Source organism: Gobio gobio (genome assembly GCF_949357685.1).
Source record: "Gobio gobio genome assembly, chromosome: 5".
Taxonomy (NCBI): Eukaryota; Metazoa; Chordata; class Actinopteri; order Cypriniformes; family Gobionidae; genus Gobio; species Gobio gobio.
Genome location: NC_137101.1, coordinates 56,096,912 through 56,167,078, shown reverse-complemented (window position 1 = coordinate 56,167,078; position 70,167 = coordinate 56,096,912). Strand labels below are relative to the sequence as shown.

At 39.3% G+C, this 70,167-nt stretch overlaps 1 protein-coding gene across 1 annotated transcript; it reads left to right on the top strand.

The window, feature by feature from the left end:
• Nucleotides 1–13,635: 13,635 nt before the first annotated feature.
• On the top strand, nucleotides 13,636–40,478 carry LOC307126337 (uncharacterized protein; the record flags this gene model as incomplete). The annotated part of the gene is made up of 13 exons (XM_079816801.1): nucleotides 13,636–13,857; nucleotides 14,354–14,426; nucleotides 14,521–14,652; nucleotides 16,322–16,576; nucleotides 26,728–26,760; nucleotides 26,896–27,026; nucleotides 27,111–27,246; nucleotides 27,546–27,706; nucleotides 34,034–34,187; nucleotides 34,294–34,374; nucleotides 34,626–34,796; nucleotides 36,166–36,228; nucleotides 40,300–40,478. The coding sequence occupies 13 exons, from the start codon at nucleotides 13,636–13,638 to the stop codon at nucleotides 40,476–40,478; spliced, it is 1,791 nt and encodes a 596-aa protein (XP_079672927.1).
• Between the last annotated feature and the right edge of the window lie 29,689 nt (nucleotides 40,479–70,167).

Genomic DNA, 70,167 nt, shown 5'->3' with positions numbered 1-70,167 from the left:
AAACTAAGCGACAAGCACATCATCCACCTTCAAGAGGAACTGACACGTGCCCAACACCACATAGACAAGCTGGAAGTGAAAGTCCAGGACGACTTCAAGCGTCAGACCACTGAGTTCCTGAGAGAGCTGATGCACACTCAACGCTGCACAGACCAGCTCAAGGCTAAAGCTCAAGACAAACTCAAAGTGCCTGACGAAGTGGAGCAAGAAACAAAGAAACCAGTTGACAAGCTCCAAGAAGCCCTTGCAGTCGCTGAACGCGACAAACAAGAGTCAAAGACTGCACATAAACACCTGTTAAACCAACTCCAGTCTGCTGAACATCAGCTAGAGAAAGCCAACGCTGATATTAAAGACCAGAACTCTAAAATCAATGCTCTGGAAGACCACCTTGAAAGGTACAGCACTGAGATGGACCATCTGATCCGACAGCGAGACGACGCCAACGACGAGCTCTACGCGGTCAGATATGAACTCAATCATGCTGTCAAACAGAGACCAGAGCCAAGAAGGGATAGAACTCCCTCAGCATCACTACTGCTGAGTAGAACACAGTCTTCCTTCCAAGAACTGCCATACAACGGAAGAAGTGAATGGCCGCAACCCAAAGCGTCACCGGCCTTCACCACAGAACTTGTCCCGGCCAACAAAAGAGAGCTCATCCAAGCAGACTCCGAACCTGCACAAAAGATGACCTTTGAAAACCTCGACAAGCTCGCTAAGAACATCACCCAGTTCAACCCAAACTCCACGGAGGGCCGCGACATCCAGGCCTACCTCCAAGATATTGACTTCTACCTAGAGGCAAGACCTCAGGTGACCGACCGACACAGGTTATACCTCCTCAGAGCCACATCCAGTCCCGAGGTACGAAGCTTTCTAGATCGGCAACCTGTTCACGTAAAGTACAACTACCAGCTACTACGTGAGACGCTGACCCAAGAATTTACAGGCCCTGAGTCTGAACACGGACTGTTAATCGCCTGGGAAACCAAACAAGATCGACAAGAGACTCCCCAAGCCTACTACAGCCGTTTCCGACGAGCCTACTTTGGTGCATATAACGAACCTGAACTTGAAGAGGATTTAAACTTCAAAACCATCTTCCTGAGAAACTTGCACCCTGGAGTGAGTCGTCATCTAGGCATCATGGTCTGCCCAGACACGATGACAATCCAACAGCTGCGTGACCTGACACACAAGGCCTACATCAAACAAAAGATGGCCTCAAAGAAAGTTTTGAAAACATCCACAGTGTCAAACTCCGTCAGCCAAGACCCAAGCCTTGCACTGGACGACACCCAGTGGCATGACTACACTACGGTCCATCATAAAGAGTACAGAGAACGTGACTCCCATGACAGCTACCACACCAACCGCTGGGAAAAGCCATGGGACCAGCCTCGCTTCTCAAGAAACCCTAAAGATGCCAAAGACCATCGTCATCCCACACATTCCAGAGCATCTAACGTGGGTAAGCGACGACAAAACCCACCTCGGCACCACTCAGTTAAGCACAGCACTGAGTACGCCGAAGAACAAGACTCTCATGCCAGTGCCAGATCCAAACAACCAGACGGCCGTGGGCACAAGCAAAGCAGCGACTCACAAGAAGTCATGCAGCTATTGAGAGAATCCCTCAAATGCCATGAAGAGGACAGGAAATGGGATGAGTCAGATTCTGATTGACACGCCTTCCAGGAAAGGGGGGACCAAAAACAGACTAGAACAGATCTGACCATACATCCACTAACGTTACATACACTACATAACTTACATACTCGCTAACATACAGAAGTTAACCACATCTGCCAGGGAAAACATTCAGCAAACATGTTCTTCCCACAGGTAGAAACTAGCTTCAGAAACTAGCTTAGCATGGACCCGGCTACACTCATCATAGGAAACATTGCACAATCTACCCAACAGGTAGAACACCTCTCATTAAGTTAGGGTACACGACACCTTAGCTGCACGAGTAGTTGTAGGCAAGACCTAGAGACACTCAACTGTTTTGTTTTGTTTCACCTCTTCCTTCCCTCTCCTTCTTCTTTTATTAGGTACAATGCCTGTCTACCCCATAAGGGTCAAGGTCACGATATAGGGATTGATGCACCACGCCTAATATCGGCAGGCCACCTTTGAACCAATGTGAGCTAGAGAGCTCCATGATTAAGAGGTCACCTCATTTGTACCACAAATGATGTCACCACGTCATGAAGAAAGGTACAACGGTCTCAACCTAGTACGATTTAGAAGTGAAGAAAACAAACAAAACAAAGGTTAAACACAGAATTTGGTCAAAGAGTCACCGTACCGAACCAAATTAGAACAACACCAAAGTTAAACTACATTACGTCGACACGATAAACCGAGGAACGTTAAAACGTAAACTTCAAGTTAACCTTAAGTTTAAAGTTTAAAACTGTTAGTACTCGAATAATCTAAGGCCCTGCACCAGTACAGTGGCCAATCATGGAGGTGTTGTCTTGTTGTTTGTTGTGTATTGTGTCTGCTTCTTCTCCTTGTGCTTCTACAGCGTTCGCCGATGTCTTCATCCCAACACATCGCCTAACGAAGGGGGGATATGTAGCAATTATGGACGCAGACATATAGATGAGTTAATCTTCCAATGATTCGATCAAATTAACATCCTTTTCAACAAAGCACAATTCATCACGAGGGAGATGGGGGCTTGTTTCTGCCCGGAGCTACTAGTTCTGACTTCCTATGGACTCGCCACCAAACTCAGTTAAAAGAGGACAAAAGGCTCGTGGTTGTCACAAGACAAAGAAACAACCAGACCTCTGTCTTTGCATGACCAGCAAATGAACTCCACGTGACAGCTAAAACTCAGAGTAAGCTCACAGAAACTGTTAGCTTATGGAGTACATCAAATAACTGATTATTGGACTTTCATTCAAATAGCCTTCGACATAACTTGTTAGTGTGTTTACAACTAATACACATGACTATCATGCATGTATATTGCTCACAATTCATGCAATTATGTAACTATTGAATGAGTGGATGAAAAAGCATCGTGTTTGGTACCGGTGCGTTCGTATGGGTATAATCCAACAGATGAGCTGAATGAAATCTTTATAGAATTGATCATGTCCTTATAGTAAGAAATTAGGTCTAAATTTACTCTCTGCTTAAGAGCAGGAAACTAAATTCTAGAGATAACCTAATTTTGTGGGAGGGGTGGAGACACAGTCACCCCTGAAGCCTAATTGGCCAGAACCCATCCAGGGGATGGGCAAATGTTTGAGTTTAGTCTCAGAACACGAACGAAAAGTTCAGTTCTGTTCGCAAGTTCTGTTCTCAAGTTCAGTTCTCAGTTCTGTTCTCAAGTTCAGTTCTCAGTTCTGTTCTCAAGTTCAGTTCTCAGTTCTGTTCTCAAGTTCAGTTCTCAGTTCTGTTCACAGTTCTGTTCTCTACAGTTCTGTACAGTTCAGACCAGAAGCAGTGCAGAGTTCAGCTCAAGTTCGGTTCCAGTTCGGTTCGAGCTGGTTCGCGGCCTGTTCGCAGTTCAGAGATGAGCTCAGTCCTAGCAGTATGACCAGAGAGAGTTCGGAACGGAGTTCCCAGGAGACGATCTGACGATCGTGACAGACCAACATCAGAGAAAATGGGTTAACAACGATTTCATTCAGGCCATCTGCTTTTCTCTCACTTTCCTTTCTTTTACTTAAAGTTTATTTTATTTCCGCTAAGTCTCGGGTCTGTTAAGTTTCGCCGTAAAAGTCTCTCAACAACGAGTTTCTAACAGCGCGCTCCAACTTCAAACAACGCCCACAAGACTTTCATCCAGCCGCCAACACCCCACGTGTTCGGCCTCCCCAGACGTCGACCAGACCTTCAGCGAATCAAAGATCCGGGAAAATCCCTGTACAGCCAGGAGAAGGGAATCCCCCTTTGTCAGACGACATGCGAAACCCAAACGCAAGTAACGCCTTTTTGATTCCAAGCTGAACTGGTGCATTAGATCAAATGTAATAACCCTGCCTAAGAAACGATAGGAGGTTAAATTACTGATCAATGGTTTCTTCAGGTCATGTTTCATAAATGCATAGATTGCTTAGGATTTCATAATTTCTCTCTCTTAGAACTTATTCTTTCCTCACCTTCTTCCTTTCTGCAACGTGTGAATGTGCGAGTGTGTGTGTTTATGTTAGATATTAGTTTGATGTGTTAGATTAATCAATAAAGTTCCGTTTGTATTCAAAGATAACTGTTCTTGTGTTATGTGCTTATCAATTTAATGTCTTGAACTGCCGATCTAAGTTACCTGGCTGTTAAATAGTGTTTCACTATTGTTCGGATATTAATATCCGCTGCAGAGTTGATATTTACGGCCCGTTCAAATGAACGCTAGAAGAGTCATTTGCTCGGCTGTAAAATAGACTCTCAAAATTCCCTATGAATTCATTAAATTCATTCATTTGAGCTAAATATACATGTTTCCCTTTAACAGAGCCCCCTTTAAGTCCTTACATATCGGCGGACGAATAAGTTAAGGTGTAAACATTAATTCTGAATTATTTATACTACATAGTGTCATTCGAGTCTTTCATTTTAATTCAGTTCCCCGTTGAGTTATTATTTTATCTGACTCATAGTCGCTACACAGCGATAAGGGTAAGTGCTCGAACTCTGAGATATCAGACGATCCCCAAGGGTCACGTCGACTTGTGAAAACATAGTGGCTCCGGGGTAGTTGATTAGACCCACCTTGGCAGGGTGTCCAATCTCTTCCCCGTTAGGTTTCGTGATTTTCGCCCGCAGGTAGAGCATCGTGTTATTGAGATCCACATAATCATCGCCGTTGCCTGCGATAAAAAATTCCAATGGTGCAGAACCCGATATGGCCGATAACGGTGCTACTTCTAAATAGCCATTTTTCTCAATAACTGTCTGTGTCAGCGGAACCGAAAATAAGTCCAGCTCAGACTTGATGCATTCACCCGACATGCGATGGAGTAGTGCCATGTTAGAATATGGATTTTGCGGCTCTCTTGATCGATACGTTTCGACTAACAGACCTCTTACGCTTTCTGCGTACGAGTGAGCGCTTGTTTGATCCGCGCACTGTTTTCTTCTTCTTCTTCTGTACCACCCGTTGGCCACGCCTCCTCACACCCGGCGGCTTAGACATTCTCTTATGAGCCATGACCATGAGACCGGATCCGTCTTGAGCTTTATCGTTATGCGAACGCGTCAATACGTTTGAGACGACGTCGGATACTATATTTTTAGCAGCCGATTTTAGGTGAGGTTTCGCGATGCTAAATCCTCTTTTTAACAACGGTACGGCCATCCTGAACAGACCTCTGAATAGGCCTCCTAACCCCGCACCGTACATAACTCCCGATCCCGAATACCCCGGCAAACCGGAACCGGCCTGATTTTGGTAATAGCTCACATAGTCCACGGTATTGGACTCTCCGGGTCTATAATAAACCATTTTTTGGTTTAAAGTGTAGTTTTACGATGACTTTCCCGTAAGAAAATGGTACTTCGTGGTTTTGATCGTCCTTCAACTCTATGACGATGCTGCTGATGTGATCCTTGTTGATCGATGCGTAATGGGGGCTGTCGTATCTAGCAATGACCGCGTCGCTGCCTTTACCTGTTATATGTACACATCTCAAGAGGGGGACGTGCGAATCACCGACCGCTTGATATTGGATGATGTCCGTGTAAACGTACATTGTATAGAACCCAGCATTGATGTCGGATTGATGAGGAGCGTATGTGATGACGTCCGTAGTAAAATCGGGTTCTTTATGATAGTTTAAACCTCCGAGAGGTTTTTTAGTCATTCCTAAAATAGTGGCTAGTCTTCCTCGGAAACTCACTGAAATGTTTGGTTTTGCGACCAGAAAGACTTTGTTTTTTAATTCGTCGTGATTCAATACGGCCGCTGGTGTGATGAGTTGATTTATAGCCCGGAGGATCGGACGAATGTTTGCGTAGTAACCTCCGCTTATGTGTAATTTCGTAATGATAGAAAAACCAATATTTGAGGGGTTGCTATCCGGGGGTTTCGGGGCCGTATCTAGGATGAAATGCCCATCTTCGTCATTAAAGTTGTACCAACTTCTAGGATATTCGATTTCGGCGAGTCCGACTTCCCATTGTCCTTTCAAGTCTATAGCTTTAGCCAACCTGGTTGTATAGCTAGCTATACGATTTTCAGGATAAACCGACGACGACGCATTGCACGGCAACGTGACGTAGAACCCGTGATCCTCCATGATGCTCCTTCGCTCGTATGGTCTCATCCGTTAACGACTGTGCGTTTTAAGGAGATTGCAAGTCCAGCAGAGTTTTTTTATCTATATAACTATTAAATTTTGAAGGCCATCCTAGCCATTTCACTAGAACAAGCATAGATTTCCCCTGTTTTTTCTGACCTAAAATCTTTTCCACCTTAAAAGATTTGTTTTTACTCACAATTATTTTTTGCAACTCTTCTTCATAAAAAACCCCATCTATGACATCGCCATCATAATCCTTGAGTCTGTAGACCGGGGGTTGACGCGGAATACATGAGGATACTGTGAAAAATTCTTCCGTGTAGTTCTGCTCATAACCTTTCGCGAACGGGCCTCTCACTTTAGAAATCCTGACAACGTCGCCGACTTTGAAATTAAATACGGTCTTCTTCTTCTTCTTTATATCGCCGTACAAATTTTCAAACACTTGACCCTCATTTGCTTTGTCGACGTCCACGGGTCTCATTCTGATACTTCGGTGATAACTGCTGTTGTACCCTTGAATAATGTCTTGTAAAACATCAATGTATCGGCGGGAATTTGTAGCCGTTAAAAATCTCCACATGCGGCTTTTTAATGTTCTATTAAATCGTTCCACGACGCTGGCTTTCAAATCGGTAGCGGTGGCGAAGTGGTTGATGTCGTGCTTTTTCATCACATCTTGAAAATGTTTGTTAAAAAATTCCTTACCCTTATCCGTCTGCAATTTCTGAGGTACACGACCCTCTTCGAGTATAGACTGGAACGCTTTAGTGACCTCAATGCCACTCTTATTCTTCAAAACTCTGACCCATGAGAACTTGCTAAATACATCTATGCATGTCAGTAGGTATTTATGACCGTCATTATCCTTGGCGTAGGCAGTCATGTCGACAAGATCAGCCTGGAACTGTGTATCGATCCCATACACAACCACTCTATTTCGTTTGTATTTTATAGGTGCTGTTTTGTGTAATGTGTAAGCATCCTCACCCGCCAACCATTCTGAAACCTCTTTATCGCTTAGACGGACGCCGGTATCTTTTAAGACGGCGTCTTTTAATCGTTTTTTACCCCCTAGAGAGCCGGGGTTGGACGGTGTATAATAAGCCTTTTTCATGAGCTCCGACATGCTGTCGTTTCAACCGCTGCAAAAGAATAACTCGTACAAGTATTTTGAATCAATCTTTTATTTAAAAAAATCCGTTACAGGATACATGCAAGATCTAAGTAAAATGGAAATTATACAGGTAGAGTAAAAAATGGATATAACGACGTTACAGGATACACAGTAAGTACAAAAGGATATAATGATGTTAATATAACACAATCTAACTAAAAATGGATATAATAAGTAGCAGTAAGTAAAAATAAAAAAAAAAGGAAAATAACATTACAGGATACATAGTAGCTAAAATGGATATAATACAACATTACAGGGTAGACAGTGGCTAAAATGGATATAATACAACAGAGTAAGCTAAAAAATGGTTAGTAAAAAATAATAATGTAGTAAATGGTTAGTGATAATGACATTACTGACTGTCTAACCAGAAAAGAAAGTCGCGACAGGCCTTCATGTTTTTGTCTAGGATGAAATCGATATACATTTCGGTAATTTTGGCAGGGTCATAATCACCATTTTTCTTTATCAACTCGGTACATACATCTGCCACGTAGGTACAAGTACACAACACGTCTGAGATTCTGATCTCAGCGCGTGATTCACACATAATTTCTAGAACAGCTTCTATCATTACATCGGGTGGATCGAGACCATCAACACATTTTTCAATCAAATCGTCCCATGCATTAGCCATTCCTCTCATTATCGGCATATTCTTCTTGAGATTTACCTGACGCGTAGTGTCATGACCAACTGGGATATCAGGGTGGGCAGCGTCCGCAATAATCTTATCCAGTAGCTCGGTCATCTGATGCTTGAAATGGTCTTTAAACATGAGTTCCAAACAGCTCCTTAGGCTACAGACTACACCCATCGCGGAGGGGGCTTGGTCACTCTCCATTCACAATTGAGAGTCCTTGCCAGAGATCAACGACGTCGTAGACTATTTCCTTGCAGGGTTTGTCCAGAAGTTTCAACCTGATTTCTTCTAGCTTGGCTACGATGAATGGTTCGTCTTTTAATTCGTGCAGAATAGTTCCGACTGTGCCTTGAATACGCTGGGGGTGAGATTTTAGCCCGCAGCGGTTTAGGAGAATGCTGATGATGGAATGGAAAAAGGGCTTAAACAGCTTGCCTGACAGCTCGTCAAAGTGTGTGTCGAAGTAGAAGTTGGGAGGGTCAAACAGGCAGGAATGTTGCAGCTGGCTGGGGTGGTCAATCGCACATCCCTCGCAGTCGGCCTTCAGCTTATCACCGATGAGATGTTCCAGCAGCACCACGGTTGCTGCTTTTACGATTTTGAATCCGACGTCGCTGAAACATCCGTCTGTAGCGTCGTGACCGGCTTTAGCAGTGGGGAGGTAAGTCAGGTTGTGTGATCCGAGGTCCGAGCCCAATGTGTCCAGCCAGTCTTTGGAGCGTTTGATAGTTTTAGCAGGACCGTGGCCGTCGTCGCATTCGATTAACGGGTCCCAGTCGATTTGGAGGGGCGCTTGCCAGTCTTTGTGAAGGCCCGATGATCCAAGGGGGTAAGTCAGACAATAGTCGCTCGCGTTGTCGTCAGGAGGGTCGAGAATGCTGCCGAAAGAGATGCCGCAGCTGCACACATGAGCGGGTTCTGAAGCGCCGTCTTCAGCCATGGTTTATAAATGCTGCTTGAGAGGGTTTGGCCGCTGACTTTATGTCAGATGCAGTAAAGGGGGCGGGGACGTTGTGGCGCTTCAGCTGTGGTTTATAAACGACGTCTGGGAGGGGCTGACCGTCGAGGTTCCGGATGTCTGTAGTGAATGGGGGCGGAATGCGCCGCGTATGTACTGCTGCGCGGACATCTCTCAGGGTGGAACAGCTGCACTTTAATTTTGTTGTAGCCGTCGTGCAGCTCGCACCATTTGAACAGCTTGTTTATGATTGAAAACATAATATCCAGCTGACTCAGATCTTGCCACTTGAACAAAAATTGCATTTCATACAGATTGTTATGCTCGTTAGGCAGGACGACCCCTGACCGATCTTCGATGAGCTTTGTCTTGTCATCACAGCAGAATATGTAGACAGAATCATCCGGGTTCTTTTTAGTGTGGTCACCTACCACGCGGTACCGGACATTCGGGGTGACCCCGTCCCACTCTGAAATGTACAGAGGTTCTTCGCCGCCGTCCTTCAAATCCTTCCAGACAAAATTGTAAAATAATGTCCAGTCTTTTTCAGGAAATACAAGACATGCGTCTTCCCCGGGGTGAAACTCGCCCGCGCTGTCGGTGGTGTAGAGTATAACAACTTGAGTTGTTTTATGAAATCTGTACCCGATTACACGCTTGCTGTTCATCATAAATTCTCCTTTAGTCCATTCCGAAAGTTCATGGAGAAAGCTTGTCAAACGGACGTGCCCATAAGGTTTTCTCGGCGCCATAGGTAGACTGGTCATCAGACTGTCGAACGTCCTGCTGCGCAACCCCGCATCTGGGGTTTTAGGAGCTGATAATCCGTCCATGCTCATGTAGCTCATGTTTCTCTTTGCTGATAGCTGTAGAACACACTGCCCCATTTATATACGCTGCTCTGGGATGTGGCAGGGTGGGAGGGGAATTTTCTGATAACAGCGACTTCAAAAAGATAAAACCTTCTGTCAATAACATGATTTATTATACCGCATTCAAAACAAAAAAAAACAACTGTCAAATTATATCAAAACAAAAAAACCTAATGTCATAAACCATCAAAACCAACTGTCAAAGTCATCAAAGACATCAAAACCAACTGTCAAAGTCATCAAAGACATCAAAACCAACTGTCAAAGTCATCAAAGACATCAAAACCAACTGTCAAAGTCATCAAAGACATCAAAACCAACTGTCAAAGTCATCAAAACCTAATGTCAATCATATGATTTATTATGACAATAGGTCAAAAACCAACTGTCAAAAACATCAAAACCTAATGTCAATCACATGATTTATTAAACAGGAAGTCCCGCCTATACAGGAAGTCCCTCCTACACCGGATGCCCCGCCTATACAGGAAGTCCCTCCTACACTGGATGTCCCGCCTATACAGGAAGTCCCGCCTACACCGGAAGTCCCGCCCCCTATACCGGAAGTCCCGCCCACCTGTCAATCATTCAAATTTTGACATTTGGTGTAGTATATTAACTACTATTATGAGAAGGATCATTTAGTTCATGTGGCCATAATTACTGGCAAAATATCATTTATTTATGTGGTTCCTTATCGGAATAAATCCAGATTCAGAAATAATGAACTATTTATTTCTTTGCACAGTCGTTCTTTGTTTGTTTGTGTGTGTGTGTGTGTGTGTGTGTGTGTGTGTGTGTGTGTGTGTGTGTGTGTGTGTGTGTGTGTGTGTGTGTGTGTGTGTGTGTGTGTGTGTGTGTTCAGGGTCTGATCTGAAGCTGTTTAACAGCCTAATGTCATTTTTTACATGTGTCAAAAATATAATAGTTCATTATTGATGAACCACTATGTACTTGATGGTGGTTCACACACCCTGGCGAGCCTATGATGAAGAAAAACAGATAAAAACATAATCTTACCACAACAAATTCAGACGTTTCAGTCTAGCAGATGTCCATGAACACATTATCAGAAGTGCAGATTCTTGCACTTTCCCATAACTCAGGATATTTTTGCATGTGAAGGAAAAGCACACATATAATGATTAACTCAGTCCACCGAATGATACGAGCACACATCAGTGGCTCAAGGCTGGAAGCTTACGCTGCTGTTTTAACCAATAATCAGAACAAAAAGCAGTTGAAGGATGACGAGCATAGTCAAGTCAAGTCAAGTCAACTTTATTTATATAGCGCTTTTAACAATGTAGATTGTTTCAAAGCAGCTTTACAGTGTTAAACAGGAAAATAATGCAGCATCATTTTATTCAGCTGTAGAGCCATTCTGGAAAAATTTCAAGTATCATACAGTGACAGTGTGGGCTTTAGATCAATAATTTGATCAGTAATTTAGTTTAAATGGTTAATTTAGTTTATTATTTAGATGTATTTCGATGTTTAGTTGAAAAATTTAATGTCCCCAACTGAGCACGCCAAGCCAGAGGCAACAGCATAATTCAGTTTAATATAATTAATCTGATTCCATTAAAGTTGTTGTTCTTTAACCTCTTATTCTTTAACGGTAAAAGTCCACCCCCAAGATTACTGTTATAAACATGAGCCCCATCTGAAAGGCAAAGGTGGAGGTGTTGCTGTAATTTATAATCATATATTTAGTATTACTCAGAGGTCTAGTTTCAAATATAATTCTTTTGAAGTGTTGGTGCTTCTAATGTAGATGATAAATCCCATTTGACATTTGACTGGCTACTGTATACAGGCCACCAGGACACCATACAGACTTTATCACAGAATTTGCTGATTTTCTATCGGACTCAGTGCTAAGACAGAAAGTCTGTGAACGCCTCTAGTTTTGTTTTATTCCATATACACTACCAGTCAAAAGTTTGGAAACTCCTATTTTGTACTGTACTTGGTGTACTTCTGCTCACCAAGGCTGCATTTATTTGATCCAAAATACAGCAAAAACTGTGTATATTTATATATTGTGAAATATTTTTACAATTTATAATAACTTTTTTGGTAACACTTTACAATAAGGTTTCATTAGTTAACATTATATTAACTAACATGAACTAACCATGAGCAATACATTTGTTACTGTATTTGTTCATCTTTGTTAACGTTAGTTAAAATACAGCTGTTCATGTCATGTTTTGCTGTGTTTTGGTTCATTTTTCTTTATTTTTCAAAGGCTTGACAATTTTGTTGTAATTTTTAATGTACAAAAATTAAGTTGTTTCCACTGCTGAGGGAAAAAATCCAAGGGATCGCGCCGGCGCCACACACACAAGCATAATATCTCAGTTCTAGCACTGCCAATTTGACATCGCAGCCGGTCCATTATCCAAATAAAATACATGTGTGTGTGTGACAGAGTTAAAGCCTTTCTTATAGTATGAGGTTACACACCGGTGTGTGTGTGTGACAGAGTTAAAGCCTTTCTTATAGTATGAGGTTACACACCAGTGTGTGTGTGTGTGACAGAGTTAAAGCCTTTCTTATAGTATGAGGTTACACACCGGTGTGTGTGAGTGACAGAGTTAAAGCCTTTCTTATGAGGTTACACACCAGTGTGTGTGAGGGACAGAGTTAAAGCCTTTCTTATAGCATGAGGTTAAAGGTCACCCCTCTCACACCGATTACAATTTCATTGGGTTTGGGTATTTTTAATCTGATTGAGGTGTTTACATGGAGCATTTTCATTTGGATTGGACTTTTAAACCGATTACAGTGCTCCATGTAAACGCACCTGCTGTCAATACTGGTAACTCCATTTGTAAGAAAAGCACAATAAAGTATTGATAAAAAAACAAGTAAACTGTAAACCACTTAACGATTTTGCACAAATTTGACTAGAATCTAAATACACAGCAATGGCAAACAAAGGGTAAAACGAGAATAGGAAATAGACGTGCACAATCAAACAGTAGCATTACAGCTTTTAGACAGACTACTCTACATATGAACCAAAACAGAACTTTTACAGAAGCACTCTATAAAAACACAATACTTCCAATCTTTATCAAGATAAATACTTACCATACGCAATAATAAACTCACTGCAACAGTTCACTTCCACCAAATGATACGTACACTCATTTATTTACATTGCTAATGCTGACAACAACTCAAGATGGAAAATTGCAATATTATTAATTTTGTAAATATCTTAAGGTTTTTCCATGGCACTTTTTCCATTTGCTGCTAGTGCTTTAAAATACTATTGTCTTTTCTTTATATTTTCTTCTCTGTGTTCTGTAAAGCTGTGCAACAATGTTCAAAAGGTGATGCACAAATGAACTGAATTGTAATATATATTGCTTTGAATTAAAGCATCTGCCAAATGTATAAATGTTAAACTGGTTGCACTCTCTGGCAGAACCTGTGATTCTACTGTGGTTTTATTCCTAGAACCTTAAAAGAAAATCAGCCATCTTGCTGGAGTTTGCTGGAGTTCAAGGACATGAAAAGGCAGACAGCGAACACCTGTGAGGCCTTGAGAAGGATCTTGGAAACTTTGGGAAAGTTGCAACTTGTGTCAATATAAAAAAAAGATTAGAACCTAACTTGAGCGGTAAACAACAGGGGTATAAAGGCACATGAGAGGCTGTGGGGATGACAGAGCAAGAGCTGGAAACAGACATCAGTGAAGAATGAAGGGTTTAGTGTGTTTACTGCTGCTGTTGGAAACCTTTGTGTTTGTCAATGGAGGACTCAATGAGAACGAGATCAGTCAACAGCTCAGCTCTGAGGACAGAAGACAGAATCCACCTCAAACAGACACTTTGAGAGCTGAATTTTCAACTGACAGCCAACAATACTGCCATCTGTGCTTCCCTGACATCCATGCAGCCCTGAGAGAACTGACCGCCACGGTCACAGAGCAGAAAGCAAACATCAGAGAACTGACCGCCACGGTCACAGAGCAGAAAGCAAACATCAGAGAACTGACCACCTCGGACACAGAGCAGAAAGCAAACATCAGAGAACTGACCGCCACGGTCACAGAGCAGAAGGCAAACATCAGAGAACTGACCGCCACGGTCACAGAGCAGAAAGCAAACATCAGAGAACTGACCGCCTCGGACACAGAGCAGAAAGAAATCAACAGAGAGCAGAAAGCAAACATCAGAGCTTTAGAGACGCGACTGAGAGATGCTGAACAGGCTGCAGAACAACAGACGATTAGCCTGGAAGAGCTGGAGAAGAAAACTGATGGTACCTCACCAAAACATTCACTCTTTTATCAATGATCCTCAGAGTAAAACACCAGTGCAATACATTACATAGTGTAAATATCAGTTTAAAGTTGAGTGTATACTGTGTAAATTGTGTTTTCTATTACAATAAAGTGTAAATGTGATTTAACAGAATCTTTATTCCTTCACAGAAACTTCAAATCTTACTCTGAGTCAAGTGGAGGAGTTGAGACAGGAGAACAGAGGTTAATATTAGCTTGAGTGATGTTAAATTCAGTGAATACATTCTCAGTGTAATACAGTAATATATCACAATATTGCTTATGTTTTCAACAACAGACAGAGAGATTGCTTTTTCAGCTTCACTGATGGAATCTGGTAGTGGATATGTTGGTCCTTTTACCACTGACATCACACTAAACTACAGGAACGTCTTCACAAACATAGGGAACGCCTACAACCCAATCACAGGTAATTATCAATGAAATGAGTCATAAATATTATAATATTAGATCAGAGGAATCTTCACGTCAGAAATATCACATCCAGCCCCGGATCTTGTCTAAAGATATCCGTTTGTCTGGTGTGTGGAGCAAACCTGTCGACAGAAAGTCTTGTCTGGTTCCTCAAGACTCTGTTAACAGTTTTCTATCAGCCTGAGAGTTTGACTCCGAGAAGAGCAGGAGCAGGAGACGAAGGGATGATGATAAAAAGAGCAAAGTTTTATTGAATAATCTTAGTTGCGTAAGTCTCAATGCTCAGATTTCGTCTGGCCAGTACAATTTCAACAAGTGTTGTTATACAAAGGGGGGGAAATGGAAAATCACTGCTTCACAACATCGTCCTGTGACGATACAAACCTTGAAATGGAGACTTTCTCTGATCTCCTACTCATGAAGCAAACATCCCTTCAGACCACAGTCATAAGATTAAACAACAATACAAAATAAATAAGGAATATAAAATATAAAGACACAAATGAATAATAATAAAATAATACATGATATAAATGAAATACAATTATTAAATAAATAATATGAATAAACTAGAATGACTAGAGTGGTGCTTGCAGTGGCAAAAAAACACGATTAGCATGTTGTTAGCATGATTAGCTAACATGATTGCTAACATTATGCAAACATGATTAGCATTTTGTTAGCACGATGCTAACACAATTACCATAATGCTAGCATGATGTTAACACAATTAGTTTGATTAGCTAACATAATTAGCATGTTTTGCTAGCACAATGCTAACACAATTAATATTTTGTTAGCATGATGCTAGCACATTTTGACTAGTTTAAATCATGTTATAACCCTAACCCTCGCTAATTGCTATTAGCATGTAGCTATTCACTGTTAGCATATGTAGCATATTGGAAGTGCTGTATGCTAGCATGAGTCAAAAGACCCAACCCCCATGTCTCTATGATATTCTGATGCAGAGATATAGGTCTTGCTAAATGGTTGCTAGGGTACTCTGTTTGGTTGCTATGGATTGGCAGCTGCCAATGATGATCCTCCAAAGGCTGTTTGTCAGTATGAATGATATAAACCAACCCCCGTGCCTCTGTGGTATTTAGATGTGAAGATATCCCTCTGTGGATTTGGGTTGCTAGGGTGCTTGATAATGGTTGCTAGGGCATGGCTAGGAAGTGTTGAAGGTGATTTGTGATTGGCTGTTGATGCCCTGAGTCAAACAAACCCACCCTCGTGTTTCTATGACACTTCTATCTAAAGATATCCCTTTGATGTTTTTCAATGGAAGTCTATGGGATCAGTTGCTAGGGAGCTCTAAATGGTTGCTAGGGCGTGGCTTGATAAGTTCGCTGCAATGTTAAGTCGGGATTTTTGACTTTTTCGCCCCCCCCCCCCCGGGCTTCGTAAGCACCACTATTGATATAAATCTACATAAACGACTAATGATTATAAAATTTAATCATATAAAAGAAAACAAAGTAAATAAACCTGTATGTAGGATTGATCACAGATTGCTTTTGAAAATCTTCAGATCTGATGTTGTGTAATGTGTGTAAGAGAATTAATGAAATGATCTTCATCTTTTAAAACTATAACACAGTGTGTTTGGTCATGAAACTGTGTGAAGCTGATTCTGTGTCTCTTGTTGTTTGATTCAGGTGTTTTCACAGCCCCACTGAGAGGAGCCTACATGTTCAGAGTCTCTGTTCATGGTCATGGTGGAACTGGAGCAGCTGCATCTATTGATAAGAATGGAAAGCGTGTGGTTATAGCACATGATTATCAGGCTCAGGATGTGTTAAACTCCTCAAATGGAGTTGTGTTGATCCTGGAGGTTGGAGATGTTGTCTATGTGAAACTTTGGTCTGGCACGAGGATATATGATGACCAGAATAACCGCAACACTTTCAGTGGTTTCCTGCTGTTCCCCTTAAGAGAAGATGAGCTTTGCAGAATGTGATTCCAGTAACTCTGAACCTTCAGCGAATGATTTTAGATGATAATCATGAAGAATCATTAACATATTAACCTGCATTAATGAGGAATAATGTGTGTTTGATGTTTGCTATAGATTACTGTACAAAAGTCAGTATGAGACACTATATTCATAAGCTCTGAGCTTCTCTACATGTCACATTATATAAAGAGTTTCATCACTGAGACAGACAGGACTCATGAATATCACATGACTGATTTGTTAAAGCAGTAAATCTATAAATGTGGAATAATATCTTTTGAAGTGTATCTTGTTGCGGATCCTGGATCTGTATCTTCATCCTGCATAAATAAATAAGAGAATAAAGAGACATTGTGGTATTTTCTTTTCAACAATATTTGTTTTGAAGTCATGATATCATGTGGTATAATAATGGCGCTGTCATGTAATTCATGAGATGTAGTTTACATTTAATTTACAGTTTTTGTCTCTAAAATGGTAGATTGAGAACTAAGAAGTGTATTTTTCTGAATCCAGTATGTAATGTAGCAGTAGCTCAAAGGCTAATCTCATGTCCTTATATATAGAGCAGTGTAAGTCCAGCAGTCGGGAACATGCAGGGATTCTCCTGGAGGCCTGAAGATGGCGCTCCAGAGCGGATCAGGGTCTGTGTGTGTGTGTGACGTGTCCACTGGTTTGAGTGGCCACAACATCGCCTGTGACTTTATTTCATCTTCATCTACTAAAGATGAAGCTAACAATGATGTGAACCATATGAAAAAATAATCAACGTTACAATGATAGATAAATAAATGCACACTGTTAAAAAACACACACAAAAACATGGTTCCCAATTATTTACATTCACGATTTCTAGTATTTGTACAGGCTTTACATTTTTTATTTCAATGTTGTAGCAACTCATTTATCTATTTTATTTTTGTAGCAGATTTGTTACATGACAGCATTAGTTAAAGTTTCTTAAAAGGTCAAGATCAAGTTCTCTGCATCTCCTGCATCAAGACATCCCATAATATCCGTCATCACTCAAATGAATGCACGGCTCAGATTAGTTTCAGTTAACCTACATCTTAAGTTTTGATTTTGTATGGACTTTGTTTGAAATCACTTCCTGTCCTGCCTGTTCTTGGCCTCGACCACCACAAGCGCCATTTTGTGTTTGTCGTATTTTGTTCTGTTTTCATGAGCATGAAGTTCTCAGGACGTGAACCGGATCGGCCAAAGGAACAAACGCCTGTGTTAAAGGGACAGTTCACCCAAAAATGAAAATTCTGTCATCACTTCCTCACCCTCAAGTTGTTCCAAACCTGTATGAGTTTCTTTGTTCTGCTTAACACAAAAGAAGATGTTTTGAAGAATGTTTGTAACCAAGCAGAGAGAGCAACCATTGACTACCATAGTAGGGAAAAATTTTGATCAGATAAAAACCTTCGCTTAGTGTTTTATTCTTCCCAAATATATTCTAAACATCTTCTTTTGTGTTCAACAGAAGAAAGAAACTCCTACAGGTTTGGAACAACTTGAGAGTGAGTAAATGATGACAGAATGGACATTTTTGGGTGAACTGTCCCTTTAAGGAACTCGCCTGTGTCTGTGTCGCTGTGAAAGAGCTACAATCCTTATATTCGTCTATTTAACTTTTACAACACAATGATTATTTTCATTGTGTTTAATATTATTATGTTTATTTTTATTCTTTGGTCATTATTCACAATCATTTATTTTAATCTGTTTTACTTACTCTACTATTACTAAATTATGTTTTTTTATAAAAAGTTTTTGGTTTTGCCTTCAGGTGCCATATGTATAACGCCGCTCAGAGCAGGGTTAGTTTATGGAGGACCAAACCTGCAGAAATTAAAAATACATTAATTAATTAATTAATTAATTAATAAGTAAATAAATAAATGAATAATGAAATAAATATACAAATATGTAAATGGATAAATAAAAAAATGTAATAAATGTGATAATAGGAAAATAAATATGAGAATAAACAACTTAATAAAATAAGTATTAAATTGTGTATTATCTTTCCCTTAATTTATTATTTTCTGCTTTTATATAGATTTTTTTTACTTTTATGTATTTGTTAATACATTTTATTTATCTTTTTATATTTATTATAAATATAAATCTGACCCACATGTATTTATTTTTAGATTTATTTATTGATCCATTTGTTTGTAATTTTTCGTGAGCAACATGGATGTGAGGAGGATAATAATAATATATATAAATAATAAATAAATATATATAAATAATATATCAATAATAAATGAAGGGAACAATAATACAACATTTAATTTGATAAAAAATTAATCATATTTTTTCGAGTCCTTTATTCTGTCATTTATTTTCCTATTATCACATTTATGTATCTATTTGTTCATTTAAATATTTGTATATTTATTTATTTACTTATTCATTCATTCATTCATTTATTTATTTTTAATCTCTGCAGGTTTGGTCCTCCATAATAGTTCCCCCAAAAATGTCAAAAGAAGATGTTTAAAATATATATAGGAAGAATAAAACACTAAACTAAGTGAAGGTATTTATATCTGACCAAATGTTTTGGCAAAAAAGGCAAACGACAGCTAGAGGTTTCAGGAAAAAAGCACACATTTCATTGGTCCGCTTGTTTTTGCATGTGTTCATCATTTCTTTGTATGTCAGCCTGGCCAAAAATAATGTTCAGTTTTGTGTGGACAGGCCAAAGACACACAGCAAACATGAGGGCTTAAATACACAGACTACTGATGAAAAGACAAGGGACACCTGTGAACAATGGTCAAACAATGAACCGATCAGGGGTGTGTTTCCCGTACAACGGCATAACTCACTGCTTAACTACCATAGTATGATGCATCGCTGAAGAAATCAACTAGCTAGTCACGACTGTTTCCTGAAACCGTATTGTCGGAGTAATAACTTATTTTAATGAATCCGTTTAAGGTTGAATTAATGCTAGATTTTTTGCTATAAATTATGAGCATGGCATCTGAGGACTAATTCAACATTTTCTCAGTTATTTTGCTTTATTTCCAGATTCAATCATAGGCTCGTCCTTATGTACTAGAGCATGTACGCACATGCGCACTCTTTAAAGTGATGACCATGCCCAAAATGGCCATGCCTAAGTCTGTAGTGTTTAAGAATTTCTGACTGCTTCATCACTTGAATGCCACAATATTTACACTGAACTGACAAACACACAAGAGTAAAAACACAATGATGAAAATGAATAGATGTTGCATTCCCATAAATGAGCATTCAGATCTAACAGAGCAACTCATTCACATTTAAAGGGGTCATGAACTGAAAAATAAAGCTAACCAATCTGAGCCCATTGCACGTTTCTGAGGGAGGGGCTTCATAGAACTAGGAAGCTATCCGGACGTTTCTCAGAGAAGGGACACAGCGGCGTAGAATAAAGGTAAATTATGTGAAAAATAAGGTGTTAAAAAAATAAAACAAATGAAGCATGAACACATGTTAGACTGCACCCCATAAACACAATCAAGCCTTCGTAAAAAGCTGCTCAACCTCCCCTTTAATGTGGAAAACCACAGTTGCTGCATATTTGCAGAGACTGAAATTAAAAAACGATGCTGCGCCTTTTATTGGATCCGACAGGAATGGCGCAAACACTCCTACGAGTAAAAAAGTTCCCCATGCGTCATTATTGCTTTGTTATAGATTGTTTGATATGAACTGATCATGTGTGCGGGTCTAAAATCACCAGTGATTTCTGATATATAAGGATTCATGTACAGTCAGAGATGTTCTGTCTCAAAATCGTTCATTGCTGTTTATGTGTCAGTAAATCAAACCAGTGACAAATCAGGCGACTTCACATTGTTTCTCTTAGTAGGATGAAAATAATCATCCATAGTTTTTAAAGGGGTCATAGAATTACATTTTTGTACAAGTTAATATGATTCTTTAGTGTCTAAATGAAAAGTTTGTAATATACTTTAATTAAAAATTCTCATTAGTATTGTAAGAAAACACAAATTTTACCTGGTCAAAACCAGCTCAGTTTTCATCAAGTCATTTCAGTGTATGTGACTTTAAATGATAATGAGCTTTGCTCACCCCGCCCCCTCTGCTCTGTGGGGCGTTCGGTTCGACCCGACACAACACCACAACACACGTGGAGTGTTGCCTTGACAACATTTGAGGGTATATTTTCGAGAAATAATGGCAACATCTGAGCAACCTTATCATTTTGAACCGGAGTCGGACCAGGAACAGATGACGAACGTTTCTGAATGGTTGGTTAACGTCATGTCACTTTGATCTATCTTTGTACTGGCAGAGCCCTTGTGAAAAAAAAGTGCACTTTAGCACTTTACTTATTGCACAAATAATATACTTTAAAGGTATACACTTAAGTGTGAATTAAATGCAATGTTTTCGGCGCACTGAATGCACATTAAGTGTAATTGATTTCAAATGTATCACATATTAAGTTGAAATAAAATGTAATAAGTTGCCATTAAGAGTGATTTTTTGGCACAACTTAAGTGGGACTTTAATACAACTTTATATGTACTTTCATAATTGCTTCTAATGTCTTCAAAATATAGTTAAAGTGCACTGCTCAATATATTGAAAGCAATTAATGTGAACTAAAATATACTTTAATGTCAGCTAAATATACACTTAAGTGTGAATTAAATGTAATATTTTCGCCGCTTAAGTGCACTTGATTTGTAATTAATTTCAAATGTATCACAGCTTAAGTTCATGTTAAAATGCAATTAGTTGAGACTTTAGTATATTTTTATATGTACTTTAAAATATGGTAAAAGTGTACTTCTGAATGTACTGACAAGTAATTAATGTGAACTAAAATATATTTTAATGTCAGCTAAAAATACACTTAAGTGTGAATTAAATGCAATGTTTTCGGCGCACTTAATGCACATTAAGTGTAATTGATTTCAAATGTATCACATATTAAGGTGAAATAAAATGTAATAAGTTGCCATTAAGAGTGATTTTTTGGCACAACTTAAGTGGGACTTTAATACAACTTTATATGTACTTTCATAATTGCTTCTAATGTCTTCAAAATATAGTTAAAGTGCACTGCTCAATATATTGAAAGCAATTAATGTGAACTAAAATATACTTTAATGTCAGCTAAATATACACTTAAGTGTGAATTAAATGTAATATTTTCGCCGCTTAAGTGCATTTGATTTGTAATTAATTTCAAATGTATCACAGCTTAAGTTCATGTTAAAATGCAATTAGTTGAGACTTTAGTATATTTTTATATGTACTTTAAAATATGGTAAAAGTGTACTTCTGAATGTACTGACAAGCAATTAATGTGAACTAAAATATATTTTAATGTCAGCTAAAAATACACTTAAGTGGGAATTAAATGCATTGTTTTTGGCGCACTGAATGCACATTAGGTGTAATTGATTTCAAATGTATCACATATTAGGTGAAATAAAATGTAATAAGTTGCCATTAAGAGTGATTTTTTGGAACAACTTAAGTGGGACTTTAATACAACTTTATATGTACTTTCATAATTGCTTCTAATATCTTCAAACTATAGTTAAAGTGCACTGCTCAATATATTGAAAGCAATTAATGTGAACTAAAGTAAACTTTAAAGTAATTTACAAACTATAGTTAAAGTGCACTGCTCAATATATTGAAAGCAATTAATGTGAACTAAAGTAAACTTTAACGTAATTTACATATACACTATTATATAATTAAATACATTTATAATTCAATTTTTCTAATAATACAGCTGCAATTTATTATAATAAACAAATCCAAATTGAAACCCTCTACATTTATTGACAAAACAATCTGTAAAACAAATACACAAACCTTTTTGTTGATGCACAAGAAAATCCCAAGAAACAATTCACAAAAACACAAATTCATTTAGAAAGCGTCTGGAGGACAATGAGGATTATATGCACAATCTTCCTCATACAATGGTACTTAAATCTACCCATCACAGAAAACATTCTGCCTTTTTACATTTTCAGAAAACATTATTCTGTATGATTTATAAGATTGTTTCCTCATGGGGACCTAAAAAAATGTCCCCACAAGGTCAAAATTTACTGGTATTACTATACTTTTGGGGTCAATTGGTCCCAATAACATAGGGATTACCAGTACACACACAGAAGCAAACACACAGTACCTCACACACACACAACACATGAATTAATACAAACAAAATGTAAAGAAAAGTATCATTCCATGTACAACACTAAGATTCAAAACTTTGGGTAACGCTTTACAATAACGTTTAATTAGTTAACTACTTCATTTAACATAAACTTAGAATGACTAATACTTTAAACAATTATTAATCTTAGTTAATGTTTATTTCAACATTTACTAAATAGGGGTGTAACGGCAAACGTATTCGTAATTTCGTACCGAACCGTTTCGGTACAGGACTTCCGGTGTGGTGCACGTGTGTACCGAACAGTATGATGGCAATCTTTAACAGTCGGCTTGTTTTACGCACAGAACACACTTCAATCCAAATTCCTACACAAACATATTAAGTATTCAGTCCATTTTATCATGAAATTCGAGTGATAAATGCCATTTTGATGCTCTTTAATGTGACGTGACAGATCACTGTAAAGGCACGTCAGTTCAAGCGGCAGCGCAGAGCGAGTGAATGCAATCATCTCATTATAGTCAAAGAATAAACATGAATTAACATCAGAAGGTGTGTTGAGGTGTGTTTGAGGTGTGTTGAAAAAAAAAGCAATTTTATATTTAGTTTTCTCTCCCTGCTGTACCGAACCGTCAGTTTTGTGTACCGTTACACCCCTATTACTAATGCAATCTTAAAATCAAAAGCTGTATAAGTTAATTAGTTAATGCTTAACGTACATGAACAATGGCTATAAATGTAATTAACTAGCTTTGAACTATATTTGATTAACTAAGGTCAACAAATATTAATAAACACTGTAAAAAAATATTGCTCATCACTGTTAGATCATGTTGGCTAATACATTCAATAATGTTAACAAATGAGATCTTATTCTAAAGTGTTACCAAACGTTTAAGCTCTTAAACCTTGACTAGCACCAAAGTTAGGACCAAAAGGTTTATTCTAAAATCTTATTCCAGCATTACGGTGAATGAAAGTAAAAAATAAAAATAAATAAATAACCTGAAGAACTCCAAAGGCACAATTTTTTTTTTTTTTTATTGTTCATCACCAACTATTTTGAAGTTGTTGGAAAGTGCTGTTTATGTCAATGTTCCAGAAGCTCTCCATCGGCAGAAAACTTGCGCACCATCTCTCCACAGTAGATGAGAATGGACATGTTCCAAAGCAGGAAAGCAAAAAATATATACCTTGAGAAAAGAAAAAGAAAACAGAAAGAAAACAATTGTTTATAAAACAGATCTATCGATTATTATAATTGGCTCAATTAAATGAAAGCGATAGATGTACAGTTGCGCTCCAAAGTTTATATTCACACTGCTGTATCTGTTAAAAAAAAAAAATATTTTAGCAATAAGAGGGATCATAAAAATTAGCATGTTGTCTTTTTATTTAGGACTGCCCTGATGAAGCAGTTTATTCTGCAATGTGTGTGTAAACTTTTGACCGCAACTGCATCACCTATGTGATGAATTACCTCAGTCATCAGGGCAACATCACAGTAGAAGCTGGGAGAGGTTCCTTCACGTTTCCCACAAACACCAGATCCCACGCACCACATCATCTTCACGGACACTGGGCCTTAAAAATAGAGGACATTTTAATAATTGTTTTTATTCCCACTTTACAGGGAATTAAACATAACTTAAATATATATAAATAACCCAAGAACCATGCAAATTGAGAAAGCTATTCTTCCATTTGTCCTCATCTTGCCTTGCAAGTTTCATCTGACCATCTCCATGAAGGATGCTCCAGTATTTGCCACGGCTGGCACAGCAATGCTGAGGCCCCATTCCTTTGGGTTGTTACCTGTAAAATATATAATGATTTGGGGTGTAAATGCACAGGTGGGAATTTATTACTTACAAATGGACAAGATGCAAAGCATTTAAAAGCTAAAGCTTAAAAGACTTGATAGCCACCCGCTTCGAATGTTATCACTCGATTGAATGGGCGTTATCAGTGGTTATCAGCCCATAGGAATGGGCTAGAAGGTGCCTACTGTGCCTACTGGTAGGCTCAGAAGGCTGTTATCATCCATCCACATGGTTAATCAGCGATACGAATACAAGCGAAGACTCCAGATCCAATCCTCGAGGATTCCAGCTCGCTGGTTGTTGGAAATCTACTGGATGACGCGGCAACGTTGCGATATTTCCCGCTTGATATTTTCAGGTAAGACCATTCATACAACCGAGCATTTATACTGTAAATAATTACTCAATAAGGGAAAACGTAATATCACGAAGTCCATTCATAATAGCGTAATATCACGGAATGAATGGGGCAGACGCGCCTGCACAATTCCTTCACACAGAGACATAAAACATGCAGGATTCATATTTAAATAGTATTTTTGCCGTTTAATATTCACATACACTAGTAGTCCATCGCGATTTGATTGAAGTGTGCTGACTTGAATTGGATTTTTTCATCCAAAATTTGACCGTGACATTTCCGTGACATAGGCCTAAGTTACCATAAACAGGAAATTCCATTTTCACTTTGAAAGTACAAAAATTAAAGGATTTGTTTAATTTTTATTGGAATAAAAGATACGTGTTGTATAGGCCTACCTTAATTTGGTTACCAGAAAAAAGACATAGGCCTAAAAAAAATAAATATATATTTTGTTAAACTTTTAATAAATTGCTGTTAAATTAAAGTTAAAGTTCCATGATTTCAATTAATTACACATACTTTTTGATTAATAAAATGTAGTTTAGAATTTAAAAGTTTAGAATTATACAGCACTGTGTAGTGTAAACAATTGTGCAGTGAAAATTACCACCTAGTGTCCAACCTACTCTAATACTGTACCTGTTTACACGTGAACAAAGGATCTACAACATGACAAAAGCAATTATTTATAACATGTACATGAAATATTTAATAATTGGACACAACTATGGGACAAGGCCGTGCAGCAGCAATCATCACAACAGTGAAAGGAACCTCAAGGTTATAAATGTGCAATAGACCCTTTTCACATTTCCGGGTTTCTCAGAGCGGAAGTCGTCATAGTTGGGTTAACTATTATAGCTGTGAATGAGAGAATACATTAAATATTTTTGTGATTTCACAACTTTCAAAAAGAGGGAAAAAATAGAGTGAGATTGATAACGGCAGTGAAAAGAGAGAAATATGTTCATTTTTACCATCACTCCCAGACGCTATTACAGAAACACCCTCACAGCAGCGCTAACTATTTTATTGTAATTAGATGCAAAAGTAATAAAATACAAAGTATTAGTGTTATAAATGTACATATATTTAAAAAAAAATGAAAATACAAAAAACACTGCAGGACTTACGATATTGATGACCGTTAAAATGCATCATCACAGTCTGTGAAAAGGGTCTATTGTATAGGGTCCCATTCCTGTATTTTGCCTGGGGCCCCCAAATCACTTAATCGGCCCCTGGCTTTATGTGAGCATTAACGTTGCTAATAAGCATGTTTTTACACCTGAAGCTAATGGGGAAATTTAGTTTACTAGTTAAGCGCAAAGTTAGCCTGTAAAAAGGAGTTTTTCCACACTGTAAGACTCATATTGATTAATTTCAGTGAAATATTAAAACCCAATACATATTTTATGGCTGTTTGGAAACCTTGGGATCTTGACTAGAATGTAAAATAAAGTTATGTGGATTTGAACAAAGCTTGGCTGGATTTGATCCCACACGAGGAAGCTTACAATTACATTCATGCAAAAGATAAATGGCAATATATTAGAAGTAAATAGAGAGGTAAATGTGGTCTCGGTGTGTGTCACATTTATTGCTGTCCTCGACATTGAACTTGAAAAAATAAAACCCAAAAGCACAGGTCTGCCTGTCAGTCTGTTTATCCAGGTGTCTGCCTGCCTGTGTAACATTAATATCTCTTTACCTAACTTTTTTGTCTCCCTTTACAGCAACAATTTCAAGTTTGAAGATGGCCCAGAGAGGTAAGCCTTACAGTTGGTAATCTAGAAGCATAGGCAAGTGTGCCTGAGAACGATGGTATGATCTGCAACACTGTCTTTTATTATTACTGATGTATTACTGACTAGCTTTTTCTTTCTTTGTTGTTATTCAACAAGAGAGAACTCCAATCAGTCCAAATCAAAGGGAAACCCTGAAATCCTTCTTTAAGGAAGGAATGACAAAAGTAGGTGGCGAATTGATTCCGAGAGCTGCATCGGCCACTGGTTTGGACACTAGTGTCATAGAAGTAAGGTTTACTTTAGTGCTACACTAACAAACAACGTCAAATAAACATTGGTGTAATACTCTTTTGTTATTCTTTCTTTTTCAGAACTGGATTGGTAATTACAAAAGAACCATTTCAATGACAAAAGCTTCGTCTGAGCCCCAGCCATCAAAGGCCAAAGCTCATGTTAGAGAGCTGTCGCCTTACAATCTTTTTTGTAGGGACATACTTCGACACAAAGGTGAGAGACAAAATTTAACGGCTGCTTTTAATTGTTATACTAAATGGTTTGTTGTTGTACATAGTGGCCCTGTTTACATCAGGGGTTTTGAAACAGATTTTCAAGATAGGATCTGGCAAGCACTTAACTCACACAAATTGCATTCATCAGTGTAAGACTGCTGAGTTGTTACAGAGAAATGGGTTTCACAACTCAAGTAAACCAGTGTGTTGGACAGATTGTCGTTGTATAAATTTACTTTAAAAAAGAGATGCTGACTCTAAAGTTTTAAGTTTTCTGTGCATCTACTTTTTCCTTAGGCTCAATGAATGATATTAAGGGCAGGTGGGCCACATTGGCGGAAGAGGAAAAAATTAAATACTCCCAAGAGGCAGCAGCACTGAGGGCACATGGGCAGGACCTTAGCCCTGAGATGAGGGATGCCCGAATCAAAATGCACCTTAAAAAGCTGAAGTTAGAGGTTTGGAAACATGCTTCATTTGCTAGGCATTAGTGGTATTATTATATTATTAGATGGAAGGATGATTGACAACAATTGTGATGTGATCAGAACATTGTGACAGACAACTGGATTGTTTATCTGTAGATTTTTTTCCGCATTTCAAATGAATTCATCCCAAATAAATATTCTAGCTGATTTTTGTTTACAAGGCTATCAACAACAAATATTCTCACATTGAAGAAATTGTCAAAGGCTCATACCACCCTCTCAAACTAAATTCCTACTGGTGGGTCTAGTCTATTCAGATCAAGTTGGTCAATTGAAGCATTAGAAGTCACAAATGGCCATGAGTCAAATTTGTAGTTGGATATTGGACTCTATGTAAACACAGCTAATGTATAGTTAATGCAACCCTGGTGGTCCTTACCAAGCCCTGTTATAAGTTGTTTCTTCAGTGTGTGTTAGATTTTTAAAAGTAGGTTTTGTCTATTTTGTGTATAAATGTACTATTTTTGTGGTTGTATTCTTTATCTAAATATTGTAAAGGTGACTTCCGGTGTGACGAACCAGGAGATGGCAGCTTAGAGAACGTGCTCCCGACAATTTCGGACATAGTTACCCACTACAACTCGAATATTTAGAAACAAACTTAGTTTACAGAGTGATTTAAGACAGTGGGTCTCGAGAATGCCCAAAGGGAAAAATAAAAAGTTAAAGCAGAAGGAGTTACTCGACGTCGAAGGAGCTAGCCAAACTTCATCGCCTAGCAGCGTAATGGAGGATGATGATGACGATACGCATACGCAACTCGGAGCGGGTCAAAGTGAGACCGGGGACTTTGGCCTCATACTTAAAGAGTTGAGAGAGTTCAGAAAAGACAGCAGTCAGCAGCTGAATGCGATACGAGAAGAAATTAATAAATCTAATACTAGGATCGAAGAGGCGGAGAAGAGGATTGATGCGACTGAAACACGGTTACAAGTGGCGGAGGATACCGTGCAGGAGCTGCTACACCTTCAAATACACCTAGACGCTAAGCTGACTGATTTAGAGGGCCGCTCCAGACGAGAAAATATCAGAATTCACGGCGTTAAAGAGGGAGCGGAGGAAAATTCCCCATCGATGGTGATGTATGTGGAGTGCTTGCTGCGGGAGGGCTTGGAGCTTCCGGCTACATTTGAACTTCGAGTGGAAAGAGCTCACCGCGCCTTGATGCCGAGGCCGCCTGGGGAAGCCTCGCCGAGGTCCATCGTTGTCAAGATGTCAAGCTACAGGATGAAAGAAGAGCTGCTGAGAATGGCCTGGCAAAAGCGAGGATTTCAATATCTCGGGAAAAGAGTCAACCTTGATCACGATTATGCCCCGGATGTCTTGAAAAAGCGAAGGGAGTATGCCGAAGCAAAAGCGATATTGAAGGAGAAGAAAATCCGATTTCAGACGCCGTTCCCCGCCAGGTTCAGAGTTTTCTACCAGGAGGGAGTTGTGATGTACGATTCGGCGGAGGAGGCTACAGAAGATATGGCGAAGAGGGGGTTCCCGGTTTCGGTAATTAAACACCCGATCTCGCTTTTGGAGCGGATTCAGCGGTTCACGTGGCATACCGTCAAAAGACCAGGGAACCGGCACAGAGCTGGCAGGGCTTTGGATTATAAGGAAAAATTACAGGCTTTTAGACGCCAGGATTCAGGATGACTGTTAGTGAATTGAAAACTGCTGTGCGCGAGTTCACTGGGAATATAAAGGGTGAGTCCGTTGAGTCGTTATTTTCTTTTTCTTTTTTCGTTCGGGATTCCCGGAAGAGAGAGGAATTAAGACCTTTAACACGTCCTGTTTATTAAAGAAACTTTGAACGGGCTGCATAACCAATGGTATAATGTAAACGTCGGTGGGTTTTTCTTTTATATGTTGCCAAGACAGAGACGTTATCATGCATGAAGGCCCTCTCCCACCTGTTAGGGGGGAGGCTTTACCTCAGAGCCCTTTTTCCATCAGGGCTTCATCAGGGTCAATATTAAGACCCCACAGTTGGAAGTCTTTTTATTTCTGTTCTTATTGTGTTTTGAGTGTTGCAGCAGTTCCTGCTGCGGTTCTTTGTAGTTTGTGGGATGTAACCTGTGATTCTTTTTGGTACTCATGTTCATTATGGGTTTTTTTTTTTTTTTTTGGGGTTTATTTAATTTCTCATTTTTCCCCTTACACTGAATGCAATCAGTTAAAATAGCAACTTATAATGTGAATGGCCTTGTCAACCCCATCAAGAGAAGTAAAATATTAACTAAACTAAAGAGAGAGAGAGTTGAGGTGGCGTTTTTACAAGAAACACATCTTTCGGATACAGAACACGCTAAATTAAAAAGATTGGGCTTTAAACATCAGTACTCCTCATCATATTAGGGGGGGCACAGGAGGGGGGTGGCAGTATTGATATCTAACAAGACTAGTTTTGAACCCATTTTTGAAAAAAAGGACATAGAGGGAAGATTTATTCTCGTAAGGGGAAATCTAGAGGGCTCATTGGTTACTCTATTTAACATCTACGCTCCTCCTAACTCTGACTGGAAGTTTTTCAAACAGATATTCGATTTAATAACAGCAGAGACCCATGGGGTCCTAATCTGCGGAGGGGATCTCAACATTAGGTTAAATCCTAAACTGGACACCTCAAATACACACACAGCCCAGCCCAATTTGATAAGTAAAAAGATCAATCTGGCTATGAAAGAAATCGGGTTAATTGATATCTGGAGAGAATTAAACCCTTCAAAGAGAGACTACACTTTTTTTTCAAATCCACACTTGGCGTATTCGAGGATTGATTATTTTTTTACTTTTGCTCTAGATCTAAACAGGGTAGTGGATTGCGATGTAGGGAGCATAGACCTTTCAGACCATAGCCCCATGTATTTAAAATTAAATCTGGAACAATACCGGAAAGACACCTTATGGAGGTTGAACACATTTGTACTGAGTCAGATGAAGGAACAAATTAAGAAGGATATTGCTGAATACTTAGAACAGAATGACAATGGGGAAGTTCCCCCTCCAATATTATGGGATGCATGTAAAGCTGTGCTTCGAGGCAAGATAATTGGATACAGTGCTCATCTAAAGAGAATAAGACAAAAAGAGCTAATTCAGTTGGAAGTAGAATTAAAACAATTGGAACAACACCACAAAGACACAAATGATAAAAAAAAATAGAGAGCTACTTAGGAAGAAAAAGAACGAAATAAATGAGATTTATACGAAGGATATACAAAAAAAGTTAATTTTTACAAAGCAGAAATATTATGAAGGGGGTGGGAAAGCCAGCAAACTACTAGCTTATAGGCTGAAAAAACAACAAGCAGAGAATTCAATTCATAAAATAAAAAATCCTATTACTAATTCTATGCATTACAAATTAAATGAAATACAAGATTGTTTTGAAAATTATTATAAAAAACTATATTCCCAACCTCAAATAGATGGAGGGAAAATGGAGGATTTCTTTCAGAAAATTCATCTGCCTAAATTGAATAGTGAACAAAGTAGGAATCTCGTAGCAGAAATAACAGAGAAAGAAATTCGCTCAGCCATATCGCATCTTAAACCAAATAAGGCTCCAGGTCCGGAAGGGTTCCCTTCCGAATGGTACAGAGTCATGGAGGGTTCTTTGACCCCTGTGCTGCAGTCCACCTTTAACTGGGTACTTAAAGAGAACAGTATACCTCCCTCCTGGAGGGAGGCGGTAATATCTTTAATTCCGAAGGAGGGGAAGGACAAGTCTGAATGCGGTAATTTTAGACCAATAAGCGTGTTGAACCAGGATTATAAAATATTTACCCATATACTAGCCAAACGAATAGAGGGACTGCTACCATTAATTATTAGTCTTGACCAGACGGGTTTTATTCGTGGAAGACAAACTCAAGACAGTATCAGAAGGACTTTACATGTAATTAACCATATAACAGAATATAATTTAGATGCAGTACTAGTGGGGCTGGACGCAGAAAAAGCGTTTGACTGTGTAAATTGGTCTTTTTTATATAAAGTTTTGGACAAATTTGGATTTCATAGTACATTTATTAAAACATTACAAGCTCTCTATGATAACCCAAGGGCAAGAATTAAAATAAATGGGGCTGTCTCTAGCCCCTTTACATTAGAAAGAGGAACAAGACAGGGCTGCCCAATTAGTCCCCTCCTGTTTGCAATTTTTATTGAGCCCCTGAGCCAATGGATCATTCAGGACAACAATATTAAAGGAATTGCTATGTATGGGGGAGAACAAATTATTTCGTTGTTCGCTGATGATGTACTGGTGTATTTAACCGACCCTGAGCAGTCTTTGGCACGACTATTGGAATTATTGGAGCAATATGGATCCTTCTCTGGATATAAGCTGAATGTTCCAAAAACACAAATTCTCTGTTTTAATTACAGCCCTTCTGTTAATATGAAAAATAAGTATAATTTGAAATGGGACTCGGTTTCAATTAGGTATTTGGGGGTAAACATTCCAATAGACTTGACAAAATTGTTCTCACTTAACTACCTCCCCTTGAATAAAAAGATTAGGGAAGACATAAGGAGATGGGACCTTCTACCTTTTCTTAGTTTCGGATCACGCGTGGAATCTGTCAAAATGGTTATTTTGCCGAAATTGCTGTATCTCTTTCAATCTCTTCCACTAGATATACCTGACCAACAATTTCAGGAGTGGGACAAGTATATTTCAAGGTTCATTTGGCAGGGACGAAGGCCAAGAATTAGATACCAGAGTTTACAATTGACAAAAAACAAGGGCGGGGCCGCTCTCCCATGCTTAAAAGACTACTATACTGCTGCTCAATTGAGGCCATTAGTATGCTGGTGCAACCCAGATTACTGTGCTAGATGGAAGGGGATTGAGGGTGCTATGTCAGATGAATTTCCAATTCAGGCTGCAATCGGGGATAAGGACCTGTTGTACAATTTAAAGGAATTGGGAAACCCATGGATATGTTTGTCACTTAAGATATGGAGCAAGGTAATAGCTCAAAGTAACCTGAAGGACGGGGTAAAGGTCCTGAGATGGTGTGCATTTGATGCCGATTTTTTGCCTAATAGATGGGACGTAAGATTTAAGAGATGGACTTCACAAGGTTTAACAGCGTACTGTACATTTTTGCATAAGGGGACTATAAATAGCTTTCAAAATCTGAAGAGGCAATTTGGCTTAGTTAACGACGATTTTTACAGATTCCTTCAGGTCCGGCATTATATTGACCAAATGCAGAAGAAGTGTACGGTAGGCTGGGATAACATTTTGTTAAAAGTGTTTATAGAGGCTTATCTTGCTGGCTCTAACCGGAAGCTCATCGCAAGAATATACAAGGGGCTACAACAAACAAAAGGCAGTTCATTGTATGTAAAGCAAAAATGGGAACGGGAAGGAAACTTTGTTCTAAAGGAAGAAGATTGGGAGAACTTATGTGAGATACAGTGGAAAACTTCCAGTTCAGCTTTATGGCGAGAGTTTTGCTGGAAAAACCTTATAAGGTTTTTCATTACTCCAGCTCAGAAGAAGCACTACACCAATTCTTCGGCTTGCTGGCGACAATGTGGGTGCCTCGAAGCAAATCATTTTCACATTTTCTGGTCCTGTACATTATTGATTCCATTTTGGCGGGAGGTTTATAAAATTTTGCAAAGCATTTTTCAGATGGACATTCAATTTAAATTTGAGTCTTTATATTTAGGTGCCTTAACAACAGAAAATGTTTCTTCTCATGTCAAATACTTATTTCAAATCCTAAGTGCTGCTAGTAGAAAAGCTATTACTAGAAGGTGGTTAAAACCAGGAAAACCTACCATGGAGGAATGGATTGACATTATCTATGATATTTTCAAGATGGAAAGAATTACTTTTGCTTTGAGATTGCAGCAGGGGACTTTTTTGAAAAGATGGGAAAGATGGATAACGTATATCACTCCATTACGACCATCATTTGTTTAAAATGGATCTCGGTATTGGTTTTTTTTTTTTGGTTTTTTTTTTTTTTTCTCAATTCCCCCTCGGAAGAGGGCTTTGTGAGTCATTGAGGTTTATCCCATCATGTTTGTTTTAGTTCTCCTTCTGATTTTACTATGTCTAAATATTATTAAGCATATGTAATGTAGAATGAAGGTCTATTGGACCCTTGCTTATGTTAGTACTACTTACCGAGCCTGTGATGCTTTTTTTTTTTTTTTGGGGTTATTAATGTACATTTGCAGATGTCTTAATGAGAAGTATGACAGGTAATATCATTGATTGTAATGTATGGACCTGTAAAATCAAAATAAAAAAAAGAATTAAAAAAAAAAAATATTGTAAAGGTGTCCAAGCTTGAGGATCTGGGTGTGGAAACTGCCGTTTTATCATTTGACCGCCAGAAGTCCACACTAGAGGTGTTCGAACTGAGCAGCAAAGGAGCCACTGATTTCCTTGATTCGTCGGACACAGTGAACAACTTTGCACTGCATTTCAAAGGTATTGGTTATATGAAAATCCACAGAAATGGACTCTGGTCCATTTAGTGCAAATATACATAATACAGTTTTATGAAATTAATTGTTGTCTGTTGTTACATCAGTAGCCAGCTCCTCAGCCGCAATGCCTAAAGATCAAGTCGGTGTTCTGGTAGGAAAAGTGCAAGAGCTTTTCAACCAAAAATATAGTAAGTATAAGTTCAAATACTTTTAAAACTGATTTAAAGAAACTGCTTATCTTGATAACCTAATATACCTTCATGAATCCATGGCATTATTATCAAATGAATAAATTAGCTAATGTACCCATCAACCATTAGATTATGACACCTTACCAAAATGACTGTTTGCAGCCTGTACATTGGCTATCAACTAGATGAGAGTCACAATTGTCCAACTGTGTAACGTGTGCATGCATGTGTGTGCCCGTGTCTTTCAGAGGAGGCTGGAGGTACTGGAAGGCTCCCCTACCAGTCCCTGGTGAATCAGGGCATGGCCATTAACGTTGTTGGACTGCCCAACAGCCTAACCCTCAGAGAGCCTTCCTTTTATGGAAGGAAACAACTAGAAGCAATTTTAAAAGCTGCCGAGGAGATTTCATTTGAAATAAGTAAGTGACATTACCATAATTGTCTTTCTCCACTTGTGTTTTGGCAAACCATTTGGCTCTATGCAAAGTGGGGGAAAAAAGTTTACTAAAGAATAATTCAGGCCTACATGTGAGTCTTTGTATAGTGCTGGGCCATTGCATCTCTCTCTGTCTCTTCATCCCAACTGGTCAAGGTGGATTGGCTGCCCACCCTGAGCCTTGGTTCTGCTTGAGGTTTCAGCCTCTTAAAGGGGTCATGATGCGATTTCTTGTTTTCCTTTCTCTTAAGTGTGTTATGTAGCTGTTTGTGCATGTATAAGATCTGCAAAGTTACAAAGCTCAAAGTCTCAAACCCAAAGAGATATTCTTTGTAAAAGTTAAGGCTCAGCCACACCTTCCTAAAACACTTTATTCAAACACACGACAAATCTACGTCAGTCTATGGGGGCAGAGTTTCATAACACCACCCAAATGTATACGCAAAGAAAGAAGGCATAACTTTTATTCTCGTCGGCGCCACCATGTCATTGAGACGCTGTGTTTTTCGTTGCGAAAGCCAAACTACTTTGTTTGGCCTTCCAAAAGAGGAGACAATTAGAAAACAGTGGCTAAGCTTTAGTTACAACTCTGTTCTAGAACAGCACAACCCAAATATTCGACTGTGCTGAGCATTTCGGAAGACCTGGGAGAGCACAGACCGTTTCTACGATAACAAATGCAAACTTACCAATCCGATACTTTTGATGTGTTTCAGAAAGGCAGGGCATAGAGAAGCAATTACTTTTTTTTAATCTAAAACCTCATAAACACATTGCATTAAACCAAAAACACAAAATAATGTTCTTTTTAGAACCATCATATGACCCCTTTAAAAGGAAGTTTTTCCTTGCCTCTGTCACCTAGTGCTTGTTCATGGGAATTGTTGGGTCTTTGTTAATAATATTATAAAGAGTATGGTCTAGACCTACTATGTTTGAAAAGTGCTGTGAGAACTTATGAATTGGCACTATATAAATAAAATTTAATTGGAACATATTCAGGTTATAGATTCTGTATGTGTCTTTGACAGTTTGTAAGGAATGTTACAATATTTCTCAGTTTCGGCATTATAATGGAACACAATTTCTAAAAAGGCACCTCTCCAGAATATCCTATAGCTGTTTAGTTGAATGTGACTAGTGACTGTGGCCCTTGGTAATGGTTTTTATCTTTTTCATGCTCATCAAACTATTCACTTATTCAATTATATGTATATAATTCCTGCAAATTACATTCCTTCATTGATACTGCTATGTGATTCATAATTTTTCTCCAGTAATGCAGGGAGGCCAATTATTTGTTATGCTCATGCTACACAAATGTTTTTTTCCCACCTAAAAATATCAATCAGATGCTGCACAATTCAACCCCACTGACATGGCAGAGGGAATGTCAGAGCACATGGATGCAGAAGGTACGTTGAGTTGTTTTTATTTTATCTTTAAATAAATATATAACATTAGACTTAAAGGGTTAGTTCACCCAAAAATGAAAACTATCCCATAATTTACTCCCCCTCAAGTCATCCTAGGTGTGTATGACATTCTTCTTTCAGACTAATAAAATCAGAGTAATATTAAAAATGTCCTGACTAATCAAAGCTTTATAATGGCAGTGACTTGTTGGGTCATTCTTGAAGTCCATAAAAGTGCAGCATCTGTCCATCATAAAAGTGCATCTATCCATAATATAACTGCTCCACACGCCTCCGGGGGGTTATAAAGGCCTTCTGAAGCTAAGTGATATTTTTCTTTGTGTAAGAAAAATATCCATATAGAAGACTAAAATAATAGCTTTCGGCGGTCAGTGGTACGCAAGTCGACTTACGGCGAAAGAGTAACCCTTGACCCTTGAACCCTTGACACATGCGTATTGACCAAGCGGCAACCTCCCGCAGTTTCTCTTGAAGCCAATACGGAAGTGCCTCAAACTGCAATTCATCTACTGGCCACTAGGGACAGGATCCAGAAAGGAGCAGAATCTCATTGAGCCCCATGTTAAAATGGCCAACTTTAGAGCAGAATAAAACATGTTTACAGCCTGGTACAAATTGTGCTTTTGGTCTATACAGCTCATTTTGCCCTTCATGACAACTGTGAGGGGGGTGAATTTTTTTATAACTCATTCGTTTACATTATATAAAGCCTTAAAATTCTGCAAAATTAAGGGCGTGGCCATTTCGAGTGACAGGTGGATAGCCATTTATCTGCTGTCTGTTAGTCATCGCGTCACTTAAGCTCCGCCCACGTCCTGCCTTTTTGCACATTTTCTGTTATCCGGGAGTGACGCGCGATGACGCGCTGCCAAGATGGCTCGTCCATACTTTGCGCTTCAGAACGGCTCATCAGAATCCTATGGGTGACGTCACGGACACTACGTCCATATTTTTTTACAGTCTATGGCAGTGGTTCTCAACCTTTTTTCAGTGATGTACCCCCTGTGAAATATTTTTTCAGCCAAGTACCCCCTAACCAGCGCAAAGCATTTTTGGTTGAAAAAAAAGACTTAAAACAGAGCACTGTGCCATCAGTGTCTGATTTATTAAACTTTGGAACAGATAAACGCATACAAAATTCAAACATTTGAAAAAAAATTACTATTTCGAACATTTTAAATGATAATAATCCATGACTAAATTTATTGCAAATATTTATCATTACTAAAATGTAGTGATTCAAACTAATGTAGTGAAAACAGTGACCATATTTCTGAAATGGAAACCGGGGACATTTCATATTTGAGTGGTCAAAATATCACTTAAATCTCATTTGTTTGATTATTAGGATTTTTGGTCTGGATTTAATACAATAAAAAAACACAAAAAAACAAACAAACAATGAAAACAGTTATTGGTAAGCTAACCATTGTAAATAAGCAGTTCAAAACAATATTGTAACATGACTTAACAAAAACACATAACAAAAATAAAACATAAATATGATAAATAACACTATTCAACAAATATTGTAACATTTTATAATTTTATTTAAGTTTATAGGCAACTATATAAATTACTTTTTTTACTTCAAAAGTTTTGTTACGTTTATGCTTGAAAATAATTCTTACTGTCCTTAATTGGTCTTGTTATTTAGCTTTTTAGGATTATTTTAAGCAGAAAGTATATGTATTCTGCACATGTTGGTTGCAAGTGTAATTGTTTGGGGTTAGGGTTAAGGTTTTTATATTGAAGTTATAGTTCAGATGTGTGGTAATCACTGCGTTGTGACTGCAGATCTTTTGGGGACAAAACAATCCCGCACCTTGTTGAGGCTCTGTTATAAAGCACATACAATATTACTTTAAATTAAAAACGAATAGTTAGTATGTTACTACCTTGAAAGCGACAACGAGGTTTCTTTTGATATTTGACGATAATGGCGCTCTGTCTGCTCTCGACTCGGTACGTTCTTCATGAAGTTGAAGCGGGCGGAGCGTGCGCTACCAAGTAGAGTCAGCGTAGCAGCAGTATGTTGGTTGGGCGCTTTTTTTCCAATATATCTGCGGGTTGTTTGGAACGAGCTGTAAAACGGGGACATTTCCGGGGACAACTCCAGTCGGGGACAGAACATTAAAAGCCCTCACCCTATCACCCTATTGTTGATCCAAGTGATTGACAGGTGATGCCAGGCGGCATATGACAGGTTGGGTCAAACCATTTACATTTACATTTACATTTATGCATTTGGCAGACGCTTTTATCCAAAGCGACTTACAGTGCACTTATTACAGGGACAATCCCCCTGGAGCAATGTGGAGTAAAGTGCCTTGCTCAAGGACACACTGGTGGTGACCGCTGGGATCGAACCAGCAACCTTCTGCATATCAGTTAAGTGGTTTAACCCACTGGACCACCACCTCTCCATCCTGGTATGGGGGAGACTCTGGGTTTTTAGGATAATGAAATCGAATAGCCTACTGAATATAAAATTAATTTTATGAACTTATACTTATATTTTTCTGAAATATTTATTAAAGAATTATTTTTAAAGTATTTTTGCATGGATGCTTCTTTTTAAATATATGTAGGCAATAATTAAAAATCTCACGTACCCCCTGGAATGCCTTCACGTACCCCCAGGGGTACGCGTACCCCCATTTGAGAACCACTGGTCTATGGTATTGACGAACGCAGTAGCGCAGAGGATAGAGCAAAACAAAACACCGTTCATGAATTAGAGTCTAAAACTAAAAAAAATTTAAAGCAGAGAATTTCGATATAAGAGAAGGGGCTTGAGTTTGTTGCCCAGCCCTATCCATGAGAGCCGTCAAAGCTTTAGATTTTAGTCTAAAAAGTTTTAAATATGGATATTTTTCTTACACAAATGCGTCACTTCGTTTCAGGAGTCCCTTTTTTAATATAACTCTGATTGTATTCGTCTGAAAGAATAAAGTTGTATACACCTAGGATGACTTGAGGGTGAGTAAATCATGGGCTAATTTTCATTTTTGGGTGAACTATCCCCTTAAGAAGCATAGTTTAAAGCTCCACTGTGTGATATTTTCCCCCATCTAGCGGTTAAAAGGTATATGACCATCCAGTGAATATTAGTTTCTCTTCCTCTCAATTCCGATTTCGTTTTAACTCCTACGGTGGCCGATTTAGTCCAAGATTAATATGGCTTCCAGTTCGACCTCGTCCACATTGGACACGGTGCCATCGAGTGTTAAAACGCCAAAGGCGAAGCTTGAATTTACGGGTATGTCCCTCTTTGGCTAATGTACTTTCAAGATGGAGGGGCAACATGGTGACCCGCATTCGAACCCATAACCGTATGTATTTTCAATGGCATATTATAAACTTACGAGAATACTTTATTACTTGAAAGAAGTAAATATACATTAATGAGCACATATATTTTTGAAAGAACTAAGTGTTTTTAGCTAAGAATAAACTAAAAAAGCTATACAGTGTAGCTTTAATAGATATGTAACAGTGGTCATTAAACAGCACATTTGACCACTGTATACATTATTGAAATAATAAAATAAAATCAAAAGATTAAATTTTCACCTTTGTGTTATGGTTTAATGTTTTCAAATCAACAGACACAGCAGATGCCGTCCAGACAAAGTCGGTGGAGGAAATATTAGAGGCCATGTGTGAAAATGGCAATCGTAATACATTTTACCAAATGCTACAAATCAGTTTTTGGTTTTGCTTAATTTTGAGCATAATTAAAAATTCTGTTCTGAGAAGTCTGCTATTGACATTTGACCCAAAAATTTTAAAAAATTACATTTTACGGAGACAGTATTTTTCCAGGTGACATTAAACAGCATATATAAGGTTGGTATTCTGATCATTTATACTTTGAATTGGCTGTTTAGATTTAGATGCAAATAATGTTACTGTCTATTTTCATTCACTGAATTACTAATGAACTATTGACAGTACAAATGCTGACAAACTGAATTATACATTTGTGATTAAGATTCAAATTTGTATTAAGAAAGTTGTTATTGTGTTTTGTTTTATTTACTTAAGGTGCACAGCAGATGGAAGAAGATTCCACAGAAACAGAGACTTCTGTAGCCATCGTGATGACTAGAGATAAAGGTATCTTTCCACATTGGGGTTATTTTTATTTACCAGGAAGTCCCATTGAGACGAATGAGCTCTACCTCATAGTAGACCTGGCCAAGACTAGCAGCAGCACAGATTAAAAAAACGTTTCAAGAGATTACAATAAGAACAGATATGGAAACAGAAGCATAGACTAAAAAATTAGACAGTGACAAACTGACAAATCACTCTCCAATCCTTTAATTTAGGATACAACAGCATTAAACTAGATTCACTTGTAAGTCTTTCAAGGGGCAGATTCCAGGCAGAACGTGCAGACCCCTAACCCCTCTGTCTCAGGTTTGATTTACATCCATTTCTAATGGAAAACCTTATTTCAGGGATATACTAAAGCTGCTTTATGAAATGGAACCCAGGAACTCTTCTTTGTTGACCTGCTTTTATCTTAGGATTGAGCATCAGCAAGATCTGAGATGAATTGATGTGATATATACACATTTTCATTTGGCAACAGATGAAAATTGGCAACAAGCTGCCTTTGAGAGGTTTGCTTTGAATATGGTGATGAGTATGATTTCAACTAACTGGTTTGACTTCCAAAATATTTGTGTTTTTCCTTTGGTAGATGGAGGCAATTTGTGCTGTGTCTGCCGTGTCCATTTTGATGACAAGAAGAAGAACGCAAGAAAGAAGTGGCGTTCATGGTCACAGTGCACAGTGTGCCAATCATGGTCACACACTGCATGTGGTTTTAAAAAGAAAATGTGCCTTCACTGCCAGTGTCAAAACACCATGCAAACACCCTGAACCTATTCTACTTGTTTTTACACACACACGACACACACACACACCCACACACACACACACACACACACACACACGCACGCACACACACACACACACACACACACACACACACACACACACACACACACACACACACACACACACACACACACACACACACACACACACACACACACACACACACACACACACACACACACACACATACACGTCTATATTACCAACAGGGGACCATCACTCCACACTGACCAAGAGGGGACCTGTGTTTCTAGTCATTTTGAAGAAACAAAACTTAGATACAAAATTTTGTTTTAAGGTCTTTTTTCATAATATAACTTCAAATAAGCATTTATTTTTTTATTTTTAAACATGCCAAGAGGGGACCTGACCGATGTCTACCTATCCAACAGGGGACCTCCATAGCCTGCAATGGAGCTGTGTGTGTGAAAGGGAAGAGAGCTGGCAGTCAAGTCTGTCTTCATTATTTAATATATATATATATAATTATAATTATATAATGTTCACACAGGCATCAGGGAACACAATGAGCACACAACGGAGAAAAAGCCATGTTGTGGACATTACAGAAAAGAATTTAAGAAATAAAAAAATTCTTAAAATTAAGAGTTATCTTTAAGAAATTCATTCTCTGTTGTGTCTTCATACTTACAGTATATGATCCGTCCACATCTCTCATTTAAGCTTATTTTCAAGAACACCAACACTGTAAAAAAAAATCAGGTCTCCAATTGAAAATTTTCTAGTGACGATCACATCTAAATTTTTTAGTTGGCCAAATTGAATTTCTTGAATTTTAATTGAATTAAAGTGCATCAATTTACAGAAAATTTTCAATTGGAGACCCACATTTTTTTTACAGTAAAGGTATTTCAATGTGTGACTTATTTTTGAATAAAACATAGTTTCTGCTCTCTAAAATCCCAAATAATGTCCTTTGTTTTTGAGATTTTTAGAGTGAGATTTGATTTCTTGCACCAATAAAAAATATATATATATATAGGACTGGACAAGCAGAAATTGTTCTTTAAGGTAATAATCACAGGTCATCACTTTATATAGTAAATAATGATTATGTTAAACACAATGACTCGGTCCCCTGTTAGATAGTAAATCACGACACCAGTGTGTTTAATTTTTCATTTCTTGCCATAAACACACTGTAGATATTTAGAGTTTTTATAGCAATAACTGAGTTTTAAGAGTTAAATCAAGCAGAAATATTTCTCTAATGTATTAATTGCAGATCATCTTTGAATAATGATTATGTTAAACACAATGACTCGGTCCCCTGTTAGATAGTAAATCACGACACCAGTGTGTTTGCGTTGTCATTTCTTGCCATCATAAACACACTGTGGAGATTTAGAGTTTTTATAGCAATAACTGAGTTTTAAGAGTTAAATCAAGCAGAAATATTTCTCTAATGTATTAATTGCAGATCCTCTTTGAATAATGATTATGTTAAACACAATGACTCGGTCCCCTGTTAGATAGTAAATCACGACACCAGTGTGTTTGCGTTGTCATTTCTTGCCATAAACACACTGTGGAGATTTAGAGTTTTTATAGCAATAACTGAGTTTTAAGAGTTAAATCAAGCAGAAATATTTCTCTAATGTATTAATTGCAGATCCTCTTTGAATAATGATTATGTTAAACACAATGACTCGGTCCCCTGTTAGATAGTAAATCACGACACCAGTGTGTTTGCGTTGTCATTTCTTGCCATAAACACACTGTAGAGATTTAGAGTTTTTATAACAATAACTGAGTTTTAAGAGTTAAATCAAGCAGAAATAGTTCTCTAATGTATTAATTGCAGATCCTCTTTGAATAATGATTATGTTAAACACAATGACTCGGTCCCCTGTTAGATAGTAAATCACGACACCAGTGTGTTTGCTTTGTCATTTCTTGCCATCATAAACACACTGTGGAGATTTAGAGTTTTTATAGCAATAACTGAGTTTTAAGAGTTAAATCAAGCAGAAATATTTCTCTAATGTATTAATTGCAGATCCTCTTTGAATAATGATTATGTTAAACACAATGACTCGGTCCCCTGTTAGATAGTAAATCACGACACCAGTGTGTTTAATTTGTCATTTCTTGCCATAAACACACTGTGGAGATTTAGAGTTTTTATAGCAATAACTGAGTTTTAAGAGTTAAATCAAGCACAAATAGTTATCTAATGTATTAATTGCAGATCATCTTTGAATAATGATTATGTTAAACACAATGACTCGGTCCCCTGTTAGATAGTAAATCACGACACCAGTGTGTTTGCTTTGTCATTTCTTGCCATCATAAACACACTGTGGAGATTTAGAGTTTTTATAGCAATAACTGAGTTTTAAGAGTTAAATCAAGCAGAAATATTTATCTAATGTATTAATTGCAGATCCTCTTTGAATAATGATTATGTTAAACACAATGACTCGGTCCACTGTTAGATAGTAAATCACGACACCAGTGTGTTTGCGTTGTCATTTCTTCATCTCAAACACACTGTAGAGATTTAGAGTTTTTATAGCAATAACTGAGTTTTAAGAGGTAAATCAAGCAGAAATATTTCTCTAATGTATTAATTGCAGATCCTCTTTGAATAATGATTATGTTAAACACAATGACTCGGTCCCCTGTTAGATAGTAAATCACGACACCAGTGTGTTTGCTTTGTCATTTCTTGCCATCATAAACACACTGTGGAGATTTAGAGTTTTTATAGCAATAACTGAGTTTTAAGAGTTAAATCAAGCAGAAATAGTTCCCTAATGTATTAATTGCAGATCATCTTTGAATAATGATTATGTTAAACACAATGACTCTGTCCCCTGTTAGATAGTAAATCACGACACCAGTGTGTTTGCTTTGTCATTTCTTGCCATCATAAACACACTGTGGAGATTTAGAGTTTTTATAGCAATAACTGAGTTTTAAGAGTTAAATCAAGCAGAAATATTTATCTAATGTATTAATTGCAGATCCTCTTTGAATAATGATTATGTTAAACACAATGACTCGGTCCACTGTTAGATAGTAAATCACGACACCAGTGTGTTTGCGTTGTCATTTCTTCATCTCAAACACACTGTAGAGATTTAGAGTTTTTATAGCAATAACTGAGTTTTAAGAGGTAAATCAAGCAGAAATATTTCTCTAATGTATTAATTGCAGATCCTCTTTGAATAATGATTATGTTAAACACAATGACTCGGTCCCCTGTTAGATAGTAAATCACGACACCAGTGTGTTTAATTTGTCATTTCTTGCCATCATAAACACACTGTAGAGATTTAGAGTTTTTATAGCAATAACTGAGTTTTAAGAGTTAAATCAAGCAGTAATATTTCTCTAATGTATTAATTGCAGATCCTCTTTGAATAATGATTATGTTAAACACAATGACTCGGTCCTGTTAGATAGTAAATCACGACACCAGTGTGTTTAATTTGTCATTTCTTCATCTCAAACACACTGTAGATATTCACTGTATATATTGAGATAACTCAATTTTATGGTGACTTGCATTAAAATGTTTATCCGTCTCAATTAAATTATGTGAACTGAATGACTTTTAACATTGACACTTTAGTTATTTAACCAACTGATGATTTTCAAGTCAGCAATCAACACACAACTGAGTTTTGACCTCCAAAATCTTATTATAGTGTATTTTTATGGTAAGTATTGGTGTTTTATGTTTTAAATCAAGCAGAAATCACTCTTTAAGGAAACAATTGCAGGTCACACTTTATACAGTGAACATGATTTCCTTAAATTGACTTAAGTCCCCTGTTGGATGGTAAAACACGACACCTGTTTGATTGCTTTGCCATTTCTTGCCATCACAAACACACTGTAGAGATTTTGAAGGTCAGAACTAAATTTTTTGGTGACTTGCATGAAAATCTTCATCCGTCTCAATTAAATTATGTGAACTGAATGTCTTTTAACATTGACACTTTAGTCGAAGATTTTCAACTCAACAATCAACACACAACTGAGTTTTGACCTCCAAAATCATTATACAGTGTATATTAAATTTAAATAAAAAATAAAAATTTCCTTACAAAACAGTTTGACTCAAGTTTGACTCTCTACTGCTTATTCATTATTGTTTATGTTACATGGTCCATGTTTACATTACAGTATAAAATTGTTCCTAAGTTTTCCCCTTTTATATAGATGGTAATGACTAAATATCCTCGCACACCGAAATTTTCACACGTTAAAAAAAAGATCAAGCACGTTTACACACAGCCTCTGAAACTTTCCTTCCTTCATCATAAAAAAAAATCTGATCAGGTTCAGTTTTCTGCATTTTTCGCATCCATAGCAAGCATTTAAAGAGGGGTTTCAAATTTCTGTGTTATTCATTTTTGTGTTAAAATTTTGAACATAAGTTGAACAGTTTAAAAAAGAAAGTGTGAACCTTCAAATTAGCCATTATAGTTCATAAAGTTTTGCTGGCGTTTGTATCTAATTGAGAAAAGAATGAATGTAAATTGAAAGATGTCGTCATTGAACGCATTTTGTGCCAAAGCAAATAAATGATCCACAGTTTAGCCACATAGGCTGATGTGATCCCTGAGTGAAGAGTTTTGAAAAAGTGATGAGTATTCAGAAATGTGTCCTAGCAGATGTTTAAAAAACCCTGTAATATCACTATTAGTAAGGGATCACTGTATAATATCAGTCTTTAAATGTGAGATATTTAAAGTGAACCTAAAGTATACTTGCAATAGTGTGATTTTAGCACAATTAAATATACTTAATGGATGTTTCGCAAAAGCGTTGTTTAGTGATATTGCGTCCTTGTGTTTCTGCTGTACGTCATCAGCAACTGTCTAAGTTCAATTACAATACTCAAGAACACATGTACAGAGGATGCACAAAAGTACCCGGATGTTATAAGATATATGAGTATAAATAACTCCATACAGATCTATTGTTTTACAAAAATAATCTATTGTTTACAAAAGGAGAAAACGTGTGTACTTTAATGAAAACTTGGACCATGTGACATAAACTGAAGTTAACAGCAAAAAAATATACTATAATGCTGACTGTTGTTAGTGTTTTTTGTTGTATGAGTTAAAAGTGTATATGTTGGGTGAATCCTCATTGTGTTCTGGAAGAATGAGTTGATTTAAGACATCAATGAAGTGTTTTGGTAGTTTTAGCACATTTTGAACGTGAAATTAACTGCTTTGCTTTGAAAGGTGTCCTAGCGATTGTAGCTGAGAGATAGACGTCAAACAGACTCAAACAAAGACCCAGAATTCTGTGGTGTTACAGCACTGTGGCTGCTGTAAATGGCTGCTGTACGGTTTCTTTATGAAATAACAGGCACAATGGCAAAGATATTTCTGCAAAAACTCCAAAGTAATGTTCGGTTGCAGTGAGAAAGTCACAAGAGACAACTAAAAAAACTCATGCGTGTATTTAGCCTAGTGTAGATCTGTTTGCTTACACATCCCCCAAACCCCATTTACATATGAATACAGGAAAGGCCAAAGCCATTGTCTCACAGGTGAGGAACAGGCCTAACAGAGCTGTTACACCCATGTCACAGACACAAACTTCTCATCCAAACTAGAGAAAACGCTGGGATTTACCTGGGAAAATTAAATCAATGTACACTTTTTCCAATCCCTACGACACATTTTTCAATACTTGGGTCACTTTTTTAAAACTCTTCACACACTTTTTCACACAAATTCACACAACTGAATTTCAGCTTGGCACAGCAGTTATTTTAGTGTTCAAAATGCACTAAAACTACCAAAAAGGATTCTGAGGATTCAAAAGAATCACCCAATATTTCAATATGGTAATACTGCCTAAATGTAGCAAATTGTTTTGTTTTTTTTAATTAATTTTAGTTAAGTTTTGAACATAAGTTAGGGAGTTTTGAAAAGAGAATCAAAAATTTTTCAAATTGGCCTATACAGTTCATAATGTTTTGGTGGTGTTTGTGTTGAAGTAAGAAAATAATTCTTATAAATCGAAAGATGTCGCCATTGAATGTATTTTATGCCAAATCAATGATAAATTATGACTTTAGATGGCCCCACTTTATATTAGGGGGCCTTAACTACTATGTACTTAAATAGGTACAATGTACTTATTGTGTTCATATTGTATTGCAAAACACTTTTGCTGATATTGAGGTGGGATACGGGTAGGGTCAGGTGTGGTTGTATTGGTAAGTTTAAAGGTAGGGTTAGATGTAAGGGAAGTGTCAACAGTGTAATTACAAATGTAACTACATAAATTAATTACAGATGTAATTACATGCAGGTATATTTAAAAATGTAAGTACAATGTAAAGACATGTATGTACACAATAAGTGCATTGTATCAAATGGATAATTAAAATGTTAGTACATAGTAGTTAAGGCCACCTAATATAAAGTGGGTCCCTTTGGATTTTAAGATTTTATATTTCAGTATAATTCCTGCTTTAGCTGGTGTTAGTTTTTAAATTGCATTGCCATCCATTCAAAAGGGAAAAATTTAGGAATAATGTTATACTGTACTGGACCAAGGACCATGTAACATAAACTGCAGTGAATTATAGTGTAAGTCTTTTTTTGAAAAGAAAATTTTACAGAAGAAAACATTGTGTAATGATCATGTGTTTTAGGTCTGTGTTTTATGATTGAAAAAGTGTGTTTGTTGGGTCCTTTTTGGTAGTTTTAGTGCATTTTGAACACTAAAATAACTGCTGTGCCAAGCTGAAATTCAGTTGTGTGAATTTGTGTGAAAAAGTGTGTGAAGAGTTTTAAAAAAGTGACCCAAGTATTGAAAAATGTGTCGTAGGGATTGGAAAAAGTGTACATTGATTTAATTTTCCCAGGTAAATCCCAGCGTTTTCTCTAGTTTGGATGAGAAGTTTGTGTCTGTGACATGGGTGTAACAGCTCTGTTAGGCCTGTTCCTCACCTGTGAGACAATGGCTTTGGCCTTTCCTGTATTCATATGTAAATGGGGTTTGGGGGATGTGTAAGCAAACAGATCTACACTAGGCTAAATACACGCATGAGTTTTTTTAGTTGTCTCTTGTGACTTTCTCACTGCAACCGAACATTACTTTGGAGTTTTTGCAGAAATATCTTTGCCATTGTGCCTGTTATTTCATAAAGAAACCGTACAGCAGCCATTTACAGCAGCCACAGTGCTGTAACACCACAGAATTCTGGGTCTTTGTTTGAGTCTGTTTGACGTCTATCTCTCAGCTACAATCGCTAGGACACCTTTCAAAGCAAAGCAGTTAATTTCACGTTCAAAATGTGCTAAAACTACCAAAACACTTCATTGATGTCTTAAATCAACTCATTCTTCCAGAACACAATGAGGATTCACCCAACATATACACTTTTAACTCATACAACAAAAAACACTAACAACAGTCAGCATTATAGTATATTTTTTTGCTGTTAACTTCAGTTTATGTCACATGGTCCAAGTTTTCATTAAAGTACACACGTTTTCTCCTTTTGTAAACAATAGATTATTTTTGTAAAACAATAGATCTGTATGGAGTTATTTATACTCATATATCTTATAACATCCGGGTACTTTTGTGCATCCTCTGTACATGTGTTCTTGAGTATTGTAATTGAACTTAGACAGTTGCTGATGACGTACAGCAGAAACACAAGGACGCAATATCACTAAACAACGCTTTTGCGAAACATCCATTAAGTATATTTAATTGTGCTAAAATCACACTATTGCAAGTATACTTTAGGTTCACTTTAAATATCTCACATTTAAAGACTGATATTATACAGTGATCCCTTACTAATAGTGATATTACAGGGTTTTTTAAACATCTGCTAGGACACATTTCTGAATACTCATCACTTTTTCAAAACTCTTCACTCAGGGATCACATCAGCCTATGTGGCTAAACTGTGGATCATTTATTTGCTTTGGCACAAAATGCGTTCAATGACGACATCTTTCAATTTACATTCATTCTTTTCTCAATTAGATACAAACGCCAGCAAAACTTTATGAACTATAATGGCTAATTTGAAGGTTCACACTTTCTTTTTTAAACTGTTCAACTTATGTTCAAAATTTTAACACAAAAATGAATAACACAGAAATTTGAAACCCCTCTTTAAATGCTTGCTATGGATGCGAAAAATGCAGAAAACTGAACCTGATCAGATTTTTTTTTATGATGAAGGAAGGAAAGTTTCAGAGGCTGTGTGTAAACGTGCTTGATCTTTTTTTTAACGTGTGAAAATTTCGGTGTGCGAGGATATTTAGTCATTACCATCTATATAAAAGGGGAAAACTTAGGAACAATTTTATACTGTAATGTAAACATGGACCATGTAACATAAACAATAATGAATAAGCAGTAGAGAGTCAAACTTGAGTCAAACTGTTTTGTAAATAAATTTTATATTTTTTATTTAAATTTAATATACACTGTATAATGATTTTGGAGGTCAAAACTCAGTTGTGTGTTGATTGTTGAGTTGAAAATCTTCGACTAAAGTGTCAATGTTAAAAGACATTCAGTTCACATAATTTAATTGAGACGGATTAAGATTTTCATGCAAGTCACCAAAAAATTTAGTTCTGACCTTCAAAATCTCTACAGTGTGTTTGTGATGGCAAGAAATGGCAAAGCAATCAAACAGGTGTCGTGTTTTACCATCCAACAGGGGACTTAAGTCAATTTAAGGAAATCATGTTCACTGTATAAAGTGTGACCTGCAATTGTTTCCTTAAAGAGTGATTTCTGCTTGATTTAAAACATAAAACACCAATACTTACCATAAAAATACACTATAATAAGATTTTGGAGGTCAAAACTCAGTTGTGTGTTGATTGCTGACTTGAAAATCATCAGTTGGTTAAATAACTAAAGTGTCAATGTTAAAAGTCATTCAGTTCACATAATTTAATTGAGACGGATAAACATTTTAATGCAAGTCACCATAAAATTGAGTTATCTCAATATATACAGTGAATATCTACAGTGTGTTTGAGATGAAGAAATGACAAATTAAACACACTGGTGTCGTGATTTACTATCTAACAGGGGACCGAGTCATTGTGTTTAACATAATCATTATTCAAAGATGATCTGCAATTAATACATTAGAGAACTATTTCTGCTTGATTTAACTCTTAAAACTCAGTTATTGCTATAAAAACTCTAAATCTCTACAGTGTGTTTGAGATGAAGAAATGACAACGCAAACACACTGGTGTCGTGATTTACTATCTAACAGGGGACCGAGTCATTGTGTTTAACATAATCATTATTCAAAGAGGATCTGCAATTAATACATTATAGAAATATTTCTGCTTGATTTAACTCTTAAAACTCAGTTATTGCTATAAAAACTCTAAATCTCTACAGTGTGTTTATGGCAAGAAATGACAATGCAAACACACTGGTGTCGTGATTTACTATCTAACAGGGGACCGAGTCATTGTGTTTAACACAATCATTATTCAAAGAGGATCTGAAATTTATACATTAGAGAACTATTTCTGCTTGATTTAACTCTTAAAACTCAGTTATTGCTATAAAAACTCTAAATCTCCACAGTGTGTTTATGGCAAGAAATGACAACGCAAACACACTGGTGTCGTGATTTACTATCTAACAGGGGACCGAGTCATTGTGTTTAACATAATCATTATTCAAAGATGATCTGCAATTAATACATTAGAGAAATATTTCTGCTTGATTTAACTCTTAAAACTCAGTTATTGCTATAAAAACTCTAAATCTCTACAGTGTGTTTATGATGGCAAGAAATGACAACGCAAACACACTGGTGTCGTGATTTACTATCTAACAGGGGACCGAGTCATTGTGTTTAACATAATCATTATTCAAAGAGGATCTGAAATGTATACATTAGAGAAATATTTCTGCTTGATTTAACTCTTAAAACTCAGTTATTGCTATAAAAACTCTAAATCTCCACAGTGTGTTTGAGATGAAGAAATGACAACGCAAATACACTGGTGTCGTGATTTACTATCTAACAGGGGACCGAGTCATTGTGTTTAACATAATCATTATTCAAAGAGGATCTGCAATTAATACATTATAGAAATATTTCTGCTTGATTTAACTCTTAAAACTCAGTTATTGCTATAAAAACTCTAAATCTCTACAGTGTGTTTATGGCAAGAAATGACAATGCAAACACACTGGTGTCGTGATTTACTATCTAACAGGGGACCGAGTCATTGTGTTTAACATAATCATTATTCAAAGAGGATCTGAAATTTATACATTAGAGAACTATTTCTGCTTGATTTAACTCTTAAAACTCAGTTATTGCTATAAAAACTCTAAATCTCCACAGTGTGTTTATGGCAAGAAATGACAACGCAAACACACTGGTGTCGTGATTTACTATCTAACAGGGGACCGAGTCATTGTGTTTAACATAATCATTATTCAAAGATGATCTGCAATTAATACATTATAGAAATATTTCTGCTTGATTTAACTCTTAAAACTCAGTTATTGCTATAAAAACTCTAAATCTCTACAGTGTGTTTATGATGGCAAGAAATGACAACGCAAACACACTGGTGTCGTGATTTACTATCTAACAGGGGACCGAGTCATTGTGTAAATCATAAATAAATCAAAAGTGGTTTGTTTAAAAAAACTCATAAATGTATAAGGTGGTAAGGTGGGCCTTTTACACCCCATTTTACATGGGGCAAAAGTCACACATTATTTATACAAATACTTGAGCTAAAATGTTTTTTTTTTAATAATGTCTTAACACTTGTTTAAAAGAATAGTAAAGTTTGTACTATTTTCTGTTTATTTTGATAAATACAATAATATTCAATGAATATAGGCTACTGTCATTAAAATATGTTAAAATAAAAAATACAAAAACAAAACTTCTAATTACATTCTGGTTGTTTAGATTTTTAAATCCTTTTTTCTTGGATTCTGTGTAGAATTTAATTGTAATGTAATGCAAAGTTTGAAACTAGTCAGGGTATCTAGTAAAGAGATGTAATGCTTGTTCCTTTAGTAAGCAGCCTGTTAAACAGCAGAGTCTCTCTGGGACAGCAGGCCATTCAAACAATAGAGGAGTGTGTGTGAACGACGTGTGTTTAAGAGCCCTTACAGTTCCTGCTCCAGCCTACAGGGGAGCTGCTGAGTATGACCTTAAACACACACACACACTTAGGTCCCCACTTGGTCATAAGTTTTAAAAAAATTACCAGAGTGTTTTTACTTAATTTTCACATGATTTAAACACACACACTTGTAGGTCCCCACTTGGTCAAAAGTAAAAAAAATCACCAGAGTGTTTTTTTAGTGTTTTTACTTGATTTTAACATGATTTAAAGCATGACCAACAGGGGACCTGAAAAATGTCCCCTCTTGGCTCAGAGGTCCCCTGTTAGTGAGTGTGTTACGACACCAAGGTCCCCTGTTAGATAGGTAGACAAGTACACACACACACACACACACACACACACACACTGATGTCTAAATCATACCTACATATTGGGACCATGGTGAAGACTAAGTACTGAGCTACACACACACACACACACACACACACTGATGTCTAAATCATACCTACATATTGGGACCATGGTGAAAACTAAGCACTGAGCTACACACACACACACACACACACACACACACACACACACACACACACACACACACACACACACACACACACACACACACACACACACACAATGATGTCTAAATCATACCTACATATTGGGACCATGGTGAAAACTAAGTACTAAGCTACACACTCTCACACACACACACACACACACACACACACACACACACACACACACACACACACACTGATGTCTAAATCATACCTACATATTGGGACCATGGTGAAGACTAAGTACTGAGCTACACACACACACACACACACACACGCACGCACGCACGCACACACACACACACACACACACACACACACACACACACTGATGTCTAAATCATACCTACATATTGGGACCATGGTGAAGACTAAGTACTGAGCTACACACACACACACACACACACACACACACACACACACACACACACACACACTGATGTCTAAATCATACCTACATATTGGGACCATGGTGAAGACTAAGTACTGAGCTACACACACACACACACACACACACACACACACACCGATGTCTAAATCATACCTACATATTGGGACCATGGTGAAGACTAAGTACTGAGCTACACACACACACACACACACACACCGATGTCTAAATCATACCTATATATTGGGACCATGGTGAAGACTAAGTACTGAGCTACACACACACACACACACACACACACACACACACACACACACACACACACACTGATGTCTAAATCATACCTACATATTGGGACCATGGTGAAGACTAAGTACTGAGCTACACACACACACACACACACACACACACACACACACACACACACACACACACACACACACACACACACACACACACACACACACACACACACACACACACACACACACACACACACACACTAATGTAAGATTTTTTAGATATTTGGACTGAAAACAAGACAAAAATACTAAGTAAGAAAAGCATTTTTTGCAGTGCACATTAACTAAATGATCCTTCTCATAATCTTACAGATGGAACAAAGACACTTGTGTAATAATTTCAAACAGACTTTGGACTGAACACTGAACTGAAGCATTTAGAGTAAGAGCTCATGGGGTCTTTAATCTTCTCTCAAATTAAGATAAACAGCATTTTGAAGGATTATATAAACACACATAAACTGATAATGTACTGAGAATAAAAACTCCAGTGATACATGTCCAATAAACTGATGTTCATCTTTCCAAAAGCAATATTCCAACACACAGGAATACATACTAGACATGAAACTGCAGAGAATGGACAAAATGTATAATATTTGTCTGTTGTGGGGACCAAATGTTAAAAGCAAAGTAAAATCAGATTTTTCTGACATTGTGATATGAATCATCGGTCATCATGAAGAAAACACCTTATAAATCATAATAAATTATATTTTTTGAAAGTGTTGCTTTCACTGCAAAAAATGCTTTTCTTACTTAGTATTTTTGTCTTGTTTTCAATCCAAATATCTAAAAAAATCTTACATTAAGAAGCATTTACTAGACAAGCAAACATTTTTGTCTTGTTTTGGGGGAAAATTACTTAAAATTAAGGGAGTTTTTGCTTAAAATAAGCAAAATAATCTGCCAATGGGGTAAGCAAAATAATCTTGTTTTCTGTTTGAATTAAAGGTCCCGTTCTTCGTGTTTTTTTGAAGCTTTGATTGTGTTTACAGTGTGCAATATAACATGTGTTCATGTTTCGCGTGTAAAAACACACAGTATTTTTCACACAATTTACTTATCTGTGTACCGCTGTTCCCACTGTCCTAAAAACGGCTGGTGATTTCCTTGTGCTATGAAGTCCCTCCTTCAGAAACACGTAACGAGTTCTGATTGTGCAAGCGGTTCCTGTGCTGTGATTCGACCACAGCTTAGCGCACGTGAAAGCGGTTCCTGTGTTGTAATTTGACAGCAGCTTAGCGCACGTTGGAAAGGTCACGCCTCTTAACGGAGAGATGTATGCGTTCAATAATCTCTACAGCGTCCCTGGGAAAGCCAAACAAAGGTCATTTGACTCCGGGATGAAAATAACAGCGTCTCGATGACATGGCGATAAACACACTCAACGCAACAGTTCCTTTTCTCCACGCGACCGTCCTCTTCTCCACGTGGGACAGCAACAAGACCGCGCCCCCTTTTTCGCGTTTCTTTGTGGGCGGAGGTTAGTCTGTTCTACTGTTCTACTGACGTCATTAAAGAAGGAAGTACCAGGATGTAGTCCAAGCCAGCCGTTCGCTGTAGGCTTTGAAAGGGAACTTCTGTTAAATAAAATATCTCGCTTGGCATTGAACTTTGAGCTTTATAATTTTACAGGTATTATTTATGCTCTAACAGCAACATTACACACTAACTAAAGTTTGAACAATGGAATCGCGAAGAAGGGGACCTTTAAGATTATTTTGCTTACCCCATTGACAGATTATTTAGCTTATTTTAAGCAAAAATCTCCCTTAATTTTGAGTAATTTTCCCCCAAAACAAGACAAAAACTTTTGCTTGTCTAGTAAATGCTTCTTAATGTAAGATTTTTTAGATATTTGGACTGAAAACAAGACAAAAATACTAAGTAAGAAAATCATTTTTTTGCAGTGTTTGTCCTGAATAAACTTTGAAGACTTTGATTTCATCTCTTGTGTGAGTGTTTCATTCTCTTTCCATGATATGTCAGAGAGTGTGTACGTGCGTGTGTGTGTGTGTGTGTGTGTGTAATCACGCTGAGAGCAGGTTCATGGTCACTCAAGATTTCCCTTTACTGGGCCCGGTAGACTACAGACAAAATTGGGACAAACAAGAGCAAAAGCTGGTTCTAGTGCAGTTCATCAGCGTTGTGTGAGAGTCAGCAGAGAGAGATGTAAGCTCTGCTGAATATACATTATAAGGGGATCGTGAGCATATAGTGGACAAAAACTCAAAATAAAGCCTTTTGATTTACTTCAGTAATGTCAGACCGTTTGCTTCATGATGATGAATTGTTTTATTGGAACAATGTTTCTGTTTTATCACATTCAAACTAAATAAACCATCCTTAATCTTTTTATTTATTTATTTTTTATTACAGAATTCAATTTACAAACATTCAGCCATCACTAGCCGCGTTTCCATTACCTTTCAAATTGCGCAAATTGAAATTGCGAATTGAAAATACGCCCAATGGAAACGCGTCAATTTCGCAAAAACTCCCATATATCGCAAAAAAGTTTTTAACGCTCGCATGAGGTGGTTTTTCAGGCAATTCGAACAAGGACATTTTCGCAAAAGCTGCATTTCGCATTTACAGGTCACCTGGTACAGTCACGCATTGCTCTCACATAGGGCCTACATATAATTTTTTTTCCACTCAAGTATGTACGAGAACTTATGTCGTTAAAACGACATATATTTTCACCTAATTAGGAAAGTGGCGTAACTTTATAATAACGGACCCCGGTGCAACCACAAATATCATAACTATCTATAGGCCTACTGTAATTAAGACATATATTAAAGAAATGTATTAAAACAGGAAGACGCTATTGTTTCAGCCTTGCTCAAAGACAAGTTACGCAGTTATGCATGTCAATCCATTCCCGACGATCTTGGTTTGCTTCTAATTTATTAAATATACAGCCAAATAGTTGATTAAACATTGATCACAATTAAAATACAATTTATACAAAACAAAATACATTTTAAAGAAAGACTTTCTAGAAAACACAATTCAATTAAGTGCTCCAGACAAATGCGCATCTGATTGTGCTTTACTCATGCTGCTCACTTTTCATAATCAACATATGAAATTAAAAGATTATAATATTTTGACATAGCCTAACTATATGAAACTAAATAGGCTACGTTTTCTTTAACCCTCTGTCCGACGAAGTTGTTGGCGCCTTTTGATGGATTTTTTCCTTATTCCAGCGGAAACTCACAATACTCTGTACATACTACAATACATACTACAAGTGCAAGACATAATTATAAACTATAAACTGTTTACTTTTATTTGTGTACAGTCACGATAACAGCAAAGGCCGTGGACTCAGGGAACAGATTATTTTGCACTCCACTCCAAACGCTGTCTTCATTTCAAAAATATATTTTGTTTATTAAACGCAAAGTTTTTCATTTCAAAAGCATTTCTAAAATCAGTTTATATTTCCAAAAAACGGAATCCTGAGCCAAAATAACGAAGTGGTAAAAAAAACCTTTGAGTTACCACCATGCAAACTTTTCGCTCGTCTCTGTGTGTCGCAATGCGTCATAATAACCTGGCGTATGTAAAAGTGGATCATTCTTTACAGATGATGGTATGTTTGGACAGAAAACAAGTTCTTTATTAAACTCATAAAAAACAATAGAATATAAAATGCCACAATTTATCATAACACCTCATATGTGCCGCTCAAGTATAAGGTGCTTTCCTTGCCATCAGTGCTTGGATAACACGCACGTCTCTTTCCATTAAAAATAATAGCATGCGGTGGCTGGGATATACATAAACCTAACAACATGCGTAGCATGATTTTTGGAATGATTTATCACGAGAGGGAAAAAATTGTTTTAGTCGCATAACATCCGTTAATGGAAACGCTGTCATTGCGCAATATTTTTTATCGACTTTTAGAAAATATCGCAAAAGTTTTGCGCAAATCTGTAATGGAAACGCGGCTACTGTTACATGTATGCCCTGTCTGGCGTGTTCATTGTGTTTTCAGTTTAGTCCCTGTGACCTAGTTTCTCCCCAGTCTGTATAATGAGTTATTTCTATCACCTGTGTCCTGTTAATCACCTCGTTAGCCCTGTGTATTTAGTTCCCTTTCGTTCAGTCACTACGACGTACGTTAGTGACTAACGAATGGGGGTTTCGCTTAGAAGCCAATCATCTTCATCGTATTCAACAGCGCCCAATGGCAGTGCCAATGCCATGGGCATGCGGAATTTGCATGCGTAACTCCGCCCCACCTCGTGGGTATATAAGGAAGTACGCTGCGAACATCGCATTATGTTTCTGCTTTGGAGCCAAGAGGATCTCTTCACTCCTACAAGCCTGAATTCTGAAGTCTTCTCTTCAGTCTTCGAGACCAGCGGTTCTCCAGGGTGTTGGTGTTACGGCGCGTTCCAGCGATCTCATGCTGCCTGCCTGCTGATCTGTGCAGTGATCTGCAACAGCTGTGTGTGTGTTTCCCTGGGCGCTTCGGCACTCTGCAGAGCTTTCCTCTCACAAAAAGAGCTTGCGCGTGGCACGTCTTTTTCAAGACGGCTCGCCCGTGCACTTCCGGGTGCGATCGATCTCCGTTGCTGTCTATGGGCACATTCACTGCTCGATGTGTTTGGGCTTCAGCACGTTCGGGCAGTGTTTGTGGATGCGTCATGTTCCCACTGCGGGAACGTGACCATCGCGATGTTGCGGTCGAGACTCAGTGATCTCCGTGAGGAGAGAGAGTCCCCTCTGCCACACCCCAATCTACCGTCTCCGAGAGAGGTGGTACTTTGGCTGGTGGCCAGGGTGACCTGAGTGCGGTGCCGTGGTATTAAGAACCCCGACGATCATTCCTCGGGCCACGCCCCCTCTTGCACATTGCTTAAACCCGCGAGTGTTGGACTGAAACAGCGGCCCGTCTCTGATGCCTCGTTCGTTTCGTTCACGCTCCAGATAGCAGTGAGATGTCGATCGCCGCATCCCAAGGTGGGCTGGAGTCCTTTGGGGATGACGATTAGGAGTTGTGCTCCGCCTCCGGGTGTGTCAGCGCTGCCTGATCCGACCTAAGGTTGACAGCCATGTTATCTCGGGCAGCCGCGAGTCTCGCGCTGGTGTGGAACTCCGCCCAGTCGCGAGTGCTCGTGGTTGCGCGATTGGTTTTTGGGGACGGCACCCGACAGCTGTTGGGCCCCGCCCCCAATGCCTTTCGCTCCCGAGGTGCATGAGGAGATCACGCGGTCCTGGAAGTCCCGTGCTTCCCGCGATCGTTTGGTGGCCTCCTCCGCCTTCTCTGCCCTTGATGGGGCCGCGGCCTAGGGTACACTGGGGCCCCCTCACCCCCACTGTTGAACTCTCTGTTGCGCACTACGGTGTCCACAGAGGGCTTGACGTGGCGTGGTGTGGCTGTCCTAAGCACCCTCCCAAAGCCTGTGGGCTCGTCTACTTCGGTGGCGTGGTCCTGCAGAGCTACGGGCAGGCCGCCGCCCCTTTGCACATGCACAAGGGTGGAGCCGACCCAGGGCTCTTCATTGAGCTGCGTGCCGCGACTGATCCCGCCCCCGGGCGGTGAAGGTGGCCACACGCTCCCTGGGTCGGGAGATGTCCACAGCTGTGGTCCGGGAGAACACCTGGCCTTACCTGGTGATTTGGAGGACGTTGAGTGGGCCCGCCCCCTCAACTCACCCATATCCCAGGCTGGCCTCTTCGGCGGCGCGGCTGGGAACTGCGCCCAACAGTTCTCGGCCGCCCCAGAGCAGACTGAGGCTGTAACACGTACTGCCCCGGCGGCCAGCAGCTGCACCAGCCGCCGGCTCAGTCGCCTCAGTCCGCTCGCCGCCGAGGGCGCCCTCCCTCTTCCCGCCCGGCCCCAGCAGCAGCCTTAACCTGGGCCGCGCCGTGGAGGTGGTTAAGGATGTCGCCCAGTCCGCTCCCCAGCCTGGTTAAACGCCACGCTGGAGGTGGACAACTCAGAGATGGGTTCCAGTTCTTCCCAGGGGATGGTAGCAGGGCCTCTCCTTCCCCCGGTGGAGGGCCGGGGGAAAATCCTTCCGCTGCTGGCCCCCGGGCTAGCAGCGCTTGGGAAGAACTCATGTTCCTGTCTCTGAGGACCAGAGACCGGTGATGACAGTGCGCGCCACCCACGGGTCCCGCCACTCGCATCCCTCTCTGTCGCCAGCCTCCTGGCAGAGCAGACCCCAGTGGAACGCGCGTCCTTCCCTGGTCTCCTCTGTCAGGACGCAGCCGTTAACCGCACCCCCACACCGGGACGCCCAACAGCCTCCCTTGTCCGGGTCGGTAACGCTGCATCGCTGCCCCACTCCGGGTACATCTGTAGTCCGATTGACCCCGCTGGTGCAGTTCCTGGGAGCCTGGCTTCAGATTCCAGGGCTGTCCCGCTGGGTCGCGAAGACAGTCAGGTGCGGCTACGCGATTCAGTTCGCGCAGGTTCCTCCCTGCTTCCGGGGAGTCCGTTCCACTATGATCGGGGCTAATGCCCCCGTCATGCGAGCGGAGGTTGCCACCCTACTGGCGAAGGGTGCGATCGAACCTGTCCCTCCAGCCGAGGTGAATTCCGGGTGTTACAGCCCGTACTTCATTGTACCCAAAAAGACCGGTGGGCTTGACCGATCCTGGACCTGCGCGTCTTGAACCGTTACCTCCACCGGTTTCCGTTCAAGATGTTGACAGCGAAACGCCTTTTCGAATGCGTTCGTCCAGACGATTGGTTGCAGCGATCGACCTGAAGGACGCCTACTTCCATGTCTCCATTCTACCTCGACACAGACCGTTCCTACGGTTTGCTTTCGAGGGGCGGGCATATCAGTACGCAGTTCTACCATTCGGGCTATCTCTGTCCCCTCGCGTCTTTACGAAGATTGCCGAGGCAGCCCTTGCGCCCCTTCGGCAGCACGGGGTTCGCATCCTGAACTACCTCGACGACTGGCTCATACTGGGTCACTCTCGAGAGCAGGTTTGCGGACACAGAGATTTGGTGCTCCATCACCTAGCCCGTCTGGGCCTTCGGGTCAACTGGGAGAAGAGTAACTTTGCCCCGCGCAGAGGATCTCTTTTCTCGGTATGGATATCGACTCGGTCGCCATGTGCGCGCAGCTTTCGAGCGAGCGCGCGCAGTCTCTGCTGACTTCCCTTCGACAAGTCGAGGGCAAGAGTGCGGTTCCACTGAAATGGTTTCAGAGGCTCCTGGGGCATATGGCAGCTGCAGCCGCGGTAACGCCGCTCGGATTGCTTCATATGAGACCGCTTCAGCACTGGCTACGCGATCGAGTCCCGAGATGGGCATGGCGGTCTGGCACGCTCCGGGTACAAGTGACTCGGGCCTGCTTACAGACTCTCTCCCCGTGGGCGAACCTCAGTTTTCTACGGACCGGAGTGTCCTTAGAACGAGTTTCCAGGCATCTTGTTGTATCAACAGATGCATCATCCACGGGCTGGGGTGCCATGTGCAATGGACAAGCAGCCGCGGGCTCCTGGATAGGACCCCAGCGCCTTCTGCATGTCAATTGCCTCGAGTTGCTGGCAGTACGGTTCGCCCTGCACCGCTTCCGAGCGTTGCTGAAGGGTCAACATGTACTAGTCAGGACAGACGACACGGCCGGGCGGTCTACGCTCCCGCCGTATGTCTCAACTCGCCCGCCATCTCGTTTTTTGGAGTCAGAAGCATCTGAGGTCCCTTCATGCTGTCCACATCCCGGGAGTCCTGAACCGTGCAGGCTACGAGCTCACGGCTTCAGCCACTTCCTGGAGAATGGAGACTCCATCCCCAGACGGTCCAGCTGATATGGGAACGGTTCGGCGAAGCACAGGTGTCCTGTTGCCTCCCAGGACTCTTCCCATTGCTCCCTGTATTATTCCCTGACCTATGGTCGGCACGGATGCACTGGCGCATAGCTGGTCGTCGGGGCTACGCTATTATGCGTTTCCCCCAGTGAGCCTTCTCGCACAGGTACTGTGCAGATCAGGGAGGACAAGGAGCAGGTCATGTTGGTCGCCCCGTTGGCACGGCCGGACCTGGTTCTCAGAACTGCTACTCCTTGCGACAGCCCCTCCCTGGCCTATTCCTCTGAGACTCCTCACTCAGAGACAGGGCACCTTTTGGCACCCGCGTCCAGCGTTCTGGAAGCTCCACGTGTGGCTTCTGGACGGGACGCGGCTGGTTTGAGTAGCCCTCCACCTGCGGTGGTCGCTACCATCACTTCCGCTAGGGCAGAGTCTACACGACACCTCTATGCGTTGAAGTGGGACCTCTTCATCACTTGGTGCTCTTCCCGCCAGGAAGACCCCTGGAAATGCCCGATCGGGTCTGTGCTTCGTTTCTCCAGGAGGGGGTGGGACGAAGGCTGTCTCCTTCCACCCTTAAGTGTACGTGGCCGCAATATCTGCCTACCACGATCTCCTGGGAGACAATAAGGTAAGTAGCAGCACGACCTGATCATCAGGTTCCTGAGGGGGGCGAGGAGACTGAATCTTCCTCGCTCTCCTCTCGTTCCCTCTTGGGACCTCTCAGTAGTCTTAAGTGCTCTGTAGAGGCCTCCCTTGAGCCTTTGCGGTCGGCCGAGATTTAGCTCTTGTCTATGAAGACGGCTCTGCTGACCGCATTGGCCTCGCTTAAGAGGGTCGGGGACCTGCAAGCATTTTCGGTTAAAGAAGCGTGCCTTGAGTTCGGGCCGGCTAACTCTCACGTGATCCTGAGACCCCGGCCCGGATATGTGCCCAAGGTTCCTACCACTCCGTTCCGAGATCAGGTGGTGAACCTGCAAGCGCTGCCTTTGGAGGAGGCAGACCCAGCCTTGGCATTGCTCTGTCCAGTACGCGCTCTCCGCGCCTACGTAGACATGACGCAGTGTTTCAGGACCTCAGACCAGCTCTTTGTCTGTTATGGTGGAGAGCGGAAGGGAAGCGCTCTCTCAAAGCAGAGGTTGTCTCACTGGATAGTGGACACCATTGTTTTGGCATACCAGCAGCAAGGCCGACCATGTCCCCTTGGTGTGAGGGCACACTCCACCCGGAGTGTGGCCTCCTCTTGGGCTCTAGCGCATGGCGCCTCGCTAACAGACATCTGCAGAGCTGCAGGCTGGGCGACACCCAACACATTCGCCAGATTCTACAATCTCCGAGTGGAGCCAGTGTCCGACTTTGTACTCGCCCCTACGGGTGGCCGGTAATGGGGCCAGGCTCAGGTGTCTTCGCTTGCTCGCCATTCCACTCCCATGACTGGATACGTGCGATATTTTCCTCAGGTGAGCTCCCCGAGAGCCCTGAGCTCCTCCAGCACTGCTTACGCCGACATCAGTTCAGTCTGCCCTTTCGAGCCCAGACCCTCATGTCCGGCCAGGTGCTCCGTGTGCATGGTTCCCCTCCGGCGACCCCCACACGAGTATTCCCACCATAAGCCTCCTCAGCAGTGTTGGGCACGTTACTTTAAAAAAGTAATTAGTTATAGTTACTAGTTACTTCTTACAAATAGTAACTGAGTTAGTAACTGAGTTACATCATTATAAAAGTAACTAATTACCAGGGAAAGTAACTAATGTGTTACTTTTTTTTTTCTTCAAATGTTCAAATATGTCAAATAACTTGGATGCCCCCAATATTAAATATGTTAAATGAATGAATTGGACACTAAATAGAATAAATTATTATTATAAAACATTGTACATTAATGTACACTATTGTAATGTTGCTGTGGGACAATGTGAGACACCTATCAAATTCAATATATTATTGTAAATATTATCAGTAGACCTACTATAGTGTACATATTGTGTAAATATTATCAGTAGACCTACTATAGTGTAAATATTGTGTAAATAGTATCAGTACTTCTTTACTACTCCTCTGGTAGTGGAGCTCACGTTATCACCTGGGTTTTTAGCCACTAATGTTGTGGCTGTGATGACGTTAGATTAGAAATAGAATTACTTGCCACCGACGTGGATAGGCTCTTTCTCCCTGGGCATAAGCTTCACGTTACATTTATGTAATGTTTATATGTTTATAAACATTCTTACCGTTCACCTCAACGAGGGAAAAGTAGCACTACTTCCAGTTTGCGAAAGCTACCTTTGAAGTCGTTGGACTGCCATCGCTGACTGTGCATATGCGTGTGCCTCAAAGGTGTGTGTGAACTCAACCTATCAACCTCAACCTTGTCTCCCACCCACCAATCATCATCAGTTATGTGTACCACTCAACCCAACCCCCAACACGCATGGCTAGCGCGCGCGCACACACACACACACACTCGCGCGTTGCAGGTCCGACTGACAGAGAGCCTGTTCGGATGAAAACCGCTTCAGTGAGCTCAATTATAGTAACGCCGCATTTTTTTCCTCAGTAACGCTAACGGCGTTGTAACGGAAGAAACAGTAATTCGTTTGATTACTCGTTACTGAAAAAATTAATCCCGTTAGTAACGCCGTTTATCTATAACGCCGTTATTCCCAACACTGCTCCTCAGTGAGCAGGTGTCTTTCCCTTGGCAAGTCCCTGCCACCCCTAGGGTTAAAAATCCACCTTCGGCTGGTACCCTAGTGATCTTCCATATGCAGCCCTCAGCGGGTCATATGTGTATTCTCTAAGTCCTCCCTACGGTAGGCATCTTGGCATTCCCTCACTGGGATATGCTTCCCAGTGTACCTTGGTATTCCTGTGATAAGTGGGAGTCCTAGGGCCTTAAGTGGCGGGATCTCACACTTACGCAGGGCACTGGATGACAGCTGAGTGGCGTTGTTGAATAGGATCCCCCATTCGTTAGTCACTAACGTACGTCGTAGTGACTGAACGAAAGGGAACGTCTCGGTTACGTATGTAACCCTCGTTCCCTGAGGAGGGAACGGAGACGTACGTTTCCTTAGCCACGTCAGCTGTGCTGCCTTGAACGCGGAGTTCAGTCTTGGCTCCTGCAGCAGTAACATAATGCGATGTTCGCAGCGTACTTCCTTATATACCCACGAGGTGGGGCGGAGTTACGCATGCAAATTCCGCATGCCCATGGCATTGGCACTGCCATTGGGCGCTGTTGAATACGATGAAGATGATTGGCTTCTAAGCGAAACCCCCATTCGTTAGTCACTAACGTACGTCTCCGTTCCCTCCTCAGGGAACGAGGGTTACATACGTAACCGAGACGTTCTCAGTTTTCCCTCAGTGTTTGTCGCTTCTCGTTTCATGTTGGACGTGTTAAGTGTGTTATCCTGAGTTTTATATTAAAGTACCCGTTTCCTGTTCTCCTTCGTCTCCGTGATCTCATTGCCTACCTGACTGCATGTACACCTGTAACAATCACAGGCTGTGAACAAAGATTATACATCAAATAATTACAATAACATAATATAAAAAACAAGGATGAAATTAATAAATGAACAAAACAAAAAAACCCCAACTTTATTAATAATAAGGATAACAGGAATTTTTCATTAAAAAATCAAGTATTTATCAGTTATTAACAAAGCTTTCTTGTTTGTTTGTTTTTTTTAACCAAATTAAGAGACTCAAAATATATGTCAGTTTCAATTTGGAATAATTTAAAACATGGTCTTAATTTGGAAAATGTTGCTTTATGAATATGGAACTTACCTAATAAAATAAAGAGATTTACAATATTACATAAACTCCTATCTTTACAATCAAAGTAGGTAATAATCTGTTTCCCTTCAAGTGTGATTGTATGTGTTGTTTTAGATGCCAAATAATGTTCAACACTTTTCCAGAATGTAAAACAAAATGAACAACCATAAAAGAGATGGGAGTAGTGATTAAGCTATACCACCTGTCAAAATGTTTGATTGATGGTGACCCTTGACCTTTGTCTTTGAAGTTTTTGACCTCTGACCCTGGGCCCCATCCCCTAGGCGTCCACCTTTGACCCTGAGTTATGGTTATGAATGGGTTATTGTTATGAAATGTGTTGTCCCTTGTCCTTTGACCATCTGTGAGCGATTATCCCTTCAGCAGGAAATACCGATGTTGACCTTTGTGTGTCCAAATTGGAAATGGATCATTTTGTGCTAGGGTCAGGGTAATCTAACGGTTGAGGGGTTACACATCTGCAGACCACGTGTGCCGGCTTCCGCATCCCATCAGAGTTGTATATAAACAGAGGGTCCAAGGTGCTGTTGAAGCAGAAAAGAGTTGTGAAATTCATAGACATGGCTTGTTTAAATGGACCTAAAACCCCGGAGGAAGACTGGAGCAGCATTGAGATGCTGGGGAGTCCAGCTATGGCTCTGAGAAAGCCTCATGGTTATTTCAGTCTGACAAAGTTTCTCCATGAGAATACAGGGTTGGTGAAGGCTGAATTTATGATGTCTAGTAGGGATGGGCGATATTGACTTAAAAATGTATCCCGATATTTTCTAGTATTTATTGCGATAACGATATCAATGACGATAAATGTAATATCATTCCCCATGTTTTTGGATACAAGTGAGAGCTGCATGCATTCTTGAGAGTCTCAGAAAAACAAACAATGATCTAAAGTAAAACATACCTGTCATCAAATAGGCTCCTATAATACATAATATATATACATTTATTTTTTTTTATGTAAAATTCCACACCAGCCTTTTCAGAAATGGAAAAGTTGCAGATATAATTGTCTTCTGTAAAAGTGCAGGTAATGTTTAAATAGTGCAACTGTGCTGAAAAACATCACACAATACAAACAATAATAATTAAAATCAATGACAAGTTTTACATGTAAACCGATTCTGTATTTATTCATACATGGTGCAAACAGTGGTAAAAATAGCAGAAACAGCTAAAGTAATTATCCCAACCATGTCTTCAGATTACAAAAAAGTTACAACTTCAGTATTTCATTTTCATTTCACTTCAATTTGAGTTGATACAATAATAATACCACGAATTCTTCAACTAATAAAAATAAACTGCACTAAGGAATAATGAGCTTCTGGGTTCATGAATATTAATCACGTTGTCAGCGCTCATTCTAACTGATTTGCTGAAATCAAAACAGGCACAGTAATAGGTGTGCGCCAGCCAATGAGATTCCCGTTTGTGCATTCGTTTCTTCCTGTTCATGAAAGGCTGAATAATTCCAAAGAAACGCCATTATTTTGCAGGAAAATACAACAAAGGATATTGTTTACATGTAGCACGTCAATTCTGTGTGGTATAAGACTCTCTCGCTCTCTCTTTGAGTGTGTGTGAAACACTGAGCGCTCTCAGTCGCGCGCCTCACACTAGTGTTTAATGTGCGTCAAATATACTGCTCATTCATTGAGATGAACTGAAATAGTGTGCTTTACCGATCGATTGAGACACAGCGAATCTCTTAAGCGCTCAGTCCAAGTGCTCAGCGACTGAAATACATCTGTATGTACAGGTTCAGATTGCCCTCAGGTGCCCCTCGTTTAGCTATTAACTCTTCCGCAGCTTCCGCCATAGTTGTTTTTGCTCTGCACGTGAGATGCGGATTCAGTTCCGCCGCTCCCATTGCGCGGCGCTTAGGGCACCGAGTGCTGCGGGGGCACCACAAGAAAATTCTCTCTCCAACCCCCGTTCAGCTATACAAAGTGACGAACACAGCCACCACGGCCATCATAAAGTAATAACGCTTAGGGCATCAAGACGGTCAGCGGTGGCACTGTGCGGATGGGTCGCGCCATCAACTAGGCTTTATCGTTATTATCGCGGGAAGACAAATTCTTATCGTGTGGAGAATTTTTACCGGTATATCGCAAACGATAAGATATCGCCCATCCCCAGTGTAGACGCTAGAAATGTTTCAAAATCCACGCGCTGTGCTGCGATTTACAAATGTGCAACAAGAGATCCACCAATGCAGAGGAAGCGATTCACAAATGCACAGGAAGTGATTCACAAATGAATGCAAGGCCAGGGCTCCAGACTAACCTTTTTCACTAGGAGCACAATGGCCCCCAACTGAAAATTTTAGGGGCACAACCAGAAATTTTAGGGGCGCACACCGTAAATCAACATGCTAACCAAATCTACTAATTTCCACTGTATTACTAATAGGGATGGGTATCGTTAAGGTTTTAACGGTATTACTACTCTTACCGATACTGCTTATCGATCCGGTACTTTAACAGTATTCTTACCGGTTCTTTTTATTATACTTTATTTTTATTTTTTTATGGAAAAAAAAAAAACATAATTAAGAACATAATTAACATGGCTTTATAATCTGAAAAGTAAAATATCTATAGCAAAAGAAACCGCAAAGTTTGAACAAAAATATAAAACATCTATTTGTAAATGGACCAGTGTGCAGGCATTCAGAAGGTCTGCTAACATTAATATTACAGTAAAGAACAAACCTACAAAGAAATCTAATAAAGTAATGAAATGTAAAATAACGTTGCATAGTTTTCACTGTATAAATTGATAGATTAATGCTTATAAAAGCTAAAGTTATTAATTCAAGAGATGTGAATATTTTCTATTTGCCTTTTGTTCGATTCGAATTAATAGCTCAATCATCAGCAGGTTTATTAGACGCTGCCCCTTTAAGACCGATCGAATGTAGAACTAATAATATCATATTCTCCTATTTCTCCAAACTATTTACGCCCATTTAAGATATAAACTGTTAAAATAACTATTCTCCAATCCGGTCATTTTGACACCGGCTATTTTTTGTTTATTTGATGGTTTAGACGCACACGAAGCCTAAAATATTAAGTGCAAGTTGGTCCATTTCGCAGCACACACGCCGCCTTGAAGTTGGAAACAGCGTCTCTTACGTGGATTATTGTGCATTTAATAGCTCTTTATTATCAAACACATCCCGCAGTTTAGCAACAGTAGAGACTGCAGTTTACAACAATCACTGATCTGACGTTAAGTTTAGGTTTAAGGAGAAATGACAGCGCAAGGCTGTGAAGGGAAGGATGTCGCGCTCGACTGAACACGGCTATAGGAATAGTTTTACCTCATATCATTTTATAATTCTTGGAAGCCAAAATCAAAAATAAAATTAGATTAATATCACAGCACATCCCTAAAGTTTAAGCAGACCAAACTTTAGTTTAGTTATTGGCCATCGTCACTCATTAAGCTGACTGTGGTGTTGTGTTCGCCGAAGCTCCACGTGAGAGAGCTCGCTTTCTCTCTCTTCTGGATTGCGAATAGCAAAAATGCATCACGGACAAATGGTTTAATATTATCTCATATAGAAACGGCTGGCAAAGATAGAATTTGCCAGACATAAAGTCTATCAATTATAATTAGTAAGTGTATTTTCTTAATTTCTCCAGTACCGACAGCAGGCAAATTTACTGGTCGCACATGTGTGACTGGATTTAAAATTCAGTCGCACACTCTCAAATTTTAGTCGCAAAATGCGACCATTTAGTCGCACTCTGGAGCCCTGAAGGCAGAGTTGTGTTTGTGACATAAAAACATTTGTGTGGATATTTTTTTTATTCACAAATGTCATTGTATGTATTTGTGAATCTAATTCATTTTTGTGAAACTCCTGCATATATTTGTGGGTCTCATTTTATTTATTTGTGAATTTATTTAATTTTTGTGAATCTCTTTACATTTATTTGTGGATAACAATCTATTTGTTTGTAATAACACAACAAATTCAATCCCTATGAAAGTGAGTCGGAGTGAGAAGAACACAGAGCCTCTGGAGCTCCAGTGCTGTGATGTCATCAATAGAATGCAGTCCATTATTGTTTTGATTTAAACTGAAGTGACTGTTTCTATGGTTTCCACTAGAAGTCCATGAGAGGATTGTGGATTAGGACACTTGTAGTAATAATGCCTATTCATTTTTTGTGTCTGCACTCACAAAAATACAACACACAGTTAGTTCTTACTTTGTAAATTAATAATTGCCGGAACAAAAACAGCAATCAAAAGGCGCCGTGACTGACATTGACCAACTTAAAGGGTTAATTCACCCAAAAATGAAAATTATCCCATTATTTACTCACCCTCAAACCATCCTAGCTGTATATGACTTTCTTCTTTCAGATGAACACAATCAGAGATATAATAAATAATGGCCTGGCTCTTTCCATTATTCAATTATTGTTTAGATTTAAACATTGAAGTGACTGTTGTTTATTCGCCTTATTCTGCCCCGCCCACTTTTAATACTTCGCTCTTCCGCATTTTGTCATCTGACTTCAGCTAAACTGATGCGGCTCATCCGGTAGCTATTTCAGTCGTTTGAGGATTGTTTATAGCTCGCAATAACTTTAGCAAAATGACGAATAATGTTAATGCTTTAAATGTTTTAAATTGGGAGCATGGAGAAAACTTTATACGACGATCAGATGGTCTCATATCGTCCCATCATCATCATTGTAAACGTGGGGAGACGATATGAAGAAGTGGCCAGAGGTAACCTATGGGGTCATATTTAACTACTGCGTCCTGTCAGGAGGAGTTGATGGAAAATGATAAAAGTACTGAGGCCTACCAATATTTCCACAGTGGGAAAGTGTGTTGTGTACAGTTACACATTGAGGGGGACTTCATCTTTTTAAAGCACATGTGCACCCCAGCCAGTGGAGCAGGCCAAACCCCTCGGTGTGGGGGCCAGTTAGTAACCAGGGGCCAGTGGAGCAGGCCAAACCCCTCGGTGTGGGGGACAGTTAGTAACCAGGGGCCAGTGGAGC